Source organism: Arachis hypogaea, chromosome 9 (assembly GCF_003086295.3).
Source record: "Arachis hypogaea cultivar Tifrunner chromosome 9, arahy.Tifrunner.gnm2.J5K5, whole genome shotgun sequence".
Classification (NCBI taxonomy): domain Eukaryota; kingdom Viridiplantae; phylum Streptophyta; class Magnoliopsida; order Fabales; family Fabaceae; genus Arachis; species Arachis hypogaea.
In genome coordinates, this window is record NC_092044.1 from 3,131,266 (window position 1) to 3,192,213 (window position 60,948).

Below are 60,948 nucleotides of genomic sequence, written 5' to 3' on the forward strand. Positions count from 1 at the left end.
ATAAAAAAGATCATGTGCTTGTATTTGTAGCTTTTAAAAGATCAAGTATTTTTGAAAGCACTTAAAATTTTTCAAAATTGGATTGTACTTTATAAAATTTAAAAGTCTAATATAACCTCGTATGCTAACTAATTTTTAAATTTAATACTTATATTTATATCTATTATAATATTTTTAATTTTTAAAAGTTATTTTACCAAACACAATTATTATTACTTATATTTATTAAAAATTATTTTTAATTTAAATCATTAATCATAAATGTTACAACTTTTTTAAAAAAATCATCTTTTAAAAATTAGGCTTAGTCAAACCATTTTTATATTATAGGTTCTTACATATAAATACACCCATTGTGTTGATGAAAACACACATCTCCTTTCTTTCCATGTCTTATTGACCTTAAAAGAAAACCATGGTGGAACCACCATGGCAGCCAAAACAGCTAAGACTAGAGAATAACAACACAGATAGGATCAGTGCTCTCCCGAACACTGTCTTATGCTATATATTATCCTTCGTTCCTACCAAAACCGCCGTGAGGACAAGTGCTTTGTCTCCACGGTGGCGCCACGTTTGGAAGGATGTTAAGACCCTCCACTTCTCCGATGACTCACATGAATTGTTTGACGAGACCGGGGAGTCCTTCAAACGTTTCTCTATATTCGTGAACAATGTTTTCAACCTGCACAACAATCCGCGTGAAATTCACGCGCTCCGCCTCTCTTGCGGTCACTCAAACAATGATCCTCTCAATGCTAGCTCAGTTGCGGCGTCGGTACGCGCCGCGATTGGGCCAAATCTCGAAGAGTTTGACCTTACGCTCTTTTGTAATGACGCGCGCGGTTTCGTGGTGCCACATAACATTCTCTCTTGCACCAAACTCGTCACGCTATCCTTGAGCGGTGGTGTTCACTTGCTGCCAAAACAGCCTCTAACGGTTGATTTGTTGTCTCTTAAGACACTTTCTTTGGACATCGATGATGTTGATTGGATCGATGGTATTCTTAGTAAGTGTCCTCAGATTGAAACCTTAAGCGCGTGCTTCACACTGAGGCAGCCAGTGAGGGTTTGCTTGCCACTCACACTGAAAAAGTTGAAGTTTGCGATTAAGAATCAAGTTGCGGCCGCGGTTGAGATACACGCGCAGGGACTTACGTACATTAGTATCGCCCATGCTGCTAGCCGTTTCAGTTACAGGGTTAGTGAAATGAACAACGTAAGGGAAGTGAGTCTCAACATGTATGCTACGCATGAGCCTATTGATGTTTTGATCAAGATTCTCATTGCGGTACGCAGAACAGAGATTCTAGCTCTTCATCGTTTTACAACAAAGGTAAATTTATTATCATATTCCCAACCATAATTTGGCCAAATTTTATATATTATATGTACATATATGTATGTATAGATTTAACTAGATGGTCTTTTTATGTAACATGCACATTTTTTTTCATGTGGTATTTTAGTTATGTATTTATAATTTAATTATCATTGTAACAATGTTATTTTTTTTTTCCTTTTTCACCCTAAACAGTGGTTGCTTCGTGCCCAAGTTCCAGTCTTTCCCGAGTTTCACCACTTGATTCGTCTAGAGGTTGTTCTTCCGTGGTTCAATTCAAGTTTCCTGATGAGCTTGCTTAGCAAATGTCACAAGCTTCAAGAACTGAAAATCGAAATTGATGAGGTTTTTTATTTCTTCCATTTGACATTATCATTTTAGTTGTATCATTGGGTTTGAATCTTATGAGTGGTTTTTGTCTCTTGTTTTCAGGAACTACCAATTGTTTCACAAAGTTGGATGAAACCAAGAAGAGATCTTCCTTGCCTTGCATCATACTTGAGCTATTTTCACTTTGTGGGATATAGAGGAATTCATGATGAGAGCAAAATTGTTGGGTATATTCTAGAAAGAGGACTTCTTTTGAGTACAATCATTATTGATCTTGAAAAATCTCTGGATGACGATACAAAGAATGATGTCCTCATGAAGTTGTTGGCCATGCCAAGGGGCTCTCCATTGTGTGAAATTAACATTTGCTAAGTTCATTGGATTTATGTACTTCTTTAAAGCATGAGCTTTGCAATTTGTTTGAGAAATAATTTCAAGTTTTCTTACTAGCTAATAAGAATACTCGGCCTAATTAATTTATGTGTGTAGGGCTATAAACTTTGGTTGGAGTATTTATGTATCTTTATCTTTTTAAATCAAATTATGTTTGGAAACTGAAATTATCTATTACTTCTGGTTTTTTATGTTAACTACATATCAGAAAATGACCAACATATGGTGAAGATTTTCGTCTAACTATTTTCCTTTCTTTTTTTTTTTTTTTCTGTCATGACTTGTAACTAATTGTGCACATATATAGATTGAAGAGTTAGTTAGTTAATTGAGTTATATTTAAACTAATTGTATTTATCTCTAGGTAGCAGGTCCACTTAGATAGAGTATATATACATAAAACGTGTTATGTGTAAGGTTGCTGATCAACTATTTTTTCATCTCCTCTGTAATTTTTCTCTCCAACACTAATGAGAATCAGATTATAGAACTTCCTCTCTTCCATATTCCACTCTAGAGTCACACACGGTTAAAGTGTTCAAGCTGATCAAGATCACCTGGTCTTAATATTTCTGATTGTTTCTTGGTATGCTTGTCCTAGCTTGAAGAACTAGTTGAAATAGGATTTTTATAGAGGGTTACTTTCTTGTTCTATTTAACTTTTTAGTGGATCTTGAGGGATAAAAATAATCATCTTTACAACCCTGATGACGGATAAGGTGTTAACATAGTAGTAAGTATGATTTAGAGTTCAACTAAGGAAATACATGTCATTTTTAGTATAGACATTTTTTTTTTATCTTTTCCTTGGCTCTGTTTTGTTTGGGTGCTTCTTTCTATCAATTCGGTTAAAGTAAACTGTGATGTTAACCAGAATTCTCTTAGTGAATCAGTAGATTTTAGTTACCTTATTAACAATTCAGATAAGAGTTGGATAAAAGGTTGCTCTGAAAAATTAAAAAATGCTAGTGTATATTTTCCAGGTTAAATTTGATATTATTTTAAGGAGTTTAATCTTTGTTTTAAAATGTCGTTTTTATGATGTCCTTTGTGAAACGAATTGTTTAGATGCTTTTTTTTATAGTGCATAGGACGAAAATTAAAGATATTATTCCAAAAAGAAATTTAGTAAAAAAGATTCAAGTGCCTCTGAGTTGAAATTAAAAGACTTACACCACCTTAATTTAAAGGACATCTACTCATATAACTGATGTTATAGTTAAAACTTAAAAATGCTGCTTCAAATTTGGAGGAATGACTTTAGTCTTAAAATGATCTTCATCATTTCATTTGCTTAAATAGGAATTAAGCCAATTAATTTAGTTTTATTTTTTTATTTTTTATTTTTTTCTTTTTTTTTATGTGTAGACACAAAAAATACTATAAAAATATATATTTGTGTATATTTATACATATATATTGATTTACACATGTTTTTCGTTAAATTATCAATTATCTGAATAATCAAATATGCAATAGACGATCTTGTTTATAATAATATTTTTATAAGATGTAAAATAAATATTTTTATATACCGTAATTGATTAACTATTAATCTTTTATGTACGTATAATACAATTAAATTTAAATATAATTAATATCTTTTGTTTGGAAATATGGCACATATAATGGGATGAAAGTAGATTTTTTTTGAATTATTTAGTAAAATGTGATTTTTTATTATTTAATATTTTTTTATATGTTTTTTTTATTTAAAAAATATAAGGTAAGATATCACACTTTATCAAATAATTAAAAAAAATTGAAACAAATTAGATGATCCATTCCCCATATATAACTTTTTGAAAAAGTTTTATGATAAATTCATAGATTTTTTTAGAAAATAAAATATTAAATACGATATGTCTAAAATTAATCTAACTATTTTGTATGTATTAAATACATTATCTTTTATGAACTATTAAATTTTATTAAATAAAAATCAAAAGATGTTACGAAAGAAGAGTACTGATAAACTTTATAAATATAAAATATATTAGTATATACATGTATAAATACATTTTAATACATAATATTTTAAAAATAGCAAGCATAATCTTTTATTTTAAAATAAATATAAAACATATAAATACATACAAAAATATTTTTTTTATTAAGATTAATTATTATACAGTACTATTTTTAATTACATAATATAAAAAATAAATTATTTTATATTATTTGAAAATAATTAAATTATTTTATTTTATTTAAAAATAATTAGATTATTCATTAAAAAATATTTATTAATAGTTAACTTTATTAAAAATATATTATTATATAACATAATTTTTTATTCAAATATTTATAAACATACATTTTATTCAGAATAGTATATATAATATTATTTTAACAAAAATAATTATTATATAATAATATATTTTTTAATGTCGCTGGATAGTTTTAAAGTAAAAAAGAGAAAAGGCAGAGAGGTCATTTTTTGCACAATTTTATATACCTTGAAACTATAGCATTTGGCTCCTTCAATAATTGGCACCTTCAAAGTCTATAATATGCTCTCCTCCTTTTGCTCTATGTTCTTGTAATAATTGACATTGCAATTAGCACCACGTTATTAGAAAAAAAAAATTTATAATCTTTAATATTGTTAAGTTAAAAAACTAACTAAATTAATTTGATGATGACAAACATTATTTTTAGTAGGTTAAACACTCAATTAATTTTTAATTGTACTTGATAAAGTGTTGCAGGCCAAAGAAAGAATATTACAGTAGCCCAATAAGAAGAAAATCAAACCAGAAATAAAGTGGGCTACAAAGTACTAAAAGCCCAAGGTTATTAAACAATAGAATCAGTTGGGTTGAATGAAAACATATCTAACCCAAGTTCAAGTTGACTTCACCAAACTTCTCATACAAGATTGATGTCTTCACTCTCTCTTATTGCTCCACTCAGCAACAAAACACAAGAAAGAGAGCTTCATCCTTTTTACTCATTTTATCAAATAAAAAAGAAAGAGAAAGCCTAATCACAAAGGCCTCAAATTTGATGAAGTGAGTTTATATTCATAAACAAGCCAATTAGGTGATTCAAGTCCATTCTTTATCTAACTTAGTGGCTAACCAAGTAACTAAAATTCATTTGCATCTGAACTAATCCCTTCTCCACGAAAGCAACTCTATGTTCTCTTTCTTCGCTTCTCTCACCCATGCATGACAAGATGGCTATGCTAGGGTTCACATCCTAGAAAAAAAGGAGAGTTACTGGTCGCAAGCTTGGTCTTTCGAACAATACACAAAGAAGAAAGACGAAGAAATAAGAAGTTAGGACAAAGTCAGATCTTAGGCAAATCAAAAATATCTTTCTATTTTGGTACCCCAAAGTAACTTGTTGAAGCTTCCTTTTTCCTCGTACTCGTTTTCGGTAAAATAAAGAAAATGGATGTTATGGAGTTCTGCTGTGGATCAACGGTCAAGAAAGGAACTTGGAGTCAAAGAAAAAATAAATGGTTCAGATCTTTGAAGATATTGAAAAAATGATGAAAGAGAAGATGAAAGGTATGAATGTATGAAATCTGAAATTTCTACAACAGTCCCATCTCTCTCTTCTGCGTAGCTATTGCTCTGTTTTTTGTGAGAATGAGAAGTCAACTGTGTGAAGCAAGCCTATGGTGTGAAAAATTGAAATCATATAAATAGAAAAATTACTTCAGTTTGAAGTAAGGAGAAATAACCAGTGTTTGAGGTTTGTTCTGAGAAGTGTTATTTGAAAAAGTTTATCTACTTAGACAGTGCTTCCTAGTCAAAGGAGCATTCTGCCAGAATGAAGAACTGAATCAGAGGCTAGCAAATCTGGTTTATCACATAGTAAAGAGGCTGTTGAAGAAGTCAATCTCCTTCATGTTTTACAGATTGTAATTTCTTTTTAATGTTTATTTTTTTGTAATTTCTTGATTGAAAATGCATAACGAGAGAGTTAAAGTAAAAGCCAAGAGTGAAAAGAGGTTGAGTCATACACTTGAGAGAAAAGTCTAGAGTTATTTTCAGATTTCTTTAGGTAAGTTTGTGTCTTGATCCAGTACCAGTGAGGTACCCCTTTCTTAGTTGTGTGAGCACTAAGAGTGAAGAGTTAGGTATTAACATAGCCAATGTTAAGTTAGGTTAGAACTTTAGTGTGCAAGGATTGTGTCAATCCTGTGGAATTGGTATACGTAATACTTTTAACTATAGTGAAAATTCCTCCATTGTTGTGGAGGAGACTGGACGTAAGTTGCATAGCACAAGGCAACCGAATCAGGATACATAATAGTGTTAGCTATTCTCTTCTTTGTTCTGTCTTATTTTCTGATATTCATGAGACAAAATGAAATTGTCTCATAAATTTTTCGCTGCTTAGTTCAAACAGTTTCAGACAGCAAGTTTGTTTTAAAAGGATTAACTCATTAAGCTAAAAGAAGGTCATAGATTCAACCCCCTTCTCTAAACCTTCTACAACCTTCAAATATTAATATATGTTTTAAAATATTATATATAATATATAAAAATATTAATTTTTTTTTTATTTTTCACACTTTAAAACAAATATTTTTTTATTTTTTATTTATATTCTTAAAAAATAAAAGTAAAAAATAAACAACATTATCTTTTTAAATATAAATAAAAATTTATTTTAAAAAATACATATACAATGCACTTACTGTTAGAGACTTTTATATATGTATATACATTAATTTATAATTTTCATAGGTTTCTGTACAATAACTTTACGAATCTGTTAAATTTTAAATGAGTCACAATAAATAATATTTATAACAAATAAAAAAATAGGTGAACATATTTTTAATTATATAAAAATATTAGTTATAATTATATAATTTTCATGTCATTTTATAGATTTTGTTTATTGTGTAGAAATAATTTTTTATCTTTATTTAAAAAAAGTGAAAATTATGTTTATTTTCTATTTCTATTTTTAAGAGTATAAATAAAAAAATTCAAAAATATTTTCTTAAAAATGTGAAAAAATAAAAAATATATTTTCATATATCATATATAATATTTAATATTTTAAATAAAATACATGTTTATAAATATTTAAATAAAAAAATTATATTATACAATGATGTGTTTTTGATAAAATTAACTATTACCATGTTTTTTTATTTTTCTATGATAAACTAATTATTTTTTAGTAATATAAAATAAATTATTTTATATTTTGTAATTAAAAATAGTACTGTATAATAATTAATATCTTAATAAATAAAAAATATTTTTGTATGTATTTATATATTTTTATATTTATTTATTTTAAAATAAAAGATTGTACTTATCATTTTTAAAATAGAGGCCAGCATACAAGTTTTTTTGACTTACAAGTCTTATAAGTTGGTACAAGCCCAACAAAACACACGCGTATCACTCCCACATTCAAGAGTAAATACACGAATGTTATTCAACCACTTTCTGTTTCCAAAAGGCGCTACTCACCATGCATTATGAACAACTCTTCTTCTTCCTCCATGAAAACGAGTTTCTTGCCAAATTTGTTCGATCTCTTTCGTGCGTTCTCTCTTCGTCTTTTCATTCGTTGTTTTACCTGCTTTTATCACTGGTATTCTTGCTTCGTTTTTTTTTATTTTCATGGTTTCTGAAATCAAGCTTTGAAATCGTTTTGAAGATAATGGAATTTCAGAAATACACCCAAACGATTACAGAAATACACCCAAACAGTTACAGGAATTCACCAAAACAATTACAGAAATACACCCAAAGGATTACAGAAATATACCCAAAGGGTTATAAAATACACCCAAAGGATTTAAGAAATACACCCAAAATTCGTTGAAGTACACCTTATGCATAATTCATAACTCTTCCTCTTTCTCCTCCTCATGTTCTGCTGTTTATTCTTCTTCATTTTCTTATTTCATATTTTCATAATTCTTTTTGGGAGGAAAAAATCAAACAAAGAAGAAAAAAATATAATGTTGCAAAATCAAAAGAAGAACGAAGAGAAATACGACGATGAAGATGAAACACTTCAAAAAGGATTTCAGAGTTTGATGTAAAAAAATAATAGAAATCGAGAATAACGAATAAAGAGAATAGAGAGAAAAGCACGTAAATGAAGAAGGAGAAAGAGAATGCAAGAAATTCGAAAAAGAAAACAGAATCCTTTCAAAAATTAAAAATCTGTTAGAGGCGCGTTTGAGCGTAATATCAATTAGAGGACTTGTAAGACTTGTATGTACAGATTAATCCTTTAAAATATTCTATGTTAAAATGTATTTATGTATGTATATACTAATATATTCTATATTTATAAAGTCTATTGAGACTCCTCTTTTATAATATTCTTTAATTTTCATTTAATAAAATGATTAAAATCTAATAGTTCATAAAAGATAATGCATCTAAGGCACACAAAATAATTGAGTTGATTTTAGACATATCCTATTAAACAAGTCTAAAAAAATTTGAAAAGAACTTGATAAGTAAAAAAAAAAAAAAAAAAAAAATATCATGCAAGTTGTTAGAGAACTAACACGCTAGAATTATCCATAAAGATTTGTAGCTTATTATATTATTATTCATCTTTTATCATTGCAATTTTTAGAAGGCTTATTTAACACATTCTTTTAATTCCATAGCAAAATTTTTAAGGATTTTATTTTAAATTAATAAATTAAATACTATATCTATAATTATATATATTTAAATTGTTTATATTTTTATTTTATTTATCTCATTTACACTAACAATAAAATAAATATACATATTTTTTGGTGATTTAAAATAAATATACATATTATTTAATTATAACGTAAATAAAATATATATTTCGTTTATAGTTATAAGATCATGCTAGTTGACAATTAAAATAGATATAATTTATTTTAATTTGAATTATATCAATTTAATTTAATTCTTTAATATATCTAATTTAATTCAAACAGTTATAATTTACATGTTAAATTCTGTATATGATAATTTATTAGATAATGATAAATTTTATATAGAACTTAAATTTATGACAAATTAATTCTTAGTATATCATATTAAAAATATTGTGAAAAACAAAAAAAAGTTATAATGTGTATAATTATATTATATCAATTTAAATTTATTTTATTATCCAATCTAATCCAAATTATTGTGATTTGATTGGATTATTTTATATCCTTTCAAATTTTATAATTTTTTATTATTAATTCTTTTTTAAAATTAAATTACATTCGATTCAAATCATAATGTTAGAAAGACAAAAAAAAGTCAAAACTTACTTTATTTAATTTTCATTAATTATTTTAGCAATCAATAAAAATTAAATAAGGCAAATTCTAATTGATTTTGGCTAAATTTTTTTGTTACCAAATATTTCTGATTCAAATTTAAATTTTTAAAAAATTTTATAATTAAAAAATTTTAAATCATTGATTGATTTTTCAAATCCAAATAAATCGAGTCAAAATAAAATATAATAATTTAAATGTAATCAAATTAAAAAATAAATTAAAATCATATAATACCTTTTATAATCATATTAATCAAATCTATATAATCAAAATTAAACAAAGAAACACCATAAACCCTTCGTCTTGAGGTTATCTTCTCCGAAACCATCAACCACGAAGATGGATAGGATCAGTTTGTTACCGGACTCTATCCTCTGCGACATTCTCTCTTACCTCCCAACAAAAGAAGCTGTGACCACTAGCATCCTCTCTCGCAGGTGGCGTCATGTTTGGAAGGATCTCCAAGTCCTTGACATAGATGATACACCCTTTTACTCCTTTCTGAAATGGGAAGATCGATTTCGTTCGTATGTGAATGCTATTCTAACTCAGCGCAACGTAGATTACCCCATTGAAAGATTCCGCTTCACTTGCTATCAAATTTCACAGAGTCTCTTATTAACATGGCTTAATGCCGTCATTTGTCCCCATCTTCAAGAACTGCATCTCGACATTAATCTAATGTTTGGAATTAACTTGCCTGAAGCCATACTCACTTGTCCATCACTAAAATCCCTTACTTTAAAACGTGAGTCTTCTTTGTATTGTTATCCAAAGTTTCCAAATGTTTATCTGCCATCCCTCAAGAACCTAGAGTTGGATGCCCTCTCTGTGGACCCCAGCAAGCTTTTATCCGGCTGCCCTGTTCTTGAAAATCTTAAGCTTTTTCTACAAAGCCACGATTTTTTTCCTGTTTATGTACCCACAATCCATATGCCTTGCGCATTGAAAAGTTTAATTTTTGATGATAACACTACCGTGCATAATGACATTAGCCATCGTGTGATAGATACGCCATTTCTTGAATACCTAGATATGAAAATAATCGTCACATCTAAGCTACAGGTTTCGTTTAGCAATTTTCCTAACATGGTAGAGGCACATCTTGATATTCTTCATGATGGTGTTAAGCATGTTTGGTTGGGTGCCCGACCTTCTCCATGCACTCCGCAAAACAAAATTTTTGGCATTGAGAGGTCACACAACACAGGTAACATGCTTATTTAGTGTAACTATAACCCTAACTATGAATTGGAAATTATAATTAATATATGAGTAGTACTAAGGAGCCAATGGCCTAAACTCGTACAATGTATACAATGGGCTAAATCTTTGGTCTATGAATAAAATGAACATCACTCATACTATCCAGAATAACCATCCAACTTAAAGTTGATTTTGGAGTTCACCAAGAATTAAATCCTTGACCTTTCGGATCTAGAACTCTAATACTATGCATGAACTCATTCATCCCAAAAGAGTAACTTGACAGGACAATGTAACACTAATGGTCATATCTCTAATACTTCCTAAACCTCCATTGTACACATTGTACGCTTAGGCCATTGGCTCCCTATACTTTCTCTTAATATATACTTATATTCTATACAGTGCTTATTTAGTGGTCAAGCTTTTAAGTTTCCAGAATTTCCCGGTTTGCTCAATCTAGAGCTTGATGTTCCAAGTTTCAAAACGAATTTCCTGCTAAACTTCCTTCATAATTGTCATGTGCTTGAATCTCTGGTGATTCATGATGTTTTCGAGGTATGAATACATTTCAATTTAAAACTAGTGTCTCTATTTTTTTTTTGTTGTTTGCCTGAATCTATTGAGAAGTGTTATCTTTTGTTAGCAGGGAGTAGATTTACTCCAGGTGGAGTATTATGGGTCAACATCATCAACTATGGTTCCCAATTGTGTGACATCACATCTCAAGAATTTTGAGTTTAGAGGATATCAAAACTCTTCACATGAGCGTGAATTTATTGCATATCTTTTACAAAGAGGTTTTGTTTTGAAGACAGTGACAATTCATCTTTATTATAATTTGGACCAAGAAATAAAGTATAATATTGTCAGAGAATTATCTGCTATACCAAGAAATTCAGGAACGAAACTTAATATACATGAAAGGGGGCAATGGACCCTATCAAATAAATAAATTTTATTTATAAATCTTCTAATTTTATAATTCGATTCCTCTCTAATTTTATTTTTTGCTTTTTATTTAATTGTATTTTTTTATGTTAGCCCCTTTTAAAAGGGTTCGAACTTCGCCTCTAAACAAGCTCTACAACATGTCAAGTAAATTTTAACGACATAAGTGTATTTTTTAATTGATAACTAATATTTTATGTATATATAATATGATTGAATTTAAATATAATTAGTATTTTTTGTGTAAGAGATATAAAGAGTCTTTGAACAAAATTTGTAATAAATTTATAGGTTTTTTTCGAAAAAATAAAATATTAAACCAATTTTATAAATTTGTGAAGGATTAAATAAGTGAAAAAAAATCAATTAAGTTATCAGAAAATTAAAACGCTAGTATTATTCATGAAAAATTGTAACAAATGATATCATTCATCTCTTGTTCTTGTAATTATATTTTGCGGACTCATTTAACACATTTTTTAAGTCCTTTGCAAAACTTTAAAAGATTTTATTTTAAATACGTAAATTAATTCTATGTTTACAATTATATATTTTTTAAAATTAATTATATTTTGGTATTTTTAATATTTTATCTTGTGCGCACTATAACAAAATAAACATAAATATAACTTAATTACAATATAAGTAAAATGATTTTTTTAAATAAATAAAAAATTAATATTTTTAAAAATAAGTTATTTCAATTTTAATTTTCAAAATGCGTTGAGTCACCAAAAAAAATTTTCTAAATGCGTTTTCTTCTTTAAGATGAGTTTGCTGGGCAAACTTCTCTAATTGTATAGAGTTCGCCGAACCCAAATTCTTCGATGAGAACAAAACTCAAAATTTTAAATCATTATTATCGTCTCCAATAATACATAGCACTATATCAATACACATTAAGCATGACTCTCTAACATGGCCGACGGCAATGAAAATTATTATTATCGTCTCTAGAAATACGTATATATATAGAAATAAGCCATAGTTAACCAAGATTTTTTATTATAAATTAAAAAAAATATTATTTTTAAAAAAATACCACTTATTTCTATGTACTTTTATGTACTCCAGAGACGATGATAATTGCCATTGTGCTTAAGAAGTTGAGTTAGCGAATTATTTTTGAGAAGACGTAGTGAAATTCGCTAGAAATGGAGGTATGACGAACTTGCCCCCAAATTAAAAAAAAAATGTATCTTTGAAATTAAAGTTCAAATAATTTGTTTTTGAAAATAATTTTTTTTATTTATTTCAAAAAAAATCTAAAATAAAATATATATCTCATTTACAAGATCACAATAATTAAAATGGATATAATTTATTTTAATTTAAATTTTATCAATTTAATTTTATTTTTTAATATAATCGAATTTGAATATTTGATTCAAATAGTTATAATTTACATAATTACATTATATCCATTTGAATTTATTTTTTAGTTCAATCTAATTCAAATTATTGTGCTAATGAGTTATAACTCAAATATTATAGTTTTTTCATACTCAATTAAAAAGTTACGGATTCAAGTCTCTCATCTTCGGTAAAAAAAAAATCAAATTATTATGATTTGATTGGATTATTTCATATCCATTCTAAATTTATAATTTTTTATTATCATTTTTTTAAAAATTGAATTACATCCTATCCAAATTTAATTTTAAAAATTTTATAATTTAAATGATATCTATACAAATTTTAAATTAAAAATTTTATAATTTAAAAATTCTAAATAAATTTTGTCAACGCCAAATAAATCAAGTCAAAATAAATTCAAATCATATAATACCTTTTATAATAATTTTAATCAAACCTATATAATCAAAATCAAATAAACACTATTCTTTATTAGTGGAAAGTGAAAACCCTTGGTTCTCGTTTGAAACCTAAATCCTAGACCTGAGTCTGATCCTCTCCGGTGATAGAAAAAAACGAAACCATCAACCATGAAAATGGATAGGATCAGTTTTTTACCCAATTCTATCCTTTGCAACATTCTCTCATACCTCCCAACAGAAGAAGCTGTATCCACCAGCATCCTCTCTAGCAGGTGGCGCCAAGTTTGTAAGGAACTCCAAGTCTTTGACATAGATGATACACCCTTTCGGTCCGGTCTGGAATGGGAAGCTCGATTTGTTTCATATGTGAATGCTATTCTAACTCAGCGCAATGCAGATTACCCTATCCAAAAGTTCCGCCTCACTTGCAATAAAGTTTCAAAGAGTCTCCTCTTAACATGGCTTAATGCCGTCATTGGGCCCCATCTTCAAGAACTCTATCTCAACATTGATCTACCAATCAAGCTGCCTGAAGCCATACTCACTTGTCCATCACTCAAGTCCCTTATTTTGAAACGTGATAGTTTTTTGGATTCTTATCCAAAGTTTTCAAATGTTTATTTGCCATCCCTCAAGAATCTAGAGTTGGATATCGTCTATATGGACCCCAGCAAGCTTTTATCCGGCTGCCCTGTTCTTGAAAATTTTAAGCTCATTTTACAGGTCCACGATAATTCTTGTGTTGCTCTCATACCTACAATGCAGCAGATGCCTCGCACATTGAAAAGTTTAATCATTGAAGATAACACATTTTTTAATGGGGTTAGCCATCGTTTGATTTTGATAGACACGCCATCTCTTGAATACCTTCATATAAAAGTAATGACCCTCTTGAACTCTAAGCTAGAGTTTTCTTTTAGCAATTTCATTAACATAGTGGAGGCACATCTTGATCTTCTTCATGACTGTATTTACCATGTCGGTTGGGTGCCCCACCTTCTCCATGCACTGCGCGAAACAAAATTGTTGGCATTGAAAGGTTACTCAACACTGGTAACATGCTTGATGTAACTCAATTATTTGAATTTATAAATTATAACTATAATTATGAATTATGAACTATAATTATTATGTACTTATCTTCTATGCAGTGCTTATTTAGTGCCCCAGCTTTCGAGTTTCCAGAATTTCACCGTTTGCTCAATCTAGAGCTTGATGTTCCATGTTTCAGCACAAACTTCCTGCTAAACTTCCTTCATAATTCTCATGTACTTGAAGCTCTTGTGATTCATGATATTTCAAAGGTATGAGTACATTTTAATTTAAAACTAGTGTCTCTATTTCTTTTTTGTTGTTTGCCTGAGTCTATTGAGAAGTGTTATTTCTTGTTATCAGGAAAAATATTTTCATCTGGTGGAGTATGATGTGCCAGCACCACCAACCATGGTTCCTAATTGTGTGACTTCACATCTCAAGAGTTTTGAATTCAGAGGATACGAAGATTCTGTAGATAAGCGTGAATTTATTGCATATCTTTTACAAAGAGGACTTGCTTTGGAGATAGTTACAATTCATCTGAATTATGTTTTCAACCAAGAGACAAAGTATGATATTGTTAGGGAATTATCTGCTATACCAAGGGCCTCTACAACACGTCAGCTAAATTTCATTGACCAAAATGCTGTTGAACATGGTATGAACTATCACTAACTCTATTCTCTGTTTTGATCAAAGGTGTTATCATGTTAGAGCCTTAAAAAGTTTTAAAAATTATTCAAGTTGAATAACTGTTGGGACAATTTTAGGCCAGTCTGCTAATTAAATTATTAAAATATTTGTTGATGCTTATGAATAAATTTGTTTGATGCCCTGGAAACATGCCCTTGAACATAGTAGGAAATTTATATATGCCGTTTAATGCTTTGAGTTGCATACATCAATTTGTGATGCAGGTTGATGGCAAGTTGGCTCTACACCCTGGTCAACTGCAAAACAATTTTTGATGCATCATGACTAGGATATGAACCATGTTTTTATTTTTACTTTTCTGTGAATCTTTTATTTGCTTAATACATTTTTCCAATAACATGTTTTTTTGATGCCCTTGTTCTGCTAAAAGAGGCAGAGGTAATTTTTCGTTTAGTTTGTTATTTTGGTATCCAAACACATATGGCGAAGATTTTTATCATTGTTATATTTGGAGGATTGTAATCAGCATGATTATTTGTGACTTTAGAATTGTTTAAGTTGCTTAACACTGAATCAATGTTAGGCCAGTGTCCCATATTAATTCTTAATTTTTTTTGTTGATGTCTATGAATACTTCTTACAAAAAAATATGTAATCTGGTTTGATGCCCTGTTTTTCTTTTTTTCTTTTTTTCTGCATGACTTGTAATTAATTGTGCACATATAGACTGAAGAGTGAGTTAGTTAATTGAGTTAGATTTAGACTAGTTGTATTTATCTCTAGCTAGTAGGTCCACTTAGATAGAGTATATATACATAAAACGTGTAATGTGTAAGATTGCTGACCAACCTCCTCTGTAATTTTTCTCTCTAACACTAATGAGAATCAGAATACAGAACTTCCTCTCTTCCATATTCCACTCTTGAGTCACACACGGTTAAAGTACTCGAGCTAATCAAGGTCACCTGGTCTTAATGTTTCTGATTGTTCCTAAGGATGCTTGTCCTAGCTTGAACAACTAGCTGAAGTAGGATTTTTATTGGAGAGATACATTCTTGTTCTATTTAATTTTTTGGTGGATTTTGAGGGATAGAAATGATATCTACAATTCTGATGGTGGATGAGGTGCTAACAAAGTAGTAAGTATGATCCGGAGTTCAGCTTGAGAAATACTTGTCATCTTTAATATGCACATTTTTTATCTCTTTTTTTGCTCTGTTATGTTCGGGTGTCTCCTTCTATAAATTTGGTTAAAGTGAATTGTGAAATTAGGCAGAATTTTCTTAGTGGGTCAATAGGTTTTGGTTGTCTTATTCGCAATTCAGATGGATGTTGGCCGGTTGTGTAAAAAGTTGCTCTGAAATATTATCCAGGTCGAACTTCATGTTATTTCAAGGAGTTTAATCATTGTTTGGAAGTGTCGTTTTGTTTGGATGCCTTTTTTATGGTGCATAGGAAGAAGATTGAGGATATTATTTTGAAAAGAGATTTAGTGAAACAGATTCTAGAGACTCTGAGTTAGAACTGGAAGACTTGCATCACCTTGATTCAAAGGATATCTAATCACCTAACTGATCTTATGGATAAAAATGCTGCTTCAAATTTGGAGGAATATGTGGAATGAATTTAGCCTTGAAATGAGCTCCATCATTTCATTTGCTTAGATAGTAACTAAGCCAATTAATTTGGCTTTGTTTTCTCATTTTTTCTGTTTTCTTTTTCCTTTTTTGGCGAAAAATTGATGGATATGGTTGTCCTGTAGAACCCTCTTTTTGAAAAGTCTTCAGTTTTAGCCAACACTGCAATGAAGATGAATTTCATGCATGAAAAAACAATAAACAAAAACAAGCATATAGAAGATGGAACCTCTAAAGTGCGGTCCCTGGATTTGGATTCTCTAAAGTTTGAATTTCACTTTAGAGAGTAAAGTGTAATCTTCTACCCTTGAATAGTTTCTCTTTCATATTTATTATTGGTCCCACCTATGAAATCAATGGTGAGAGATCACACTTTACTCTCTAAAGTGAAATTCAAACTTTAGAGGATCCAAATCCGTAGTTCAATGCAGGTATAACATGATTTGATGATGACATAGAAGCTCTTTTGGAATCAATTGGGCTTGACATAGGTATTGTCCTCTCTAAATTTGGCAACTTGACATCTTATCATTTGCTCCACATGGGGTTGAACAAACATGTGGCTACTATCCAAAATATGTATGATGGACTTGCAGAAAGTGAAGCATTCATATTGATGATATATTAAGTCATAGGTGTGTCACTGTACAAGTCAAATAGTCAATAATGTTAATTTTTCAGCAGAAAACAGAACATAGACATGAAAGAAAACCAATTTAAAGCCAATAACAAAAGCACAAAATCTCCAAAGGTATATGTTCCTCAACAAAATGAAGCTTCATTTCTCCTTTACCATAAACTTGCTCTGTTTTCAATCTAAGATATGCAATAGAAAACAATAACAATAATAAAGCATTTTATCTAGCATGACATTCTCCATGGCTTGTAGAGAGCAAGAGGCAAAATCATAGTTCCAATTTCAATAAGATCCCAATTCATTGTATGTATCAATGGAACAATTTGCATTAGCATGGGAAATTTCAGTACAACAAGTACAATAAAAAATGATTCATGTAGTATTTCCGATCATGCACAAACACAATAATCAGATGGCAAAAAGAAAGATTAATACAAGTAATAATTTCAAAAGGTTTAATTACTCTGTTAGTTCCTATAGTTTTGTGGGTTCCTGCACTAATTTTTTTTTTAATTAGGTTCTTCTTAGCAATAATTGACTTAATTTAATAGAGACCAAACTAAAAAAAATTGGTATAGGAACCCAAATAAAAGAAAAAAAAATATAGGGACCCAATTAAAAAAAATATTAGTTCAAGGACTCAATTAAATAGAAAAAAGTATAGGACCTAATTAAAAATATCGTGAAACTATAGAGACTAAGGTAGCGTTTGTTTATAGAGACACGACAGAACAGGACACTGAGACAAAGACAATAGGACAGAGACATTAAAAATTATATTTTGTGTATCGTGTTTGGATACGATGGATAGGACACTAATGTAATGTCCAGTATTATGTTTGGATACACATGAACAAGACTAAAATATTATATAAAATGACTAAAATAGCCATGTGATTCCAAATTTTTTAGTATAAACTAATTTAATAAATAATGAGAGTACGTAAGAGTACAGACAGTGGGAACTTGAAAAAAATATTTGAAGCAGTCAAAAATTTTAATAAAAAATTATATAATAGTATTTATATTAAAATAAAATTTATAAATATAATTATTTTTTTTAATTTATTATTAATATGTAGGAATACATATGGTTAATATTAACAAAAAAAAATCTGAGTTTGATTAATAAAAATTTTCATTTAGGTTAATAAGCCAAATTAATTTTAAATACAAAATCAGTTTTAAAAAAAATCCATTTTTAAATGGAAAAAAATTAATTTTTGCACATAAAAATCTATTTTTATTTAGAAAATTAATTTTTTTATCTAAAATTTTATTTTTCTTTTCAAAAAATTAATTTTTCTTTAAATTATATAAAATCAATTACAATTTATAAATTATTTTTTAGCATTTTAAAATATCAATTTTACCTTTATAATATTTATCTTTTAAAAGTCTCCAGACTAATTATTTTTGTTATTATTTTTATTACAAATCAAATAATATAATATAAGGTTAAAATGATGCTGAAGTAAGAATGATAAGAAAAAAGAAATTATCCAGTCCAATAAAAATTTTTATAAAAAAGAGAAAGTACCTGAGAAAAAAAGAGAAAGAAAAAGAACGTAGAGATAGAAAAAGAGTATGGAGTAAAAAAAGTACTTTCTGAGAACAATGCAAAATAGGAAAAATAAGAAGGGGTAACAGTGGAATAATAAAAAATAGCACCATGGACAAAAAAGAAAAAAAATTCATAAAAACAGTCCATATCCCTCTTCCAAATCCCGTGTCCATCATTGTCCTCCATAAAAGAGTGGACACAAAAGTATAAAAAACTGTCCCAGAGACAATATGTTCAGTGTCCATGTTTTTGCTTCCAAACGCTTTTTAAGAATGTGTTGTCCATGTTTTCGTGTCCTGTCTCCGAAAACAAACACTACCTAACAGAATAATTAAACCATTTCAAAATGTTTATTTTATCTCTATAACATAAAAGGATATTTTACATCTCACAATATTATATTATTATTATTATTCTTGTGCACAACATTTTTCCTTTCTAAAGCAACACAATCTATAATATTACTACTCAAATGAAACATAAATTGCATTTCCATTTGTCCTGATCAACTTCTTCAATCTTAGGACCAGCACCATTGTTGCCACCAGATGAAGCATTTCCATAAGAGGCATAAAATCAACCATTGATATATAAATATATTTATTTATTATTTTTTTATAATATAAATAAAATATTTTTTATAAAACTAAAGAAAATGATAAATAAATGTATTGATACATCAATAGTTGATTTTGTGCCTTTAGAGCTTGTACTTGTTTTTTAAATTATCGATTTTGTTTTTGAACTGTTGTTATGTAGGACATTTTGTTAATTATTTAATTTTGACCTCACTGTGGGACTAAATTGATGCTAAATGAAACTTTTTTGAATTCAAATAGAACACTTTAAACCTTAAGGACCAAAACAGAATTACGCTCAAAACTAGGGACCAATTTAGTTCTTTATCCTAAATAAAATTTTATATTTATAATTATATATATATATATATATTAAAATTATTTATATTTTATTTTATTTATCTCGTTTGCACTGACAATAAAATAAATATAGGAAAAACAACCATTTGTACCCATGAATTTTACGAACGCTGATAAAAGTACCCATTAAAGAAGAAAACTAACGTGGTATCCATCAAAGATAGATTCCGTACGACAAAAATAGCCAAATCTTAAATTTATGTTGACTTTTTAATAAAATTCCAGAATTACCCCACCATTATCTTCAACCCTTCATCTCTTCTTTCCCAAATCTTGCACATCCATTGCCTAAAAACCCTAATTTCAATACCTAAAAACCCCAAATTATTATTTTCTTAACCCTAATCTTAATACTCCTTTCAACAAATTTCAACCCTCTCTTTATTCAGCAATTTAACCTTTCTTCTTCTATGGCTTCAGTGAACTTGCTGGGTTTCTCTCTCTCCCCTCAAGAACAACATACTACTACTACTCATCATCATCAAACTTGTTTTGGGCTATTCAATCCCACTGTACAAGATGATGTAACTGCTGTTGATGATGAAAACTGCTTCGATCTCACTCCTTCCACTCATGTCGCTACTACTCTCAACCTTCCTCCTTTTCCCATCTATCAAGAACCCTTCAACAATTATCATCACCTTTCTACTCAACAAGGTTTATTAATTTCTTTTCTCTTTTAATTTCTCTATTATTATTATTATTATTATTATTATTATTATTATTATTATAAATTACTCTTTTTTTTAATTTTCCTTTATCATCATAGATTGGAAGGAGAATAACTACATCAACCAAAACCTGCAATTGAAAACTTCATGCAACAACAATCATAATGTCGACAACAACCACCACCACCAACACCAACAACCCAAGCTCGAAAACTTCCTCGATGGACACTCCTTCGCCGATCATCATCATGATTACGATGCCAAACTCATCGGGAGACTACCTCTTCCAAAACTGCTCTCAGCCGGAAGTTACAGCAGGAGGAGGAGAAGGCTCTGTCGGCGGTAGTGGTAGAAGCACAAACTCAATACACCATCAACACGTGTTGGTAAAGGAGGTGGTAAAATTGAAAAAAATAAAGAGAGGGTTGAAATTTGTTGAAAGGAGTATTGAGATTAGGGTTAGAAAAATGATAATTTGAAGTTTTTAGATATTGAGATTAGGGTTTTTAGGCAACGGAGATATTTGAGATTTGGGAAATAAGAGAGGAGGGGTTGAAGATAATGGTAGGGTAATTCTGGAATTTTATTAAAAAGTCAACATAAATTTAGGATTTGGCTATTTTTGTCGTACGGAATCCATTTTTGATGGATACAACATTAATTTTCTTTTTTAATGAGTACTTTTGTCAGCATTCATAAAGTCCATGAGTACAAATGGTTGTTTTTTATAAATATACGTATAACTTGATTTTTTTTCTCCAAAGTCAGAAATTTTATTCAATTTAACGTGAAAAGAGAAAAGATGTACAAATGTGACAATAGTAATTCAGAAGAGAAAGGGTAATCCCAAAACTCAAACAGTGAGAAACAAAATATTATACCAACTATGTAAGAAAGAAATCCCTAATTCAGGAATTGGGGAAATGGTGAAGACACAGCTGAGGAAAGAGACCGTAAGACCATCTCCAGTAGGGAACTCATCCCAGTTCCTGTTTATGGCCCACCTGTCATAAAAAATAACTCTACATCAGCTTTTGCGTCATAAACAGTAAATAGGAACTCAAAGCATCTCTCTCTTCTCCATTAGGAGGAACTAACTTTAGTCCCTGTTGTGGTCCCACCTAATTAATTAATTAATTAAAATACTTGAAATTAATGTAATTAATTTTTTTAATAATATAATTTAAATATTTAAATTTAAAAATATTTCACTATTAAAAGATATTAATATTAAATAAATTTATACATAACAACAATACACAATATATAATTCGAGATTACACAAATTTGTAAAATTACTTAATACAAAAAAAACATAATTAAATTCTACAGTTGACGACAAGCATTGTGAAATTGCCATATGTGTTCAATCAAGTCCTCTTTCAATTGTCTATGCTGCTGCCTATTTCGAAGTTGGGCATTTCTTTGAAGAAATTGATGGTATGGTGCAAAATCTTCTTCTCCCAGTTGAGGTTGTGATAATCCATTTTCAACATCATCATACTCTAAGCCTTGAGCAAAATTTCCTGCATAAGTGTCTCTTTCATCCTCAACAATCATATTATGCAATATAATACAAGCTCTCATTATGTTGGCAAGCTTCTTCTTTTTCCCAAAAACGTGCTGGACCACGTATAATTGCAAAGCGTGCTTGCAACACTCCGAATGCTCGTTCCACATCTTTTCTTTGCCCTTCTTGGTATTGTGCAAATAACTTGCGTTTCTCCCCTTGTGGCTTTGAGATTGATTTGACAAATGTGGCCCATTCAGGATAAATACCATTTGCTAAGTAGTATCCCGTTGTATAATTATTACCATTAATAGTATAATTTACCTCCGGAGCACGATCATTTAGAATGTCATCAAATACTGGAGAACGATCTAACACGTTGATATCGTTGTTTGAACCAGAAACTCCAAAGAACGCATGCCATATCCAAAGGTTTGAAGATGCTACAACCTCAAGTACAATGGTTGCAACCCCACGATAACCACTCATGTACATACCTTTCCACACCTTTGGACAATTTTTCCATTGCCAATGCATGCAGTCAATGCTACCCAACATGCCAGGGAAGCCACGACCCTCCGCCATTTGTAGCAGGCGGTGTACGTCATTTGGATTGGGTTTTCGCAAGTATTCATCCTGGAACACAGAAATGACACCTTCAACAAATTTTTCCAAGTATTCAATTGTAGTGCTCTCGCCTATGCGCACATAATCATCAACAGCATCAACTGCTACGCCGTATGCTAACATCCGTATCGCAGCGGTACATTTCTGAAGTGGCGACAAGCCTCTTCTTCCAGTTGCATCAACCCTCTGGTGGAAATACAGATAGACGTTTGAGAGAGCGTCTACTATCCGAAGGAACACATCTCTTCTCATTCGAAATCTCCGTCGAAAAATGTCAGCATTATACACCGGTTCATCTGCAAAGTAATCTTGAAAAAGGCGATCATGTCCTGCTTCTCGATCTCTGTTGATCCATCTACGAGTAATTGGGATAGGGCTTCTATCGATATCTTCTTCTTCTGAATCTTCGAGTAAATACTCATCGATCCAATTATCTATCAGTGTGTTATCTTGCCGTCTTCTTTTGCCATACAAAGCCTCATTAAACATATCATCAAAATTTTTAGCCATATGGAGAAATGTAATTTTTAGTTCTCTGTCGAGGTGAGAAAGAAGAGTTGAAGTGGAGTTGTGGAGTCATTGATAGTTGATATTTATAAGTGGAGAAACTAGTTTTGTAACGGCTAGTTTTGCAACGGCTACTTTTGCAATGGCTACTTTTGCAACTGCTAGTTTTCCTTAACGGCTACTTTTGCAACGGCTACTTAACGGCTAGTTTTGCAACGGTCACTTTCATGAATAATAACGGCACAATAATATTGACTAATTTAAAAACTTACATCAGAAGTAAATAAAACAAACTACATCACATAGCAGTAATACGCAATAAATAAATAAGAACATACTACATAACACTACGAATACAAGGAACCATTAAGTAAACCACTTGGCCATTATTTTCTCACATGCAATCTCATGAAGAGCTCGTCGTTTCTCACTCATTGTAGACGTGTCAGCATTAAGTATTTGCATATCCATTTCCCTTTCTTTTGCTTTTATCTCCATTTCTTTAATATACCTCTGAGTTTGTAATTCTTGTTCTTTCATTACCGCTTGAATTTGTAACTCCTCTTTGATTGCCATCATCTTTGCTCTATGTTCCTTCTCCTCTTCTCTTTCTTTTTCCCTTTCCATTAGTTCTTTTTCTCTAACATTCTTAATATCTTCCATGAGAGATAATTTTTTGACAACCGATGATTTTCTTTCGCTAAAATCTTCAGACATCTGTGCTTTTTCCTTACCTCTTCGCTTGCTCTTCTTTGATCCTTGTGGGCGAACGGGAGAGTCCACACCGGGTTCGTCAGCCAACGGTGTTTTTGGGTTTGATGAGGATGAGTATGCTCCAGTTGCACTAACCTTGGTTCTCTTTGAGCCGCCACTCTGTGTAGGTAGTTGGCTTCTCCATTTTTGCTCCAACCGAAGCATGTTCCAATGCCTCTCAAAAGTGAACTTTTGACCATGATTTTTGGAATAAAGTTTATAAGCCAACTCCTTTATATCATCAGCATTCGAACCACTCCTTATGTTTCGACTAGCTTGATCGTAGCAACCAGCAAATTGTGCAACAGCCTTGTTGATCTTATACCATCGTTTCTTACATGCAACTACCCCCCTTGTCATGTCGGTGCAAAATTCTACACAGTAGCTATGAATTCGACTCCAAAATGTTTCTCCCTTTTGATCGGTACCAACTACAGGGTCAGTTGAAACATTTAACCACGCACTGATCAACATCTCATCCTCTTCCCAATGCCAGTGTTGAATACTATCTTGCCTCCGATCTTCAATATCATCATCATTGAGGTCGATAGCATCTAATCCACGAGGGTTGGCAAAATCAGAATATTGCGAATTTGGACTAGATTGTATAGGAGTTTGAGAGGATGGGTTAGAAGAGCCACCAACACCAGATGAGTTATGTCTTAATGCACTGAATTGAGTTGGAAACGGCAAGGAAGTTGGAGTAACATTTCCAATAGAAGGGTTAAATATGGATGAAAATGGAAAATGAGGTGTTTGTGAATTTTGATTTTGCGGTTGGAATATAGGAAACTAATTATTATAAGGAGCTTGAAAATTGAAATTAGAAAGATTTTGTGGATTTGGATTTTGAAATGTATTTGGTAGTGTGATGTTTTGATTTGGAACTTGAGTGTTTGAGGTTTGAGATTGTTGGGTATTTGGAATTTGAGGAAAGTTTTGTAAGTAATTGAAGAAAGAGTTGAGTTGGTTTGGATCCATTTTTTCGAAAAAAAATAATAGTAGTAGAACTTTGATTTTGTAAACTTGGAAGAAGATGAAGAAGAGTAGTAGAGAGTGTAAGAATAGAAGTGTATCTAAGTAGTATATATAGAGTAACAAAATATTAATTTATTAATAATAACAGTAACATAATAACGGCTAATTTCCAACAGTTAATTTTACAACGGCTAGTTTTGCAACGGCTAATTTAATATAATAATATAAATTATTATATAAATAAAAATTTAATCATTTAATTAATTAATTATTATAATTATTAGTAAATTAAATACGATTTAATTATTTAATATAATTAATCATATTTAATTTATTAATAATTATAATAACTAATTAATTATGTAAAGTATACTATATATATATATATATATATATATATATATATATATATATATATATATATATATATGTAACTATTAGTACTATATATGTAACTATTAGCTCAATACATATATATATATATATATATATATATATATATATATATATGTAACTATTAGTACTATATATGTAACTATTAGCTCAATACATATATATATATATATATATATATATATATATATATATATATATATATATATATATATATATGTAACTATTAGTACTATATATGTAACTATTAGCTCAATACATATATATATATATATATATATATATATATATATATATATATATATATATATATATATATATATATATATAAAGTATTAATTTTATTAATAAAATATTTTTTTTTTGAGAGAGCGTCCCTCTGAGCATGGCCTTTGCTGCCCCGAACTTCGTGAAGGAACTCCTTTTTTAATTGCTCCAATGGTAGACCCTTCCTTTTTTCTGACACACAGTAAATGGGGTTCAAAATTTTTGAACCGTTGGAGTTGCTCTAAGAGTCTTCTCGCAACTTCATCTACTTCTTCTTGTGGGGCTGATGCTTTGTTCAAAAATAGTCTCATTACCGGCACGCCAAATGGCCCAGGAGTACACACTCAATGCCACGGGACTCGCCGTCTCCATCTCAGACTGGTTTAGGTGAGTATGCTTTTGCTCCCAACACTGGAAAAAAAACTCTGCTTCTTCCCCATGGCCTAGAGGGGGATGACTGAACGGATAAGCTACTCGGTATCCAGAGGAGACTTTATAATTACCAGATTTATGGAACATCCATGTAAGTTTATCATTACCTTCAACAATTTTTGTTAGTAAAATCTGATTGCTGGTTTGGGCTGGAAACATGCTTTGAATGATCTGCTAATTCCATTGTTTGCTGGGAGCTAACAGGTTACTGATTCTGATTACTGCTTGGTTTGTCAGAGAAAGCGTTCAGGCGCAGGGGAGGTGAAAATTGTTAAGGAGAAAGAATCCATGGATCCGAGAAGATGTTCACAGACTGACCTGTTCCAATATTCCAGATTAGACCTTTCTCGGTGACCTTTCGGCCTTCCAGCATACTCTTCCAACCCCACGAAGGTGAGTTCCCGCTTTCTACATTCACAATATCTCTCTATCGGCAACATAGTTATCAGAACCGACCCGGTAATCAACTCGGTGAGACTATTGGGTCACTGGATTACTGGTTTAACCGTTAAGTCACAGGTTGAACCGGTTAACTCGGTTATAATTAAATAATTATATAAAATTTATTTTTTTATACAAAATTAAATTATTTTAATATTTTAATAATTTATTAATTAATTATATTAATCAAATATATGTTGAAAAAGAGTTAATATTAATAAATATTATATAATTATCAATAACAAAAATATGGTATGATTAATAAAAATATTTTTGTTTATTTTTTTAATTTAAAGAATATTTAACAACATTTAATATTTTTAATAATTATGTAAAATTAAAAAATAATTAATTTAAGTGAGTAAATATAAAATAAAAAATTAATTAAATTAAATATAAAATTACTTATTAGAATAAAAAGATAAAAGTGTAAGGAGATTTTAAATTTTACATGAGTAAAAGAGTTAATAAGATAAAGTTATTAATTAGAATATGTTTAAGAAGTTATAATATATTTATAAAAAGGCATTGATAATTCAAAAAACATATTGGTTTGGTGGTTAACAGCTCTTTTTGTTCTCCAGGAGTGCCAGGTGACACCGTGCTAAAATTTTTAAAATGCACGTGCTGACGTCATCTTACGAGTTGACCGATCCGGTTCGGTTTGCGGTTTAGTCTGATTTTCATCGGATTTTCCGAGTCTAGCCGGTTCGCTTGCTTGTACGGTTTGACTCTTAAGCCAAACTAAATGAGAGTCTAATTCACTGGTTTTCTGGTCGAACCGACCGATCCGGTCCGGGTTTGATAACTATGATCGGCAATACTTGCCTTTTAGAACTTATGCAAATAGTGAGTTTGGTTGAGTTGTAAGCGTGTGTTTGGATTACAGTTTGCAAACGGGAGTTTGGATAAAATTGATTTTGCAAACTTGATTTTGGTCAAAAGTAGGTTTGTGTTAAAGTGATTTATGTTTGGTAATTTTTGTATCAAAATGGATTATAGTAAAATAAATGTTGTTTGACTTATACCATTCAGAATCACTTTTAGATAAAAAATTACTAAAATAGACATCAACTTAGATTGTTTTTAATTTAGATATTTAAATAGATTTTATTAGTTAATTTTATAATAAAATTAATATTTACTTACTAAAATAAAAATAACATATAAAAATAGACAAAATATTTTTTTAAATAAAAATAAAAATTATATATTTTATATATATATATATATATATATATATATATAAGAATATTTAATCAAATATGTTACATTTTTTAAGTATTAAATGTTATTTTAGTATTTTTTTACATCGTACTCTTATTCTAGTACTCTCAATAATCTTATTCTTAATATTAATTTGAAATCCAACGTTTATGATTTTATTATTATATATGATTAATTTTTTATTTAATTTATCTTTTTCAATGGAATCATAATCTATATTATAAAAAATTACACTAAAATATAGTATAGGAGAATTACAATTATAAAAGATAGTACTGAAAATAATAAAAAAATTAAGTGATTGAAACAAATCTAAAAGTTCTTAATGATCTTTTTATATAATATATTTTTAGTACTCTTTTTTTAGTATGTTATAATTTTTTACTATTATTATTTGTTACGGTGGGTAACCGGAGATTGACTGAATAGATGGCGTTGGATGACCCAAATGTGCGAAGGAGGAGGTTTCCGTGAGAGTATGCAGCTCGGGAGACTCCGTCCGACTTGTGTGAGTAAGTGAATGGGGGGTGGTACCTGCAAAGACACTCCGATGCCTAAGTTAGCAAGAGTGCAAGCAGGTCTAGAGAGTATTGGGCTTAGAGATACCTGAGGGGTGTCAGTGTACTTATAGTGGTGAGCCAATAACCACCGTTGGAGTAGTGCCGTATCTTTAGGGTGTTAACCGTCCCATTATCTTAGGGAGGTTAAGATATGGCTTCATGGAGCGGTTAGAGAGATTTTAGGGGCGGTCACTCATTTGAATGAGTGTTTATCTGCCAGCTAATCTCATGCCCGACTTCTTTAAGGCAAGTCGTGGTTGATACCGACTTCTTATGTGAAGGTCGGTACTTAGCTAGGCTTAATCCTTTGGACTAAGCCTTTTATTTGGGCCTGGACCTTTGTTATTGGGCCAGGGTATGAACAGTGCCCCTACTTGAGCCCAAGGTCTCTTTAAGGCTTGGGTTCAAGTATTTAGCTCGGGTTCGTAGCTGACTTCCTTGGAGGAAACACGGGTTTTTAAACCGACGTGATTTTCGCGACCTTTTGTTTTCTGATAGTTACGTCTATTCAAACGTCGTGTCTGTTGGGGAAGTATTGGGGCTTTGGTAACGGTGCAATCTCATTAATGACTGCTCCGCTTTTACCATTATGCCCCTTAGCATGCTTATAAGTACTTTCCCTCTCTTTCCTTTTTCCGTTTCTGCAATCTTTCAAACTTCTTCTTTCTTTGTTCGTGCTGTGTTTACACGTACTATACTTTCGTGCTCCTGGAGACTTCTGCTTCTTCCTATCTTCATTTTCGGAAAGAGGTTAGTTTCTTTCTTCTTCTTTGCATTTTTCGCATGGCTTTACTTTGTAGAGGAATAGTTTTGTAGATTTTTGCTCGGCTCCTTTCCTCCTCTCTAGAGACCTTTTTGATTTTTCCTTTTCTTTTTTCCTTTTGTAGGTTTCCTTCATTTTCCTTAGAGAAAGAAAAATGGCCTCCGTAGATTGGGTTGACGTTACTGTTCTGGGGGAGGAGCCGTTGGTTGATGCGGAGTTTATTACTCACCTTCGCACCCACCATCGGCTCTGTACTTCGGATGAAGATGAGCCTAAATACGAGTTGCTTGTTCCCGGTTTAGAGGACCGGGTTTGCCATGGGAGAGCCAACGAAACGGCTCCCCATTTCTTCTTTATGTACGAGTGCATGATCACCCGTCTGGGCGTCTTTCTGCCCTTTTCAGATTTTGAGATGTCTGTTTTGCAGCATTGTCGTGTTGCCCCTACTCAGCTTCATCCCAACTCCTGGGGTTTCTTGAAAATTTACCAATTTATTAGCCATGCTCTGGATTTCCCGACTACTTTGAAAATCTTTTTCCATCTTTTTCATATGACCAAACCTTTTAGTGGGCTGAATAATAAACAACAATGGGTTTCCTTCCGAGCCATACAAGGTCGGAGGATTTTTACCCTTTTTGATGAATCTTTTCATGACTTTAAAAATTTCTTTTTCAAAGTGCAAGCTGTAGAGGGTCATCATCCCTTTTTTCTGGATGATAATTCTTTTCCTCGCTTTCCTTTATACTGGCTGGAGGCCTCTCCTTGTGAGAAATATGGTTTGGATGACCTGGATGAGGTAGAGGCTGCCGTCGTGGGGTTCCTCCGAGAAGTGTGGGGGAGGGCCCCCTATTTGGATACTAAAAAATTTCTCCAAGGGTCTCCAACCTTTGTCCAATCACAGCTAGGTAGTTTTTTCTAGTATGCTGAATTTCCGACTTGTTAACTCAATATTCCGACTTGTTTGATTCTTTAGCTTATTGTTTTCTTTTTCAGAAATGGCAAAGACAAACGCTCAAGAATCTTTTCAGAGGGTCCAGGAGGCTAAAGCTAAGTCTCGCGCTCGGTCTGGTGGTGCCAGGGTTATCTCTCCTCCTCCTTCTCCTCGTAATGTTGGAACTCTTTCCAATCCTATGGTGATTTCTTCTTCAACTCCCTCTCAGCCGCCCCCCGTCGTCCGACCTTCTCCTGATCCCAAGAAGCGCAAGCTCTTAGAGTCTGGCTCTTCTGGGGAGGTTAAGGCGGACGCTCTTGCATTCGTCCGAAAGAATATCTATCCTTATGCCCGTATAGGCATGGATGATATGTCTGTTCGGGGCCACCTTACTACTATGGTCGAGGAGAGCCTTAAGGCGGCGGGGGTCTGCGGCAAGCTCTTAGATATTTTTGATAGGGCTCCTCTCAGCTCTTTAGGGGCGACCTCGAGGGTCGAGGAGCTGGAAGGGAGGCTTCGTGTATATCAAGAGCATGAGGGAGAGTTGAGGAAGGAAATTGCCAAGCTAAAGGAGGAGAGGGATACCCTCCGGGAGAAAGGGAAGGCTTTGCAGGCCCAATGCAATATGGAGATGGAATTGAGGAAAACGGCACAGGCCAGCTATCAAAGCCTATTCAAGGATCTTGTGTCTGTAAAAACTGACCTGTTGAATTCTCGGAAAGCATATGAGGAGTTAGAGGACTCCATTGCCGATGGTGCCGAGGAGTCTTGGAGGATTTTCCTAGAGCAGGTCAGAGTCATTGCTCCTGACTTGGATCTTTCTCATTTACATCCTGACAAGGTTGTCATCGACGGTGCCATTGTAGACCCTCCTGTCCCCGTAATTGTTTCTGAATCAGAGTTGAAGACTCGGGGGCAGAGGATCATCGAGTCTCCTCCTCGCTCCAAAGATGCTCCGAGTACTTCGGTTATTCCTCCGACTTCCTCTTCTTCTCCTGTGGGTGCTCCTCTTCCTGGTCCCGGTGGTGCTCCTCCTGATTCTGGTGGTGGTTTGTCTACTTCTGCTGCGAAAAAATGATCTAATGATCTTTGGCTATTTGGGGGTCCGGCTTGTGGTTCCCCCCCATTTTTGAACTCTTTATTTATTTTGTCTTTGGTTGTGCAGTTTGAACAATTTCTTTTGGCCTTTTAAGGCCGTAAACAAAATATTTCAGCGAGTACCCTTTTTGAATAAGGGTTTAGATTAACAAAATAAATGCCCTTTTTTGGATAAGGGTTTTAAGTTACCTTATGCGTGTATGCTTTTCAATATTTTAACACCCTTATGATCTTTTCTCTGAAAACCTTTCCTATTGGCTTGTCTTTATTTTTCCGAGCCTTTTCGTTTAAGGGCTTTTATGTAGCCTTTAAACTTTTCTCAGGTTTTTCAATCTCTTTTTGCTATCCTTTATACTCAACTTTGCTTTAGTGAGTTTTTATGACTTAGGTTATTTTTGTGATGCGTTTTTCGTCTACTCGGAATATTTCCAAGTTTGTTTTACTCGGGTTCTCATTTCGACTTAGGAGTCGGATTGTTCCCGAGTTTTTCACGATCAACTTATACAACCTCTTTACGCCGACTTGTACCTCGTCGTTTTATCCTGACGATCATTTAGGTCGGTTCATGGGATTTTCACGTTTTGTCGAGCTTAAGTTGGCGCGTTTCGTAGAAAGACTTAGAAAAATAAAGGAGGATATTATAAGAGATATTGTAAAAGAAAAAAGATCTTTATTAATTGGGGAGGTACCTTCTTGCTACTAAGGGTTTTGATAACCTATTTCCCTTAGCCTCTACTATGATGCCTCGTTAAAAACCCTTCTCCAGAAAAAACCCTTTTGGGAAAAAATCATGAAGTTGGGAAAAGAGTACATCAGGGAGTAGAGTTCGCTTTTAACTGTAGTACCTTTTCATATTACAAGCATGTCACGACCTTGGTAGCTCAGCGCCGTTCAGGTCGGTTACTTTATAATAACCTTTCCCTAACACTTCCTTGATTTTGTATGGTCCCTTCCAATTTGCGGCGAGCTTTCCTTCTCCTGATTTGTTGACTCCAATGTCGTTTCTTATTAGGACCAAGTCATCCGAGGCAAATGTTCTTCGAATGACTTTCTTGTTGTACCTGGTAGTCATCCTTTGTTTCAATGCTGCTTCTCTTATCTGGGCATCTTCTCGGACTTCCGGGAGCAAGTCAAGCTCCTCTTTGTGTCCCTGTACATTTCCGACCTCGTCATGGAGAATTACCCTTGGGCTTTGCTCATTGATTTCTATTGGAATCATGGCTTCTACACCATAGACTAATCGGAAAGGTGTTTCTCCTGTAGCGGATTGGGGGGTTGTCCTATAGGCCCATAACACCTGAGGGAGCTCTTCAGCCCAAGCTTCATTTGCTTCCTGTAGTCTCTTCTTTAGTCCTGCCAGTATAATTTTGTTGGCTGCCTCGGCCTGCCCATTGGCCTGTGGGTGTTCTACCGAGGTGAACTGATGTTTGATTTTCATACTGGCCACTAAGCTCCTGAAGGTAGCGTCGGTGAATTGGGTTCCATTATCCGTAGTAATGGAATGAGGTATCCCATACCTTGTGATGATATTTTTGTATAGGAACCTACGACTTCTTTGAGCGGTGATAGTGGCTAGTGGTTCTGCTTCTATCCATTTTGTGAAGTAATCTATTCCCACGATCAAGTATTTGACTTGTCCTGGTGCTTGGGGAAAAGGACCTAACAAATCCATTCCCCATTTTGCAAAAGGCCATGGAGAAGTGATACTAATGAGCTCTTCTGGGGGAGCCACGTGGAAATTTGCATGCATCTGGCACGGTTGACACTTTTTCACAAATTCTGTGGCATCTTTTTGCAAGGTTGGCCAGTAAAATCCAGCTCGGATTACTTTTCTGGCTAGCGATCTTGCTCCGAGATGATTTCCGCAGATCCCGCTATGTACTTCCTCCAATACCTCGGTGGTTCTTGAGGTCGGTACGCATTTTAACAATGGTGTTGATATCCCTCTTCTGTAGAGGACATTTCTCACCAAGGTGTAATGCTGTGCTTCCCTTCGGATCTTTTTAACTTCTTTCTCCTCCTTAGGGAGGATGTCGAATTTCAAGTATTCGACTAAGGGATTCATCCATCCGAGGTTTGAACCGACTACCTCAAGTATTTCTTGTTTATCTTCTGTTTTTGCTACCGAGGGCTCTTGGAGGGTTTCTTGAATCAGGCTTCTGTTGTTTCCTCCTGGTTTGGTACTTGCTAATTTGGATAGGGCATCCGCTCTACTGTTTAGATCCCGAGTTATGTGTTTGACCTCAGTTTCTGCAAAGCGCCCAAGGTGTTCCAAAGTTTTTTCCAAATACCTCTTCATATTAGGGTCCTTTGCCTGATATTCTCCACTTATTTGGGAGGTCACCACCTGTGAGTCGCTGTATATCATCACTTTTGTAGCACCGACTTCTTCTGCCAATTTTAGTCCGGCTATCAAGGCTTCATATTCTGCCTGATTATTTGAAGCCGGAAATTCAAATTTTAAGGAAACCTCTATTTGGGTTCCTCTTTCATCTACTAATATTATGCATGCATCGCTTCCTGTTTTTGTTGGAGGATCCGTCTACATAGAGTTCCCATGTAGTCGGTTTGTCCTCTTGATCCCCTGCATATTCTGCAACGAAGTCGGCGAGACATTGGGCTTTAATTGCTGTCCGAGTTTCGTATCTCAAATCGAACTCGGAGAGCTCTATTGCCCATTGAACCATTCTCCCTGCAACATCCGTCTTTTGGAGGATTTGCTTCATGGGTTGGTTCGTACAGACTCTGATTGTGTGCGCTTGAAAGTAAGGTCGTAGCCTTCGTGAGGCTATCACTAAGGAGTAGGCAAACTTTTCTAGTTTGTGGTACCTTAGTTCAGGGCCTTGCAGGACCTTACTGATGAAGTAGACTGGGTGTTGTCCGACCTCGTCTTCCTTTATCAGGGCCGACGAGACAGCCTTGTTTGCTACGGATAAGTACAGAACGAGGTCTTTTCCTGGTACTGGTCGGGTTAGGATAGGAGGTTGGCTTAAAAACCTTTTGAACTCTTGGAACGCCTCCTCGCATTCTGGAGTCCATTCGAATGGGCATCCCTTTCTTAATAAGGAAAATAGTGGAAGGGATTTTAGTGCTGATCCTGCCAAAAATCTGGAGAGGGCTGCAAGTCGGCCATTGAGCTGCTGGACCTCTCTCAAACAAGTCGGGATTTTCATTTCTAGGATGGCTCTACATTTATCGGGATTGGCCTCAATCCCTCTTTGTGTTAGCATAAATCCTAGAAATTTTCCTGCTTCCACCGCGAAGGCGCATTTTGCAGGATTTAGTCTCATCCCATGCAACCTTATGGTGTCAAAGACTTGTGAGAGGTCGGATAAGAGGTCGACTTCTTCCTTGGTTTTTACTAGCATGTCGTCGACGTATACTTCCATTAGGCTCCCCAGGTGGGGGGAAAACACTTTATTCATCAACCTTTGATATGTGGCGCCTGCATTCTTTAATCCGAATGGCATGACCACGTAGCAATAGTTGGCTTTGGGTGTGATGAATGATGTTTTCTCCTGGTCTGGCTTATACATCGGGATTTGATTATATCCCGAGTAGGCGTCCATGAACGACAAGTATTGGTACCCCGAGCTGGAGTCCACTAGGGTATCAATACTTGGTAGGGGATAAGGGTCCTTAGGACATGCCTTATTTAGGTCGGTATAGTCGACGCACATTCTCCATTTACCATTCTGTTTTTTGACTAGCACTACATTGGCTAGCCATGTTGGGTACTTGACCTCTCTAATGAAGCCGGCCTCCCGGAGCGCCTGTACTTGCTCTTCTACTATTAGGGCTCGCTCTGTGCCGAGCTTGCGTCTTCTTTGTTGTACAGGTCGGGATCCTGGGTAAACCGAGAGCTTGTGGGACATGAGTTTGGGATCAATCCCGGGCATGTCGGAAGCCTTCCAAGCGAAGAGGTCGGAATTAGCTCTTAAGAGTTCAGCCAACCCTTGTTTTAGGGTTTCCCCTAGGTTGGCTCCTATGTAAGTGTTTTTTCCTTCCTCTCCACCGACTTGTATCTCCTCGGTTTTTCCTCCCGGTTGGGATCGCAGCTCTTCTCTGGCCCTTGCGCCACCGAGCTCTATAGTGTGGACTTCTTTGCCTTTTCCTCTCAGATTTAGGCTTTCATTGTAGCATTTCCTCGCCAATTTTTGATCTCCTCTCACCGTTGCTATTCCCGCTGCGGTCGGGAATTTCATGCAGAGGTGGGGAGTGGATACCACTGCTCCGAGCCGATTAAGGGTAGTCCTGCCAATTAAGGCATTATAGGCTGACCCTTCATCAATGACTATGAAGTCTACACTCAGAGTCCTTGATCTTTCCCCTTTTCCAAAAGTGGTGTGAAGGGGCAAAAATCCTAGTGGTTTTATTGGCGTGTCCCCTAATCCATATAGGGTATCGGGGTAGGCTCTCAACTCTTTCTCATCTAACCCTAACTTATCGAAAGCTGGCTTGAAAAGAATGTCCGCCGAGCTTCCTTGGTCCACTAGGGTTCTGTGGAGATGGGCATTTGCTAGGATCATAGTTATTACCACTGGATCATCGTGTCCAGGGATTATTCCTTGCCCATCTTCTTTTGTGAATGAGATGGTAGGGAGGTCGGGTGACTCCTCCCCGACCTGGTAGACTCTTTTGAGATGTCTTTTGCGAGAAGATTTGGTGAGTCCTCCTCCCGCAAATCCTCCTGAGATCATATGGATATGTCTCTCTGGGGTCTGTGGTGGTGGATCTCTTCTATCCATATCATCTCGCTTTCTCTTTCCGTGACTGTTCGACCTTTCCGTGAGATATCTATCAAGCCGACCTTCTCTAGCCAGCTTTTCTATCACGTTCTTAAGGTCGTAACAGTCGTTAGTGGAGTGACCATATATTTTATGGTACTCGCAATAATCACTGCGACTCCCCCCCTTTTTTATTTTTAATGGGTCTAGGGGGTGGCAGTCTTTCAGTGTTGCAAATCTCTCTGTATACATCGACTATAGAAGCTTTCAGAGGAGTATAAGAGTGATATTTTCTTGGCCTTTCGAGACCGAGTTCTTCCTTTTTCTTGGCTTCCCTCTCCCTCTCTTTAGTTGAGGGAGGGGGTCCAGATCGCCAACTCAGGTCTCTTAACTTGGCGTTTTCTTCCATATTGATGTACTTTTCAGCTCTTTCTTGTACATCACTTAGAGAAACGGGGTGTCTTTTAGATATGGACTGTGAGAAGGGACCTTCTCTGAGCCCATTGACTAACCCCATTATGATTGCCTCTGTGGGCAGGTCTTGGATCTCCAAACATGCTTTGTTGAACCTTTCCATGTAGGCTCGCAAAGACTCTCCGACCTCCTGTTTTATTCCCAGGAGGCTCGGTGCATGTTTCACCTTGTCTTTCTGGATTGAAAACCTCATCAAAAACTTCCTTGAGAGGTCTTCAAAGCTAGTAACCGACCTCGGGGGGAGGCTATCGAACCACTTCATCGCTGCTTTCGATAAAGTGGTCGGGAAGGCCTTGCATCGCGTAGCGTCGGAAGCGTCAGCCAGGTACATCCGACTTTTGAAATTGCTCAGATGATGCTTTGGATCCGTAGTTCCATCGTAGAGGTCCATATCAGGGCTTTTAAAGTTCCTCGGAACTTTAGCCCTCATTATGTCCTCGCTAAAGGGATCCTCTCCCCCTAATGGTGGCTCTTCCTGTTCGTCACGGGAGTTGCGATTTTTGAGGGAAGATTCCAGCTTTAAGAGTTTTCTTTCTAACTCTTTTCGCCGTTCCATATCCTCTTTTAGATACTTCTCTGTTTGCTCTTGTTCTAACTGTTCCAGGTGGCTGTGGACTAACCCCATTAGTTCAGTTACGTGGGATGGTCCGCCTTTTTCCGATTCGCGTTCGTCTGAGGAGTTTGCCTTCGGGTTTTTTACCCCGGAGGTGCCCTCTCTCTGCTGATGGTTATCCTCCTGGTGGAGGGTTAAGTCCACATTGTTATTACCTGTGTCCAGATTCTCTTGTTCGGAATCTGTTTCCACATGGCCTTCTTCATGGGATCTGTCCGCCATCAATGGATGATCTCTCGGGTCCCCGGCAACGGCGCCAATGTTATGGTGGGTAACCGGAGATTGACTGAATAGATGGCGTTGGATGGCCCAAATGTGCGAAGGAGGAGGTTTCCGTGAGAGTATGCAGCTCGGGAGACTCCGTCCGACTTGTGTCAGTAAGTGAATGGGGGGTGTACCTCCAAAGACACTCCGATACCTAAGTTAGCAAGAGTGCAAGCAGGTCTAGAGAGTATTGGGCTTAGAGATACCTGAGGGGTGTCAGTGTACTTATAGTGGTGAGCCAATAACCACCGTTGGAGTAGTGCCGTATCTTTAGGGTGTTAACCGTCCCATTATCTTAGGGAGGTTAAGATATGGCTTCATGGAGCGGTTAGAGAGATTTTAGGGGCGGTCACTCATTTGAACGAGTGTTTATCTGCCAGCTAATCTCATGCCCGACTTCTTTAAGGCAAGTCGTGGTTGATACTGACTTCTTATGTGAAGGTCGGTACTTAGCTAGGCTTAATCCTTTGGACTAAGCCTTTTATTTGGGCCTGAACCTTTGTTATTGGGCCAGGGTATGAACATTATTATTTACAGTTAATTTTTTTATTTAATTTACTTTACCTAATAGAATTAATAAATCATATTATAAAAAGATAATAACAAACATAATATATAAAAATCACGATTATAAAAGTGTATAATGTCAAACAAATAGTTAAAAAAATAAAAATAATAAATAATAGAAAATTAGAGCTCATATAAATAGAAATAACAAGAATTTTATAAATAATACAATAACATATACAAAGGATAAAGTTGGTAAAAAATAAATAAAAAGTTAGTATCTTTGGCTAAAAGCCCGTTAAGAAAACGCAGAAGCTAAAAATAGTTGCTTCTTGTAAAATCACTTCTGCGTTCATGAAAAAAAAATTTGCCAAACCAAAAGTTGAAACTTTCAAGAAATTTAAACGTGCTTCTTCCCTTTCAACGGATTTCCCAAACACACCCTAAGTCTCCAGCATTGTTTTCTTAGTTTATGAAATACTATGAAAAAAAAAATAAAACATAATTTGCATAATTGCATTATGTCAATTTGAATTCGTTTTCAGTTTAATCTAATTCAAATTTTATAATTTTTTATTATTAACTTTTCTAGAATTGAATTACATTCAATCCAAATTTTAACTTTTAAAAATTCTAAATCATTGATTGGTTTTTCGATCTAAATAAATCGAGTCAAAATAAAAGATAACAAGTTAAACTAAATCAAATCAAAAAATAAATTCAAATCATATGATACCTTTTATAATAATCAAATCTATATAATAAAAAAATCAAAGAAACAAACACCCTTGGTTCTCATTTAAATCCTAAACCCTAGAGTTGAGTCTAACCCTCTCCGGAGACAAACTTGAGAAAGTGAAACCATCAACCATGAAGATGGATAGGATCAGTTTGTTACCGGACTCTATCCTTTGCGACATTCTCTCATACCTCCCAACAAAAGAAGCTGTATCCACCAGCATCCTCTCTCGGAGGTGGCGTCATGTTTGGAAGGATCTCCAAGTCCTTGACATAGATGATATACCCTTTCGGTACACTCTGGAATGGGAAGCTCGATTTGTTTCATATGTGAATGCTATTCTAGCTCAGCGCAATCCAGATTACCCCATCGAAAAGTTCCGCCTCACTTGTAAAGAAGATTCAGAAGATAGCCTACCCATCTTAACATGGCTTGATGCCATTATTAGGCCCCACCTCCAAGAATTGTATCTCTGCCTTGATCTAGTGGTTGGAATTGCCTTGCCTGAAGCCATACTCACTTTTCCATCACTCAAGTCCCTTGTTTTGAAACATGGTGATTATTTCGATTATTATCCAGAGTTTCCAAATGTTTATCTGCCATCCCTCAAGAACCTAGAGTTAGATACCCTCTGTGTGGACCCTAGCAAGCTTTTATCCGGCTGCCCTGTTCTTGAAAATCTTATGCTCATTGTACCGGACAGAGTCTATATTAGTTATGTTTATATACCTACAATCCAGATGCCTCGCACATTGAAAAGTTTAATCTTTGAAGATAAAAGCACCGTGGATAATGACATTAACCATCGTGTGATAGATACGCCATCTCTTGAATACCTCTATATGAAAATAATCGCGAAATCTAAGCTACAGGTATCGTTTAGCAATTTCCCTAACATGGTGGAGGCGCATCTTCATATTCATCATGAACGTGCTGTGCATGTCCCTTGGGTTCCTGAGCTTCTCCTAGCACTCCGCCAAACAAAATTGTTGGCATTGAAACATCTCACAACACGGGTAACATGCTTATGATAGGATTTGTTCGAGCGAAATTTTATGTAATTTTTTTATAAAATTTTATAAAAAATTAAAGTAATTGTATGTTTAGATATTTAGGTAAAAGGTTTAGTTCTTGAAAGATGGAGCATTCTTTAAATTCGTCCATAAATTTTTTTTAAACAAATTGGTTCTTCAAAAAAATATTTTTTTCTTCATCATTATGTATGCTATCTGTTAATGGCGTGAAAGGTCAAAGATGATTAATTTATAATATTTAAAGAACCAATTTGATTTATAAAATTTTTTAGGGATAAATTTAGAGAATTCTCAAATTTTTAAGGATTAATTTGACTATTAATCTTTCTTTTATCTAATAATTATATTTATATACAATAATATAACAATATTTTTCTAACAATTTAATAATACCCAAACAAACTCATAATCCCATGATTCCTCAAGCTAATTTGAATTTATAACTATATTATGAATTATGAAATGAAGGGGAGCCTCGGAGCAGCGGATGAGTTGTCTCCACGTGACCTCAAGGTCACGGGTTCAAGCCGTGGAAACAGCCACTGATATAATTATCAGGTTAGGCGCGGGACGCTTGTGCACCGGGTTGCCCCTTATTATGAATTATGAAATATAATTAATGTGTACTCATCTTCTATACAGTGCTTCTTTAGTGGTGTAACTTTCGGAATTCCGGAATTTCCCCGTTTGCTGAATCTAGAGCTTGATGTTCCATGTATGAACACAGACTTCCTACTAAACTTCCTTCATAATTGTCATGTACTTGAAGATCTCGCGGTTCATGTTTGGAAGGTATGAATACATTTCAGTTAAAGACTAATGTCTCTATTTCTTTTTCTGTTGTTGTTTTCCGAGTCAATTGAGAAGTGTTATTATTTCATTTTTTGGGTCAGAGTGATATTTTTCGTCAGTATTATGGGCCAGCACCACCAACCATGGTTCCCAATTGTGTGACGTCACATCTCAAGAGTTTTGAGTTTGGAGGATATAAAGACTCTGCAGGTGAGCGTGAATTTATTGCATATCTTTTACAAAGAGGACTTGCTTTGAAGACGGTCACAATTCATCTTACATATGTTTTTGACCAAGATACAAGATACGATATTGTCAGGGAATTATCTGCTATACCAAGGGGCTCTACAACATGTCAACTAAATTTCATTGACCTAAATCCGGTTAAACATAGTATGAACTCTCACTATCTCTATTCTCTGTTGTTCATTGATCAAAGGTGTTGAGAAAACAATATCATGTTAGAACCTTAAAAGTTTTAAAAATTATTCAAGTTGCCAGTGTTCCACCTAAATTATTAAAAGATTTGTTGATGCTTATGAATGATTATGCACTTGAACATAATATCGGTGATTTGGATTTGCTAACTTTGATATTGGTAAGTATTTTGATTTCTTGAATTTCATCCTTGAAAAGTCTAGGTTTTTTTGTCTCTGATCCTTAGAAATTTATATATGCTGTTTATTGTTTACTGCTTTGAGTTGCACATATCCATTTGTGATGCATGTTGATGATACAATATTGTATCTAAGAGTTAGAGAGAATTATGTAAAAATCAGAGTGAACAAAATAGAAATTTCAAAAATTAAGGCCAAAGAAAAAAAATTAGTTTTTAATTACATTATGTCTACTTACAGGATTATATTATACTCTTATTTATAGTATACTTCTTTAATTGGACTATAGATCTAAGACTAATCCTATCGTTGTCCTTTTCTTCAAAGCAACCTTGTCCCTTAAGATTGTGGAAATATTATACAGCCTAATTAAAATTGTAAATACCAATTACAATTAATATAGAACCAATTAATCCTAAAATAATATTTTCTATCTTATTTCTGCCGGAAGAACCATCAAAGGCGCACACCGCTCTCTCCTGACTGAACTAGTTTTGGTGAATGAGTAGGGTCAGATAGTTTTCCTCCTTCCCCTTTCTCCCTCACTGCTAGTTCATCAACATTGGCACTGTTAATTGCGATCACGGTAGATAATTCCATATATGTTTCTAAACCTTTTACTTGTTGAATTGCTGGTGTTGTCATAACATGAATTGTGATTGATGTTGGAACTGGACCCTGAAATGTTGATTGAATTTCTGGATCTGAGATTTGAATTTCCACTTGTGCTGTAGTTTTCGGTAACACTGGATCTGGATTTTGAAATTGTGATTGATCTGTAAGTTTTATTCAATCTTCTTGTTATTGGACTTGTAAATTGAAATCTGATGATTCTTCTCCTGTTGTGATAGCTTGCAGATCTTGTGAAGAATTTGATACTTATGCAAGAGGTGTTCGATAGGATTGAGCGAGAATCTGGCTGATATTTATGCAGAAAAACAATATCAAATACCATTCTGTCTGCATTTGGATTGTGCTTCTTCCAAAATTGGAACCGGCGGCCGGCGAGTGTCTTTCCCGTGAAACTTTTCTCAACTTCCAAAAATCTTTGCGCTTCTGCAATTCCTTGATCCTTCCAAAATTGTTAAGTGAGATATGCCAATGATAACCATCTCCAGTACCATCAAACTTAGGAGATTTAGTCAATGAAAACACCGTTTGATATGATATTATATCAAAAAATAAAGAGAATTAAATAAAGATGAGAAAAAATAGAATAGAAATCTCTATATTACTTCTAATAGTTGATAGCAAGTTAACAACTCTACAATCAGATCAACTGCAAAACGATTTTGGATGCATGATTAGGATATGAATCATGTTTTTATTTTTTACTTTTCTGCGAGTCTTTTTTCGCTTAATTTATTGAGCAATTCATAATTATTTGTTCTTATACTATGTTTTTGAGAATTGTTAAGATCATTTATTTTCTCCAAAGAAATGCTTTCTGGATGCCCTTGTTTGCAAAAAGAGGTAGTGGAAATTTTTTTTGTTTGGTTAGTTGTTTTGGTATTGGTTTGCTTGGTCATATTAATTAAAAGAAATCTTTTATTTTCTACTCTAACTGGCTTTTAGAAGCACAACTAAATTCAAAGATTAACAAAATTTTTCTTTTCCCAGAAAATATCTTATTCATATTATAAACCAGATACTAAATTAGTTGTTACAGATTATGTATATTTATATATGTTTTATTAACTGTGTTACGTATCCACAAAAAAATAAGCTACGTTAAAAATGAGTTAATAAATAATATATATTTACATACAAATGTATAGTGATTGATCTTTTATGTATACATAATATTTTTAATATTGTATATATTTATATGCTTTTAAAATAGAATAATTGTTTGTTGGTAGCAATAATAAAGTTTATGATTAAATTGATATATTTATATTAAAATTTTCTCTCTTCAAATATTTATATTTGAACAACATGGATAATTGAATTTGGAGATATTTACTCATTATTCGTGAGTAAAATTTCAAAGTTCTCTTAGCTAAAACCGATTTGGACCAATACAATTCAATATGAAAGAAACTTTTTTGTTGGGTGATAATGATATAAATAAGAAAAAAAAGAACATTATAATTAAGGGTGTTTGCAATATAATTTGGATCATTTTGAGTCCAAATTTATAAGATTAGAACATTAATTTTGCTTGTGATGCATTTTGAATTGAAATATTGGATGATTTTTGTTATACATTCCAATCTAATTCGATTTATTTCAAGTGGTTTGGATTGGATTAAATTTACAGTTTTATAAATTAAAAAAGATTAAATACACATAACAATTAATCTTAATATCAAATCTTAAATAACTAACAATGACACAACAAATTTTAATAATATCTTAAAGAGAAATGTTACAGAGTTATTATAATTTATTATTTTTTACTATCACTTTTAGCTATTAATTCAATTTTTTTAGTTTAGTAATATAATAATATATTTTAATCCATATTTTTAAATATTGATAATTAACTTATTATTAAAAATAATAAACTCTTTTAGCATTTTTCTATCTTAAAAAATTAATAATAGTATAATAATATAAATAAAATTCTAGTTTGTTTGAAATAAAAATAATTGTTTTTTAAAATTCATAAAAAAATAATATATGAATAAGACAAATGTATAGCAAATTAAACATGTTATGATTAAAATTTAAAATATAATAATAAATTAATAATATTATATTACGTTGTCTGTTTTGAATAATTTTAAAAAGTAGATCTGAAATTTGATATGAACAACGTAATTTGCTAAAAATAAAATTCATCTTAAAAATTAATGTCTCTATTTGTTTTATAATATACCTCTCTAATTAGACTATAGCCCATATTAATTCTAATAGTTAACAACAAGTTAAAAACTTTACAATCTGATCAACTGCAAAACAATTTTGAATGCATGACAAGGATATGAATCATGTTTTTATTTTTTACTTTTCTGCGAGTCTTTTTTTGCTTAATTTATTGAGCAATTCATAATTATTTTTTATCTTTTCATTTGTTCTTATACTATGTTTTTGAGAATTGTTGAGATAATTTATTTTCTCTAACAAAATGCTTTTTCGATGCACTTGTTTTGCAAAAAAAAAAAAAAAGGCAGAGGTAATTTTTCAATTTTTTTATTTAGTTTGTTGTTTTGGTATTGGTTTACTTGTTGGTCATATTAATTAAAAGAAACTTTTTATTTTCTACTCTAATTGGTTTTTAAAAGCACAATTAAAATAATTCAAAGATTAACAAAAGATTTTTTTTTCTAGCTAATTACTTTGATTCAAAAGACAACTAATCACCCAACTGATTTTATGGCTAAAATTAAAATGCTGCTTTAAATTAGAGGAGTATGTGAAAAGATTTTAGCCTTGAATGAACTTTATCATTTTTTTTGCTCAGATAGGAACCAAACGTCCAAACCAATTAATTTAGCCTTCTTTTCTCTTCTTTTTTTTTTCAATTTTCTTTTTTCCTTTTCTTTTTTGATGCGTAGAGAACAAAAAAGCCACTATATAAAGTGATGAGTTTGGAAAACTCTTATTTAATTTTGATGATGAACAAACATTATTAAAATATTTAAATACAAAATTATTAATTTAATCCTAATTCATATATGCTTAATTAATAATTTTGTTGTGCAGATTTTGTGCTGGGCCGAAACAAAAGAAAATTAACAAAGCCCAACTGTTGCATTATTGGTTCAGCTTTGTGTTTGTAATTAAAGCTAGTTATAATTGGGCCAGAATAAATTGTTGCAAGCCCAAACAAATGCTTTCCATGCTTGATCCGAAAACAATTTTATCAGGAAAGCAAATGTTAACCAAATGGGCCAGCTTTGATCTTAATGTCACAAGGCCCAAATTAAATTTTGATGAATGTTTCCATACTTTGACCGAACCCAAGAAGCAAAGAAAAATGGTTCAATGCTTCCAACGGATTCCATTCCTCACTTTGGATGGAATTCAAATTTAATTTAATACATTGGAAACATAAGCAAGTGAGAGAAGATTGATTTGACTAAAGGCATCATTGCTACACGCCAACTAAGGGAAGTAGAAGCAAGCTATTTTCAATTAATTAGTTTAATCACTTTGAAATAGCTTTACTTCAGATTCTTTCTTCTCTCTCTCATCTCTTTCTCTCTTCGGTTATTGCACAGAAAATATTGGCAGCCATGGAAGCAAACGTGAGCTACCGAAAAGGAGAGAAAGCAAGCCTAAAGACCATCACAATGATGGCAAGAAAACACACCAAAATAAAAGTGAGCTATGGCTAAGATATTCACCAAATGTGGTTAGATTTGGTGAGATTATCTTGAGCCTTTCATGCTCAAAAATGGAAGAATAAGATTCGGCCAGCTAGAGGAGATTCTTGGAGCATGGCTTATCTTTGATTCTGCTCAACCACCACAGGGAGTAGCTAGAGTGGCGAAGTGATGGTTGAAGGCAGAGATTGAAGCAGATGAAGTCATTATCATCATGAGGCATCAAGGGCCAGAAATCCATCTTGGAGAGGAAGCCAAGGATGGAGAGCCCGGATTGATGAAGGGTGATGATCAAGAAAGGACTAGAGGTAATTGCATGTTGGTTAATGCATGGTTATCTCTTCTCTCTGTGTGTGGCCGAACCGGTTCTGTGTTTGTTGAAGGAGGAAGAAGTTGGTTCGGTTTTGGCTTCAAGTGTGGAGGCTTTCCTCTTCTTTAAAAAGGGGGAACAACCACTGTTTGAAGCAAGGAGTAAGATTTGAGAGTGCAAGGCACAGAGTTCTCAGAGCTACCTGAGCTAACAGTTTTCTCTTCTCCTTCAATGTGTTCTGTTTTGTAATTTTTCTGTTTAATTTTGTCATGTCTTGAGTCTCATGAAAAAAGGCAAACAAGTGAGGTTTGTATGAAAAAGCCATAGAGCGGAAAAAGGCAGAGAGTGCAAAATTAAAAGAAAAAGCCATAGATGTCTTAGAGGTCCTTTGTTCATCTATGTTGTGTATCATGATTCTGTGGGAATTCCCTTGTAAGTTGGGTTAGCACTTTACAAGTTGTAATCAGATTGATTATAGTGAAATTCCATCATGTTTGTGATGGAGACTGGATGTAGGCTGCACTGCACTTAGCAGCCGAACCAGGATATATCTGGGTGCAATCTTCTTCTCTTTCTACTCCATTTCTGTTTTCTACTACACAGGAGCAAAATCCAGAATTATCTCGTGCCAAGTGACGAGACAAAACAAAAAGTCTCGTGGCAAGGGACGAGACAAAACAAAGTTGCTCGTGTCCAGTGACGAGCAAAAACAGAAAAGTCTCTTCTGAAGGTCAGCAAGTGTTAGCACCGAAAAAGGGGGCTAAGATTCAACCCCCCTTCTCTTAGCCACTGAAACCATCAATTGGTATCAGAGCTTGGTCTCAAAGAGATCAAGCTTTGCAGCTTGGAGTAAAGATCCTCATGGCAGAAAACAGTGGCGCAAGTGTGTTATCATACAATCTGGCTGAAGGTCAATCAAGCAACAGACCTCCCCTCTTCAATGGGAAAAATTATACCTATTGGAAGGAGAGGATGAAGATATTTGTACAAGCCGTGGATTACAGACTTTGGAAGATAATCTTGGAAGGTCCTAAATTTCCAACTACCACAAATGCTCAAGGAGTAGTCTCTCTTAAACCAGAAGCAAGCTGGACCGAGGAAGATAGGAAGACCGTGGAGTTAAATGCAAAGGCAACCAATCTGCTCAACTGTGCCATCAGCTTTGAGGAATACCGATGAGTATCACGATGCACAACGGCAAAGGAAATCTGGGACAAGTTGCAAATCACTCATGAAGGAACTACCATTGTAAAGAAGACTCAGACAGACATGTTAAACAGGGAATATGAAATGTTTGCAATGAAGGAAGGAGAGTCCATTGATGAACTGTTCGAACGGTTCAATATCATCACTGTTGGCTTAGATGCTCTTGGAATCACACATTCAGAATCTGTGCTAGTGAGAAGAGTGTTGAGATGTCTCACAAAAGAGTGGGAAACAAAAGCTTTAATTATTTCTGAGAGTAGTAACTTAGATTCCATGACACTTGATGATTTGAGAGGAAATCTACTTGCTTTTGAAAACTCCTATTTGAAAAAAGATTCAAAAAAGAAAGGAATTGCTTTTTCTTCTATGACTAACCCTCTGGATGATGAATCCAGTGATAACTCTTCTGAAAATGAGTTTGTGTTGTTTGCAAAAAAATTCAGGAAAATGGTGAAACTCAAAGGCAAAGGCAGCGGCTCAAGGAAGATGAAGAAAGACCTTAGCAAAGTAACTTGTTACAATTGCAAGGAAATGGGTCATTTCAAATCTGATTGTCCCAAGTTGAAAAAGGAAGAGAAGCCAAAAAGGGTGAAGAAGAAGGGACTGATGACCACATGGGAAGATTTGGAAAATGACTCAGATGATGATGATGAAGAGTCTGAGACTAAATCACAGCCCTGTCTCATGGCAAATGAGATGGATCAGGTATCATTTCAAAACCCTGATACTGAAGACCTTCATCTTATGATAGACCATCTGTCTGAAAAAATAAGATATTTTCTAACTGAGAATCAAGATCTTGAACAACAAAATTTCATTCTTAAAGCTGAAAATGACTTTCTCAAAGAAAAACTAAGAGAGGCCGAAACTGCTTGTGATCTTGTGGAAGAGAATAAGCAGTTAAAAGCCCAAGTTAGAAGCTGTGAAAGTAACCATTCTGTCCTTGCATATGTGAATTGTTTTAAGCAAAATGAAGAGTTGCTTAAAGAGGTTAAAAGACTTAAGGAAGACTTAGCCAAGTTCACCCAAAGTTCTGAAAATTTGAATCAAATCTTGGCTAGTCAAAAACCTCTTTATGATAAAGCTGGGTTGGGTTTTTATAAATCTGAAAAATCACATTTTGAAAACATTGCTTCATCTTCGAATGATGTTAAGTATCAAGACCTAACTTCCTTTAACAAAACAGCAACTCCAAGATTTTGTAGACTATGTAACCGAAGTGGTCATTTTCCAGTTCAATGTTTCTTTGGAGAAAGAATGATAGGTGATAAAGTTTACAAGGTTGTTTTTGATTATAATGATCTGGGACATAAGAGATGGTTTAACGTGAAAGGATCCAAGAAAATTTGGATACCTAAGGTCACTTGAGTTTACTTTGTAGGTCTGCCTAGCATCCAAGAAAAAAGAAAATATGTGGTACATGGATAGCGGATGCTCTAGGCATATGACCGGAAAGACAACCTTCTTCATAAAGCTTGATGAATATGATGGAGGACTTGTCACTTTTGGAGATGATGCAAAAGGAAAAATAGTGGCTGTTGGGAAAGTTGGTAAAAACTTTTCTTCTTGTATAAATGATGTGCTTCTTGTAAATGGTTTGAAACATAATTTACTTAGTGTTAGTCAATTATGTGATTAGGTTTTGAGGTTATTTTTAAGAAGTTTGTTTGTTTGGTTGTTTGTGAGAAAACTGGGGAAATTTTATTTGAAGCCAAAAGATGCAACAATGTGTATGGATTAACTCTTGAGGATTTAAAGGAACAAAATGTAACATGCTTTACATCTTTTGAATCTGAAAAATGGCTTTGGCATAGAAAGTTGGGACATGCTAGCATGTACCAAATTTCTAAGCTAGTCAAAAAGAAATTGGTTAGAGGAATTCCAAACATCAAGTTTGATAAGGATCTTACTTGTGATGCTTGCCAATTGGGCAAACAAGTAAAATCCTCTTTTAAATTAAAAGATGGAATCTCAACCAAAAGGCCATTGGAAATGTTACATATTGATCTTTTTGGTCCTACTAGAACTCAAAGTTTGGGAGGTAAACATTATGGTCTTGTTGTGGTTGATGATTACTCTAGATTCGGTTGGGTACTTTTCCTTGCTCATAAGAATGATGCGTTTTATGCTTTTTCCACCCTTTGCAAGAAAATTCAAAATAAAAAGGATTTGAAAATTGCCCATTTGAGAAGTGATCATGGAAGAGAATTTGAAAATCAAGATTTTGAAAAATTCTGTGATGACTTAGGGATTTCTCATAATTTTTCATGTCCTAGAACGCCCCAACAAAATGGGGTGGTTGAAAGAAGGAATCGAAGCCTTCAAGAAATGACTAGGGCCATGCTATGTGAGAATGAAATACCTAAATTTTTATGGGCTGAAGCTGTGAACACAGCATGTTATATTTTGAATAGAACAATCATTAGAAAAGGGTTAAAGAAAACTCCTTATGAGCTATGGAAAGGAACCCCTCCAAATCTTAAGTACTTTCATGTTTTTGGATGCAAATGCTTTGTACTTAATAATAAAGAAAATCTTGGAAAATTTGATCCAAAATCCTATGAAGGAATGTTTGTTGGATATTCCACCACAAGCAAGGCTTATAGAGTTTATCTCAAGGAACATAGGACAATAGAGGAATCCATACATGTTACTTTTTGTGATTCTAACTTAATTCCCAGTATTGTGAATGATAATGATTCAGATGGTGAAGAAGCCGGAACAAGCAAAGAAAATCCCAAATCTGTCCAGAATGAAGAATCTGCCAGTCCATTTTTGTCTCGTCAGATTGAAGGAGAAGCTTCCGATTTGTCTCCTGAGCAGGGACGAGAAACTGAAACAGTGAGACCACCAGAAGTTCATCAAAACTCTACACCTGTCCGAAAGCCTAGAGAATGGAAGTCCATGAGGTGTTATCCTCATGATTTCATCATTGGTGATCCTTCTCAAGGAGTAACAACAAGATCATCCACCAAAAGACAAACCGAACGTAGCAATCTTGCTCTCTTGTCACAAATAGAGCCCAACAATGTCAAACAAGCTCTTGAGGATCCATCATGGGTCAAAGCAATGCAAGAGGAGCTAGCTCAATTTGACAAGAATAAGGTTTGGACACTAGTACCTCATCCGGATGGTAAGAAAGTTACCGGTACTAAGTGGGTTTTTAAAAATAAACTTGGTGAGGATGGACAAGTTGTTCGTAACAAGGCTAGATTAGTGGCCCAAGGTTACGATCAAGAAGAATGTATTGATTTTGATGAGTCTTTTGCTCCGGTAGCTAGAATGGAAGCAATTAGGTTGCTTCTTGCCTATGCTGCCCATAAGGGTTTCAAAATGTTTCAAATGGATGTTAAGTGTGCCTTCCTTAATGGTTTTATTGATAGGGAAGTGTATGTGCCTCAACCCCCCGGTTTTGAACATAAAGAATTTCTAAATCATGTTTTTAAATTAACTAAGGCTCTTTATGGTCTTAGACAAGCTCCAAGAGCTTGGTATGAAAGGCTTAGTGCCTTCTTGTTGGAAAATCATTTTCAAAGGGGAACCACCGACACTACCTTATTCATTAAAGCATCTAATGATGATATCCTTCTTGTTCAAGTTTATGTTGATGACATTGTATTTGGTTCGGCCAATGTTTCTTTGTGTGAAGAGTTTGGAAAACTCATGACTAGTGAGTTTGATATGAGTTTAATGGGAGAGCTTACTTTCTTTCTTAGCCTCCAAATTAAGCAAACTCCTAGTAGTACTTTTATTCACCAAGGAAAGTATGCAAAAGAACTTATCAAAAAGTTTGGCCTAGAAAATTCCAAATCAATGGGCACTCCTATGCATCCCAATACTAAACTTGAAAAGGATGATGATGGCCAAGATGTGGATGAAACTAGGTATAGAGGAATGATAGGTTCACTTATGTACCTTACCTCCTCTAGACCGGATATAGTCCAAAGTGTGGGTGTATGTTCAAGGTTTCAATCACATCCAAAAGAATCCCATCTGACGGCTGTTAAACGCATCATTAGATACATTAAGGGAACTTGTAATTATGGATTATGGTATCCTAAATCTGATGACTTTTGTGCAGTAGGTTTTTGTGATGCAGATTATGCGGGAGATCGAGTGGATAGGAGGAGCACCTCCGGCATGTGTTGCTTCCTTGGAAGCTCACTCAACATGTGGTCAAGCAAGAAACAAGCCACAGTGGCTCTATCCACTGCTGAAGCCGAATATGTTTTCGCATCTGCTTGTTGCTCACAATTAATTTGGTTAAAAACACAATTGGAAGATTACAAATTAAAAATCAATAGTATACCCTTATTTTGTGATAATATGAGTGCTATAAACATTTCAAAAAATCCTGTTCTGCACTCAAGAACTAAGCACATTGAGATAAAATATCATTTTATTAGGGAACATGTGCAAAAGGGTACTATTGATATTCAATTTGTAAAATCTGAAGACCAAATTGCTGATATTTTTACAAAACTTCTCTGTGAAGACAGATTCTGTACATTGAGGAAAAGTTTGGGAATGTTTGATTTAAGTTTCATTGAAAATCTGTTAATAGTTGACTCTGTTAAGTTTTTGCTCGTAGGTTTGGACGAGATGAAAATAAATTGCATAATGGAAGAGCTGTGGTCAAGGGGGAGGCAACGCAGAATTCAAAATTTTATGGGCCCCACCAAATTTCCATGACCCCACCATAACAGTTTTTGTCAGTTTCCCATTTTGTTTGAAAAATAAATCCACAAAAACTCTTGATTGTCTTATCATATCTTTTGAAAGAAGCATAGGTCAAATTAAATCCTTCTTTTTCAACTAATCCCCTGATTTAAGGAAACCATCTTTTCAAACTCTTGGAAACCACCCTGGTCATTAATCACCCACCTTGTGCATTAACTATCTCATATTCTCCTTTCACTCAACATTTATTTCATCCATCCTCTCTCACACATTTCGGTTCAATTCACTCTCTCATCTTCTACCCTTTCATTCTCATTATCATGAACAAAAAGGACACACCCGAAAAGAGCACTCAGAAGTTTAAAAGGATTGCTTTGAATAACACCAAGGAGCTAGCAAATTTGGAGTCATGGGATTTCAAGAAAAAGTTTCATAAGCCACACTCTCACTATGATCCATCTCGGTTCGACTCATGTGCTTCCCATGAATTATACAATGAAGTTCTGAAAGAACGAGATCTCTGTGCTACTTATCTAGTCAGCCTAGACTCACTCTCCAACAAAGGGATCAATGTCTCCTCTCTGTTTGATAATCTTCAATGGACTCATCTGCTTCATATCCGGAAGCCAGTTTACCCAGGTTTAGTCCGTGAGTTCTACGCCAACATGAGACTTATTGATGGCACAATCCACTCATATGTGAAGAAGACTCATATCACTCTTGATGCTGGAATCATTGGGATGGCTCTAGGCTACAAAGAAGAAGGACCAAGAGCATACATGTCTAAGAAATGGGATTTAAGGGTTGGGATCACATACCAGATGGCTTTAAATCACACCTGCGAAGGTCTCTCCAAAATGGATAGTACAGCACCAACTCTCAAAGAACTTGGTCCAGATGAGACAATTCTTCTTTACAAAATCATATCTCATGTTCTCATGCCACAAAGTGGACCACGATATCGGGTAACAGTGTCTGACTTTCTTGTCCTTTTTGCTCTCGTTACTTCATCTCAAATATCATTTGCATACCTTATGATAAGGCACATGTGGAAATCTGTCAAAAGTTCAAAAAGGCCTAATCTTCCATATGGAATGTTTCTCACTTGCATCTTTGAATATTTTAAAGTTGATATAACAAATGAAGATGTTGAGAATAAGGTTTCACTCATAAAAGGAGAAGAAGCTGGTGACAAGAATGCTGATTCTGAATCAGGAGTACAATCTATCTGATGTCTTATGTGACTTCTGGTGTTATTCGGTTCCTGTTTGAACTTTTGATTGATTATATGGATACTTTTGTGATACTCTGTTAAACACTTGATTATTTTGGATATTGATTATATTTTGCATATTTTGTTTCATAGAATAAATTCTGTTTGCAGTTGCCCCCATGATGACAAAAGGGGGAGGAATTTTAGGTTCCAAAATTGAAATTGGAACGAAACAGGGGCTGGAAAAACAGGGGAACAGGGGTTGAAATTTTCTTTTTTGAAAATTCATGATCACCCTTGTTCAAAGAAAGCATGTTGTTAATGCATTAGTTTTACTATGGTCATTACTGTTTGAACTGCATTTTTTGGTTTATCATGATTAGTTTATTTGGCATTTGGTTTATAATGATTGATTTATTTTGATGCCTGGCTGTTTGTTTCATCATTGATAAACTTGTTGGATTGAAAATTTATTTTTGGCAGTTCCTTTAAGTTGTGTAAAATATCAAAACTGCCTTGTTTTGTTCTTCAAATATTTTTCATCATATTGTTTTGCTCTGATATTCTAAACAGGAAAATGTTTAAAAAATATTTGGATAGCTTTTTGTTGTATGAAAATGTTTGAGCAGTAAATCAGTTTATGATATCAAATGAGTTTTGATTATCAATTAAAACTACTCATAAATCAAGCATTTAGCATTATAAAATTTGCTAAAAAACATTGTTACTTGAAGCTTGATTTAAATGTTACAGGTTTATGCTTCCCTTGGTAAAATAGCATATATTAAGGGGGAGTCATGTGACATTTAGAAAGGGGGAGAAATTCAAATTCAAAGGGAGTATTCTTTACTTAATCTCAAAATTTCTTTCCATTTCAATTTTAATAATGTTTGTCATCAAGGGGGAGATTGATGAGTTTGGAAAACTCTTATTTAATTTTGATGATGAACAAACATTATTGAAATATTTAAATACAAAATTATTAATTTAATCCTAATTCATATATGCTTAATTAATAATTTTGTTGTGCAGATTTTGTGCTGGGCCGAAACAAAAGAAAATTAACAAAGCCCAACTGTTGCATTATTGGTTCAGCTTTGTGTTTGTAATTAAAGCTAGTTATAATTGGGCCAGAATAAATTGTTGCAAGCCCAAACAAATGCTTTCCATGCTTGATCCGAAAACAATTTTATCAGGAAAGCAAATGTTAACCAAATGGGCCAGCTTTGATCTTAATGTCACAAGGCCCAAATTAAATTTTGATGAATGTTTCCATACTTTGACCGAACCCAAGAAGCAAAGAAAAATGGTTCAATGCTTCCAACGGATTCCATTCCTCACTTTGGATGGAATTCAAATTTAATTTAATACATTGGAAACATAAGCAAGTGAGAGAAGATTGATTTGACTAAAGGCATCATTGCTACACGCCAACTAAGGGAAGTAGAAGCAATCTATTTTCAATTAATTAGTTTAATCACTTTGAAATAGCTTTACTTCAGATTCTTTCTTCTCTCTCTCATCTCTTTCTCTCTTCGGTTATTGCACAGAAAATATTGGCAGCCATGGAAGCAAACGTGAGCTACCGAAAAGGAGAGAAAGCAAGCCTAAAGACCATCACAATGATGGCAAGAAAACACACCAAAATAAAAGTGAGCTGTGGCTAAGATATTCACCAAATGTGGTTAGATTTGGTGAGATTATCTTGAGCCTTTCATGCTCAAAAATGGAAGAATAAGATTCGGCCAGCTAGAGGAGATTCTTGGAGCATGGCTTGTCTTTGATTCTGCTCAACCACCACAGGGAGTAGCTAAAGTGGCGAAGTGATGGTTGAAGGCAGAGATTGAAGCAGATGAAGTCATTATCATCATGAGGCATCAAGGGCCAGAAATCCATCTTGGAGAGGAAGCCAAGGATGGAGAGCCCGAATTGATGAAGGGTGATGATCAAGAAAGGACTAGAGGTAATTGCATGTTGGTTAATGCATGGTTATCTCTTCTCTCTGTGTGTGGCCGAACCGGTTCTGTGTTTGTTGAAGGAGGAAGAAGTTGGTTCGGTTTTGGCTTCAAGTGTGGAGGCTTTCCTCTTCTTTAAAAAGGGGGAACAACCACTGTTTGAAGCAAGGAGTAAGATTTGAGAGTGCAAGGCACAGAATTCTCAGAGCTACCTGATCTAACAGTTTTCTCTTCTCCTTCAATGTGTTCTGTTTTGTAATTTTTCTGTTTAATTTTGTCATGTCTTGAGTCTCATGGAAAAAGACAAACAAGTGAGGTTTGTATGAAAAAGCCATAGAGCGGAAAAAGGCAGAGAGTGCAAAATTAAAAGAAAAAGCCATAGATGTCTTAGAGGTCCTTTGTTCATCTATGTTGTGTATCATGATTCTGTGGGAATCCCCTTGTAAGTTGGGTTAGCACTTTATAAGTTGTAATCAGATTGATTATAGTGAAATTCCATCATGTTTGTGATGGAGACTGGATGTAGGCTGCACTGCACTTAGCAGCCGAACCAGGATATATCTGGGTGCAATCTTCTTCTCTTTCTACTCCATTTCTGTTTTCTACTACACAGGAGCAAAATCCAGAATTATCTCGTGCCAAGTGACGAGACAAAACAAAAAGTCTCGTGGCAAGGGACGAGACAAAACAAAGTTGCTCGTGTCCAGTGACGAGCAAAAACAGAAAAGTCTCTTCTGAATGTCAGCAAGTGTTAGCACCGAAAAAGGGGGCTAAGATTCAACCCCCCCTTCTCTTAGACACTGAAACCATCATAAAGTATATATATGGTTTAATTATTCATTCGGTCTTTAAAATTTTGTTAAATTTTTAATTAGGTCTTTGTATTTTTTTTAATTAGATTTTTATATTATATCAAATTTTGTAATTAAATTTTAATAGTGACAAAAATGTTAAAATTAATAAAATATTCTATTAAATTAAACGAAATATTCAATAATGTACTAGCCATATTCTTTTGAGTTATGCTACATATACAAGTCTTTTTGGCTTATAAGTCTTACAAGTTAGGCCAAATCTAACAAAAACTACATTCACCCATTGCAGCGTAATAACACGCGCGTCACTCATTTATTTCCAAAGCGCGCTCTCACTCACCATTATGGAAGACACTTCTTCTTCTTCTTCACGTTCCTCTTTCTCCTCCTCCTCTTCCTCCTTCTTCTTCTCATTTTTTTTGCGTTCCTCTTCCTTTTTCTTCGCGTGTTTCATCTTCATCGTTATTTTTTTATTATTGTTGTTGTTGCTGCATTTTTTACCTCCTCCTCTTTCTATTGATTTTGCAAAATTATATTTTTTCTTTGTTTGATTTTTGCTCCCAAGAAGAATTATAAAAAAACGAAATAAGAATATGAGGAAGAAGAAGTAGTAGAAGATGAAGAGGCAATATAAGATGAAGATGAGGGAGAGGAAGAGTTTTGAATTATGCAGAACTTATCAGAATAAAAATACACCCAAAAATTCTTAAAATACATCTAAATATCTTCGTATTACACCCAATATCTTCGTGTTACACCCAAATTTGCTACAAATACAGAAAAATATTTTCTATAATGCTGCATTTTTTTCTTCTTCTTTTTTTTCCTTATTTCTTTCTTTCTTTTAGTTAAATGAATGTAAGTTTATCCTCTTTCAAGTAATTTTGCAGCATTACGTGTTTTTTCTTCTTCTTTGTTAGATTTTTTTTGTTTTTATTCTTATTAAGAGAGTAAAACAAGAAGAAACTTGAGAAGGTAAAATAAAAAAGAAAAGATGAATAAGAAAAAAAAAAAGAAGAAAAAGATTATGATGATGATAAAAAAAAAGAAGAAACAATAGAAGATGAGAATGAGGAAGAGAAAGAGTTTTGAATTATGCAGAACTTATCAGCATAAAAATACACCCAAAAATTCTTAAAATACACCCAAATATCTTCGTATTACACACAAATATCTTCGTGCTACACTCAAATTTGCTGCAAATACAGAAAAATATTTTCTCTAATATTGCGCTTTTTTCTTCTTCTTTTTTTCCTTATTTCTTTCTTTCTTTTAGTTAAATGAATGTAAGTTCATCATCTTTCAAGTAATTTTGCAGCATTATGTGTTTTTTTTTGTTTGATTTTTTTGTTTTTATTCTTGTTAAGAGAGTAAAACAAGAAGAAACTTGAGAAGGTAATATAAAAAAAAGATTAATAAGAAAAAAAAAGAAGAAAAAAGTGGTGATGATGATAAAAAAAAAGAAGAAACAATAGAAGATGAAAAAGAGGAAGAGAAAGAGTTTTGAACTATGCAAAACTTATTAGAATAAAAATACACCAAAAAATTCTTAAAATCCATCCAAATTTCTTCATGTTACACCTAAATATCTTCGTACTACACCCAAATTTACTGTAGAAAAATCTTTTCTCTAATGCTATATTTTTTCTTCTAAATTGAACCACACCTTAGCTTTGGATTCAAAACAATAATCAATTTCATTCTGGTTCAATTGACAATCTGAATCTGAATTATTTATTATTTTCAATAATTTAGAGTTTGTTTGGGTAAAATAATTAAATAACTCTAATCTTAAAAGAGTATTTTACTATTTTTGTCTTTTAAAATTTATTACAAACTTATTTTACTTTTTTTGAAATTAAATTAAATTTTCAGTTATTTTTAAATGATATTTTAATCTTTTCATATTAATTCTAAAAGAATATTTTTTTTTCTTTTCATTTTTTTATAATTTTATGATAATCTAATATCAAATCAAAATAAAATAATATAATCTGATTTAATAATGGTCCAGATTTTTTTTATCGCACAAAAACATGAAATACCCCGTAGCCCAAATGGATTTGTTTTTAGTATACTAGCCCAGGAGTCCAACACAAAAATAAATACAAATAATAATGATAAAAACAAATAAAATACAACTTTATTACTTTGTTTATAGAGTTTTGATACTCCAAAAGTTGTAAGGAGCATTTAATCGGGTCCCCACTTCCAACCCAAACAAGCTCTAAATTGTTGTATCGGCATAAAAATGCTGATGAAAAATTGAAGCGCGGAAGCAGGAAGGGGTGAGCGGCGATGGGGAAAGAAGGTATCAAGGCACCGTTGGACTCACCTTCTTCAACTGGCAACCCTATCCTTACCCGTCCTTCTCTCAAATCTCACTCCCAATTCAACTGGAAGCTCAAGGTTCCTTCCTTCTTTTTTTTTTTTTTTCCCTCTTCCACCTCATCACTCATCATCTCTCTACTATTGTAATTAATCAACCCTGAAAGAAATTCTCAAGTATTCATTTCTTAAACTCTTTGAAGTATGTATGTATCCTCTTTGGACGCGATTGATTGAATTCCCATCCTAAAAGATAAAACTGAAGCAGAAATCCTAGTATCAGTGTGAATTTGAATATGAATATGAATATGAATGACATGTACAATTGTCAATTTCAGCTTCGGGAGAACTGCTACAATAGAGTGAGAGAGGACAGAAGTCGGTTACTGTGGAGACTGAGAACAAGCACGCTCAAAACCTCTCATTCTCAACAATGCAGTCCACAGCAGCAAGAGGTTGATATCGTGAGATCCGCATTCGAGGATATTGTCTCTGATGAATTCCAGAAAATGAAAGGCAACTCCACCGACACTCGTCTTTTTGATTCTGAGATGGATGATATATGGGAGTACGATGGTGTTCATTCCTCTTGCCAGGGTGAATGTGAAGACATTCTCTTAGAAATGCAAAGGATATTTTATGAAGATCTCGATTCCTACCCACCCATGCAGCAAGGTAACGAACAATGATGCCATCGTAGCTCTCGCTTTCTCTCATGTATTCGGTTATTCACCTTCGTTGTATATTTGTAATTCAAATCTAGGCTATTTGTTTTATATTGGTGGTATATACCACCCTCCTTGTTTCGTTATGTGACTGTTGCTGCATTGCTTGTGTTTATGTTTGATTCCATTAACTGTCAGTTGTTTATGTCCTTTTTTCCTGCAGATTTGGAAAATGAACTTGATACTTGGGAAGATGAAGTGGATGAGTATTTGGCAAGTGCAGTTTTTGAGCATATGCAGCTAAATGAAGATAAGGTTTGAATGCCACATGACAATTTCATCCATAATTATTAGCATTGGTAACTGACATTAATGGATAAATGCACACCCCAACACAGTGGTACTATACTTTCATGTCTGGATGCTATTTCTGTGCTATGTTGGAAATAACAAAATAGTAACATCATTGATCTATTTTATGAAGATGTGGCAGTCTTAGTTGTCAACTACCTAAATATTTCCAGCAAAGCACAACAAATGGAGTGTTTGTGTATCAATGATGTGTATTTATTTGCATTGTCATCATACTAGATTTAACGTAACAAATGCGAAGAACCTAAAAGTTAGTCTCCTTTTTCATATAGTTTGAGTTAAGTCCCTGATTTGGTTGATATTAGGCCCACAAAGAGGAGATTTGGTGTCCTATTTGTAAGCGAGGAGAACTTAAAGAGGATCACAAACTTATATACTGTACTCACTGTGAACTTCGACTAAACAAAGCCAGTGAGGTACTTATATGGTTATATTTCCCTTCTTTGTTGTGTGACCTTTATTTTTGCTCCTCTCTCAAATAATTTCTTTTATTTCACTTTTAGACAAGATACTCCCAGACTTAACATTGGATGCCAGACTTAGCATTGCAAATTTATTTATCTGATCACTGGAGATTTCTATTTGTTTCATTGCTGAATGCCAGACTTAACATTATGCTTCAGGATCCAAATGTGGGAGAGAAATTTCCCGGGAGAGATAGGGAATTGACCATCTTTTGCTTAGAAATTACATTTGGTATTTGTTTGTTTGGACTTTGGAGTGAAATAGGAGGGAAATAGATGGTGGGAGGGAAGAGAATTAGAAAATTTTCTTCTTAATTTTACTTCAAAATTTGAAATTCCTCTTCCCCCTTCTCTATTTCCCTCCTACTTCACTCCAAGCAAACAAAGCCTTAGAGTATATGATAGAGTTGCGGCCAGTAACAGGTTTGGGCTATTTTTACAAGAGAAGAGATAAGTAGCACTACTCTATTAGCTGATAGTTAGCAATTCTAGCTTGGTTTAGCTGGCTGTTGGTTAGTTAGCTCTACTTCTAAGTTCTAACTACCTATGAATAGCTGTATTGTAGTTAGTTTTGGTTTTATGCTTTTCTGTTTTGTCCATTCAGTTAGAGCTGGAGAGAATCTCTCTCTCTTTCCAAGTTGGTAGTTCCAACTGTCTAAGAACACCTTCTAGGGACTGCAATTTGCAATCCCTGTTCAGCAATAAAGTCCTAAACGTTCTGCTAGCTCCTGCTTCTATGAACTGGTATCAGTAGCTTGAGGATCCTGGTGCTGAATAGTTGTATTGTTGTTAGTTTGGGTTTCATGCTTTCTGTCTGTCAATTCTGTTAGAACTGGAGAGAAACTCTCTCTCTGTGTTGAGTTGGTAGTTCCATCTGTGTAAGAATTCCTAGGGAGTGCGATTTGCAGTCCCTGTTCATCAATAAAGCCCTAACGTTTCTGCTAGTTCCTGAAGCTATATATAAAAAATATTCGGTAAATAAGCCACAGTTTTCAAACCAAACGAGCCCATCTTTTTGCGGACAGCAGAGGGATCCCTGTAGAAAAATCTATGGGGATTGATTTGTACTTTGAAGGGAGGGTTCAGACTTTGGGATTCCATCAGCTATATTGATAATTCGATTGCCTCAAATAGTTCATTGGGTTGCTGTGGATTGTTATGTATATTTGGATCCATTTTTCTTTCGAATTTTCTATTGCTTTTACAAATGTAAATAGGAGACGGACGCCAGATGAACTACTGCTTGATGCTATTATTTTGAAGGTTTCTGACTGCCAGTGGTCAACTGTGTGATTTCAGCTTACTTTGGGATTCTTACGAGAGCGGCTAGCTGAAGCCCACACAGAGCATCTGGACAGGGGCTGTAGGTTGAAGCCCAAATTTTGTGTAAAGACACAGTTTAGTTTAACTGCATTATACATTTCATGTGAAGGTTGTGAAACATTTGAGGTTGTAATTTGACAGTTTCGTTATTTATGGTTTGGAGTTTGGACTGTTGTATCAGAGGTTCAACACGCATCAAGATTTTTCTGCCTTTTTTTGGTTTTTCCTTTTTCTTTTTTCATTGCTTTTGGTGGGAAGGACAATGATTGTGCAGTAGACTAGAGTAGAAGCTAAGAACCAATATGGGCAGAGCAAAAAAGGACGGAATAGGGTAGGCGAACTAATTCACATCTGAATATTCAAACTGATCCCAAAGACCTTTACCGTTTACCCACTCTCTTTTTACTTGAAAGAATTAACTCGTTACTAATAAACTAAGTTTAAAATATATAATATTTAAACATGTTATATGCACACACAAAATCGATCATCGATATAAAATATATATTGAAATTTAAAATATATTAGTAATAAATTAAATAATATATATTTATACACAAATACATAGTAATTTATTTAGTAGTTGATTTTTAGTGTGTTCATAGTATTCTTTATTAACATTATTGTTCCAAAAAATTGCCTGAAACAATATGATTTGGATCTAAACATGAGGTTCAGACTACTTTGGATGAGGG

At 33.7% G+C, this 60,948-nt stretch overlaps 5 protein-coding genes across 9 annotated transcripts; all 5 read left to right on the top strand.

Annotated features, from left to right (window-relative positions):
- The first annotated feature begins 369 nt into the window (after positions 1-369).
- On the top strand, positions 370-2,240 carry LOC112709930 (FBD-associated F-box protein At4g10400-like). Its single transcript, XM_025761930.3, has 3 exons — positions 370-1,336; positions 1,538-1,687; positions 1,775-2,240. The coding sequence occupies exons 1-3, from the start codon at positions 416-418 to the stop codon at positions 2,042-2,044; spliced, it is 1,341 nt and encodes a 446-aa protein (XP_025617715.1). The 5' UTR covers positions 370-415; the 3' UTR covers positions 2,045-2,240.
- Positions 2,241-9,662: 7,422 nt separating this feature from the next.
- LOC112712790 (F-box/LRR-repeat protein At4g14096-like) lies at positions 9,663-11,093 on the top strand. The gene is made up of 2 exons (XM_025765708.1): positions 9,663-10,457; positions 10,935-11,093. The coding sequence occupies exons 1-2, from the start codon at positions 9,663-9,665 to the stop codon at positions 11,091-11,093; spliced, it is 954 nt and encodes a 317-aa protein (XP_025621493.1).
- A 2,234-nt stretch (positions 11,094-13,327) lies between these two features.
- Positions 13,328-15,615, top strand: LOC112709931 (F-box/LRR-repeat protein At1g06630). The gene is made up of 4 exons (XM_025761931.3): positions 13,328-14,311; positions 14,410-14,562; positions 14,654-14,951; positions 15,211-15,615. Exons 1-4 carry the CDS (start codon positions 13,427-13,429, stop codon positions 15,213-15,215), a joined length of 1,341 nt encoding a protein of 446 aa, XP_025617716.1. The 5' UTR covers positions 13,328-13,426; the 3' UTR covers positions 15,216-15,615.
- A 22,590-nt stretch (positions 15,616-38,205) lies between these two features.
- Positions 38,206-41,982, top strand: LOC112709932 (putative FBD-associated F-box protein At3g50710). 2 transcript variants are annotated; one of them, XM_025761932.2, is made up of 4 exons: positions 38,206-39,221; positions 39,882-40,031; positions 40,133-40,424; positions 41,500-41,982. In XM_025761932.2, exons 1-4 carry the CDS (start codon positions 38,337-38,339, stop codon positions 41,547-41,549), a joined length of 1,377 nt encoding a protein of 458 aa, XP_025617717.2. In that variant the 5' UTR covers positions 38,206-38,336; the 3' UTR covers positions 41,550-41,982. The 2 variants fall into 2 exon arrangements, 1 of the variants encoding a protein (XP_025617717.2); XR_003156581.3 differs by lacking the exons at positions 38,206-39,221; positions 39,882-40,031; positions 40,133-40,424 and adding exons at positions 41,097-41,234; positions 41,383-41,426 and having other exon boundaries at positions 41,500-41,639.
- Positions 41,983-57,241: 15,259 nt separating this feature from the next.
- LOC112709933 (uncharacterized) lies at positions 57,242-60,465 on the top strand. 4 transcript variants are annotated; one of them, XM_025761935.3, is made up of 5 exons: positions 57,242-57,510; positions 57,768-58,104; positions 58,318-58,409; positions 58,772-58,882; positions 60,194-60,465. In XM_025761935.3, exons 1-5 carry the CDS (start codon positions 57,400-57,402, stop codon positions 60,221-60,223), a joined length of 681 nt encoding a protein of 226 aa, XP_025617720.1. In that variant the 5' UTR covers positions 57,242-57,399; the 3' UTR covers positions 60,224-60,465. The 4 variants fall into 4 exon arrangements, with proteins under 4 accessions (XP_025617720.1, XP_025617718.1, XP_072058376.1 ...); XM_025761933.3 differs by having other exon boundaries at positions 57,253-57,510; positions 60,230-60,465; XM_072202275.1 differs by lacking the exon at positions 58,772-58,882 and having other exon boundaries at positions 57,253-57,510.
- The last annotated feature ends 483 nt before the right edge of the window (positions 60,466-60,948 follow it).

Excerpts from the sequence above, each read along its gene's own strand:
- LOC112709931 (XM_025761931.3), top strand. The coding sequence starts at position 13,427 with ATGAAAATGGATAGGATCAGTTTTTTACCCAATTCTATCCTTTGCAAC. Across the intron at positions 14,312-14,409 it reads TGAAAGGTTACTCAACACTG|TGCTTATTTAGTGCCCCAGC; the intron begins GTAACATGCTTG and ends TCTTCTATGCAG. Across the intron at positions 14,563-14,653 it reads TGATTCATGATATTTCAAAG|GAAAAATATTTTCATCTGGT; the intron begins GTATGAGTACAT and ends TCTTGTTATCAG.
- LOC112712790 (XM_025765708.1), top strand. The coding sequence starts at position 9,663 with ATGGATAGGATCAGTTTGTTACCGGACTCTATCCTCTGCGACATTCTC. Across the intron at positions 10,458-10,934 it reads TTCATGATGGTGTTAAGCAT|TGCTTATTTAGTGGTCAAGC; the intron begins GTTTGGTTGGGT and ends TATTCTATACAG.
- LOC112709930 (XM_025761930.3), top strand. The coding sequence starts at position 416 with ATGGTGGAACCACCATGGCAGCCAAAACAGCTAAGACTAGAGAATAAC. Across the intron at positions 1,337-1,537 it reads TTCATCGTTTTACAACAAAG|TGGTTGCTTCGTGCCCAAGT; the intron begins GTAAATTTATTA and ends CACCCTAAACAG. Across the intron at positions 1,688-1,774 it reads TGAAAATCGAAATTGATGAG|GAACTACCAATTGTTTCACA; the intron begins GTTTTTTATTTC and ends TCTTGTTTTCAG.
- LOC112709932 (XM_025761932.2), top strand. The coding sequence starts at position 38,337 with ATGAAGATGGATAGGATCAGTTTGTTACCGGACTCTATCCTTTGCGAC. Across the intron at positions 40,032-40,132 it reads TCGCGGTTCATGTTTGGAAG|AGTGATATTTTTCGTCAGTA; the intron begins GTATGAATACAT and ends TTTTTGGGTCAG. Across the intron at positions 40,425-41,499 it reads CCTAAATCCGGTTAAACATA|CTTGCAGATCTTGTGAAGAA; the intron begins GTATGAACTCTC and ends CTGTTGTGATAG.
- LOC112709933 (XM_025761933.3), top strand. The coding sequence starts at position 57,400 with ATGGGGAAAGAAGGTATCAAGGCACCGTTGGACTCACCTTCTTCAACT. Across the intron at positions 58,410-58,771 it reads TGCAGCTAAATGAAGATAAG|GCCCACAAAGAGGAGATTTG; the intron begins GTTTGAATGCCA and ends GGTTGATATTAG. Across the intron at positions 58,883-60,229 it reads GACTAAACAAAGCCAGTGAG|CTTACTTTGGGATTCTTACG; the intron begins GTACTTATATGG and ends GTGTGATTTCAG.